This window comes from Stomoxys calcitrans, chromosome 1 (genome assembly GCF_963082655.1).
Source record: "Stomoxys calcitrans chromosome 1, idStoCalc2.1, whole genome shotgun sequence".
Lineage (NCBI taxonomy): Eukaryota > Metazoa > Arthropoda > Insecta > Diptera > Muscidae > Stomoxys > Stomoxys calcitrans.
The window spans coordinates 242758587-242830675 of NC_081552.1; the positions used below are offsets into that span (position 1 = coordinate 242758587).

The window sequence follows — 72089 nt, forward strand, 5'->3', positions numbered from 1 at the left end:
GCATAGTTATACGCATAAAAATACAACGGTTGCGTTGGCTAGGTCATGTTGTCAGAATGGATGAAGAAGCTCCAGAAAAGAAGTTTTTTGAAGGCGACCATAAAAGGGAGGGGGAAAGAGCAAAACTCCGATGGAGTGACCAAGTGGAGAGCGACATCTTGAAACTGGGTGTCTAAGATTGGAGAAGATAAGTAGAAAATCGAAGAGCTTGGACAACTATTATACGTTCGGCTGGGGGAATAAATATTCTGTAGTGGCCATTAAAAAAAGTAGAGTTGGATTAAATACCTTGACATCCTAGTCAATTCCGCTGCAGATCGGACCGTATTGAGACATAGCTGCTACATAGACCGATCTTCCGTTTTAGGGTCTAAATTTCAAAAAGTGGAATTATTAGCTGGAGATTGAAACTGTGACTTGTATATTTTATCTCTTTGGCGAGTTAGGATTTAAATTTAAGTGTCTGTTCTCTGACACTATTGTAGGAAATACATGACATTAGCCTTAATCTTTTTCATCCAGATAACATATGTTGTCAAATCATTAAATCTTTAATTCTAAGCATTTTCAAATATGTCCGCCTAATATTGGAGAATCCCCCAATGACATGACATTTACAGACACACAAACAATAAGCATTGAATAAATGGGAAAATAAATTTTTCGTATCTTGAACTCTATAAAAAAGGCCACCCTAAGTTCAGACCACTGCGATGGGCGGAAAACCAGCCAAAAGCAGAAGAATCAATATTTAATTTATAATTAACTTTGTCAATGTGAACGAAGGCGCACCACCTACATCTACAACACTCTAAGGGAAAATTTATTTAAAAGTGAATTTAAAAGTGAAGTGCCACACGCTCTTTGTGGATTGTGGCATTTTGTGTGTTGGAGTGTTTGCCAAAGACGAAGTCTGTATTTACCTTGGGGTTGTTTTCCAATTCGTAGTACGTGCACCATTTTCCCATTCAATGAATACTTGGGCCATCGCACTCCACTAGATGCGGAGTGTCGTCGTTTTAACCAATTTATTGGATGGGTCGGGGTTTTGCCATCAGGCAAATTTACACACAACGATACCGAGGGCACAGAGACGTTGAGAATTGCTACTTTCGGGACTGATGGCGTCTGACTAAATTGGTGGATGTTTTACTTTACATTTAGCCTCAACTCAGGGCTAACATTAACCGCATCCAACCAACGCACATCATGCCGCTGTTGACGGGAGGATTTACAAGAGCTTTAAAAGTTCACCACTATGGGCAATTAACGTGAGCATAGAATAACATTTGCTTTGATCCTTTGGGTAAACACCACCCAACAAACCACTCCTCCCAATACAGCCTCCCTGAATATTTCAATGCCGTGTGTGCGTTTTGATGATGGTGGTGTTTCATCTTTATGTGGCCTTGTATTTGCTTGACAAAGTCAAGGGAGGGCATTATTGCTGTTTTTCCTAAAAAGTGGTAAAAACTTTCTTTTATTTGAGTTTCAAGTGGCATTTTCCATTTGCCATTGTTTGAATTACTTTGAAATGTTGTTGGAATAATTAATTAGCACTGAAAGTAAAACGGGAGGATGCTCTGCCATTTTTGTAATGAGAGATTTTCATCACATATATATAATTTTTGACCAAAGGATTTATTTTTTAAATGATTAAAAATTGATTAATTTTTTTTTAACTATCCACGAAAAATATTATATGCCAAAAAATTATAAGAAAATTTTTTAAATATTTTGAGGACATTTGAAATTTGAAGAAGCATACTTGGATTTGGATACGTACTTGAACAAATTAAATAAAACGTATATTTCTATACCCACCACCATAGAATGGGGGTATACTAATCTAGTCATTCCGTTTGTAACATTCGTCTAAGATCCCATAAAGTATATATATATACTTGATCGGCTCGAAGTTCTGTGTCGATCTAGCCATGTCCGTCCGTCTGTCGAAATCACGATAGCGGTCGCACGCGTAAAGCTAGCCGCTTGAAATTTTGCACAGGTACTTAATATTGACGCAAGTCGTTAGGGATTGCAATGGGCCATATCGGTTCGGATTTAGATATAGCTCCCACATAATCCGATCTCCCGATTTGACTTTTTTAGCTTTGGCTGAAATTTTTCACGCTGTGTTCTTTTGCGACTTCCAGCAACTGTGCCAAGCAGGGTCCAAATCGGTCTATAACCTAATATAGCTCCCATATAAACCGATCTCCCGATTTAACTTCTTGAGCCCCTGTAAGCTACAATTGTTGTTTGTTTTGACTGAAATTTTGCAATTTGTATTCTACTATAATATCCAACAACTGTCAAGTACGGTCCAAATCGGTCTATAACCTGGTATAGCTCCCATATAAACCGATCTCCCGATTTGTCTTCTTGAGCCCCTGGATGCCGCAATTTTTGTCCAATTTTGATGAAATTTCGCAAGTAGTGTTCTGTGAAGACTTTCAACAACTGTGCCAAGCAGGGTCCAAATCGGTCTATAACCTGGTATAGCTCCCATATAAACCGATATCCCGATTTGACTTCTTGAGCCCAAGGTTGCCGCAATTTCTGTCTGATTTGCCTGAAATTCCATAAGTAGTGTTCTGTCATGACTTCCAATAACTGTGCCAAGCAGGGTCCAAATCGGTCTATAACCTGAAATAGCTCCCATATAAACCGATATCCCGATTTGACTTTTATAAGCCGCAATTTTTTTCGATTTGGCTGAAATTTTGCAAGTAGTGTCAAATACGGTCAAAGGGCGGTCTGTAACCTGATATAGCTCCCATATAAACCGATCTCCCGATTTGACTTCTTGCGTCCCTGGAAGCCACAAATTTCGTCCGATTTGGCAAAAATTTTGCACATAGTGTTCTCTTATGACTTACAACAACTGTGTGAAGTATGGTTCAAATTGGTCGATAACCTGATATAGCTCCCATATAAACCGGTTTCCCGGTTTTACATCTTCGTTCTGAGTCGATCTAGCCATGTCCGTCCGTCCGTCTGTCGATATCACGATAGCGGTCGAACCCGTAAAGCTAGCCGCTTGAAATTTTGCACAGATTCTCCTTATTGATGTTGGTTGTTGGGGAATGCAAATGGGCCATATCGGTTCAGAAGTGAATATAGCTCCCGTATTTTTTTCTATGGATGATCAGACGTTCACTGACCCGGTTGATAACCCGATATCACGATAGCGGTCGAAACCGTAAAAGCTAGCCGCTGGAAATTTTGCACAGATTCTCTTTATTGATGTTGGTTGTTGGGGATTGCAAATGGGCCATATCGGTTCAGATGTAAATATTGCTCCCATTTTATTTTCTAAGAATGATCAAACGTTCACTGACCCGGTTGATAAGGCTAACTTGTTGGCTGATATATTTGCAGGGAACTCTTCCCTGCCGGATAGCAATCAACCATTGCCCTCAATCGAAAATGTATCTGGCGTCACACCCCAAATATTTTTACGAACTCGTGGAGTTAAAAGGGTTCTTGAGAATCTAGACGTAAATAAATCCCCGGGCCCGGATAGCATATCAACACTTGCCTTACGCAAGTGTTTTTCGACTCTCGCTCGTCCATTACGCAACCTTTCAACCTTGCCTACCCACCCAAGAAGGGTGAGGCACACAACCCTGCGCTCTCTCCAAGATCATGGAGGGCATGGTTAATCACCATCTTGTGAGGTATTTAGAGTTTAATGGCCTTCTTAGCGACCAGTATGGGTTCCGCAGAAATCGTTCTACGGGCGACCTCATGGCACTTCTGTCGGAACATTGGAGTAGCTCAATCCACCAGTTTGGTGAATGTAACGTTGTGACTCTGGATATCTCAAAGGGATTTGATAGAGTCTGGCACGGTGCACTACTATCAAATCTTGTCGCATTTGGTGTCGGCCTCATGGTACTTCTGTCGGAACGTTGGAGTCGCTCAATCAACCAGTTTGGGGAGAGTAAGGTGGTGGGTCTGGATATCTCCAAGGCATTTGATAGAGTCTGGTACGGCGCACTACTATCAAATATTGTCGCATTTGGTGTCGGTAATGGCTTCGTTCGATTTATTTCGAGCTTTCTCCGAGATCGCACTATTGGAGTCGTTATAGATGGGTTCTCATCCAAAGAGCATAAATTGACCGCAGGTATACCCCTGGGCTCTGTTCTTTCTCCTTCTCTCTTTCTTATTTTCATCAACGTTTAACGGTCAGACATCGAATCTGATCTACTCATTTGCGGATGACAGTAATCTCTGTCATTCGTACTCATTCGACAATAGGCCGAGTCTTCGAGAGATTGAGGACAAGAGGCGGGTTATGGACGATACACTCTGCCAGGATTTGCTGTCCATTTCTGATTGGGGTCGAATGGATCGAGTAGATTTTAATGCACGGAAGACTCAGTGTCACACAAACGATTCGCTGACCCATTACGATCATCTTTGTCTATCAATGGTGTAGGTGTTGAGCAATCGGAAGGTCTTGATGTTCTGGGCATGAAAATACAAAGTGATGTCCGTTGGGCTAAACATGTATTTAAAGTGTCGAAAGAAGCATTCAAGTGTTTAGGCTTCCTTAAACGGTGTAAGAATTACTTCACTCCATCTGATCTTCTTAACATCTACACCACTTTCATAAGACCGAAAATGGAGTACAACTCACATGTATGGGCTGGAGCTTCAAAATCATCCCAGGAGTTACTGGACCGTGTACAGAGGAGAGCGATGGCGTTGATTGAGTACAGTGGGGTATCAAACTCGATTGCCTCCCTTCATTATCGTCGCAATGTGGGTTGCTTGGCGCTGTTCTATCGGTGTGTGTTCGTCTGATATTCGTCTTCCTATTCTTGATGTAAGGATGTATGTCAGGGATACTAGACATTCCAGGAACTCACACCCGTTTGTAATTGATTAGCCAGCGGATCGCACAATGCATTATAGAGAGAATTCTTATTTCGCCCAAGTCGTTCGTATGTGGCATCGACTTCCGGCTAATGTTTTTCCCACCCACTTTGATATCCAAAGATTTAAGACAAATATCAATAAGCACTACATCCTTTCCCCCCCTCCAATTCCTAATTTCCTCTCGCCAACGCAATGCACTGCATTCATAGCTCACATCCCCTGCGTGTTGGCTGACAGAAAAAAAAATATATAAACCGATCTCCCGATTTGATTTCTTGAGCCCCTGGAAGACGCAGTATTTGTCCGATTTGGACGAAATTTTGCATGTAATGTTCCGTTAGGACTTGTGCCAAGTACGGTCCAAATCGGTTTATAACCTGATGTAGCTCCCATATAAACCGATATCCCGATTTGACTTCTTGAGCCACTGGAAGCCACTAATTTCGTCCGATTTGGCTGAAATTTTGCATGTAGTGTTCTCTTATGACTTCCAACAACTGTGTCAAATACGGTTTAAATCGGTCTATAGCCTGAAATAGCTACCCTATCAATCGATCTCCCGATTTGACTTTTTGGTCCCCTGGAAGTCACAAATTTCGTCCGATTTGGCTAAAATTTTGCACATAGTGTTCTCTTATGACTTACAACGACTTTGTGAAGTACGGTTCAATTGGTCGATAACCTGATATAGCTCCCATATAAGCCGATCTCCCGATTTGACTTCTTTAGCCCCTGAAAGCCACAAATTTCGTCCGATTTGGCTAAAATTTTGCACATAGTGTTTCTTAGGACTTACAATAACTGTGTGAAGTACGGTTCAAATTGGTCGATAACCTGATATAGCTCCCATATAAACCGATTTCCCGGTTTTACATCTTGAGCTCTTACTAGCCGCAGTATTTTCCGATTTGGCTGAAATTTAGCATGTGGTGTTCTGAGACGACATCCAACAACTGAGCCAAGTATGGCCAAAATCAGTCCATAGCTTCCATGTAAACCGGTCTCTCGATCATCGTTGTTGGGTTCCAAGAAGTTTTAATGTTTTCTAGTTTGACAGAAGTTTTGTATCTAGAATAAAATTATACCCTTCAACTAAATTATGTTTGTATAAATTTTTAGCATACTTCATGTTGGTGGGTTCCCAAGATTCGGCGCGGCCGAGCATAGCACGCTTTTACTTGTTTTTATTGGTTTTTCCAGTTTTTCTTTATAAAATCGTCAACATGTTAAAGAAAATCTTATGAAACACCTTGGATATGTTTCGAAAAAACCAAAACTCCGATGGTGTAACCAAGTGGGGAGAGACATGTCAATCTGCACTGGAAAAATTTTTGTCCTTATGCTAAAGATGTTTCTAAGGAAACATTCCCTTTGGTTAAAAATATTTTCCTTCATTATTTTAAATGATAGGTGATTAAATTTTCGACTTTGTGAAGTTGCGTCTTGTTTTCATTGCAAAAACCCTACCAATAACGAAAAAAATCTTAAATTTTCGGTTAACCTTCTTTTAGTGTGGGTATCAGAGATTGGAAAAGAAGCGCAGAAAATCGAGGCGCATGGAAATCTATTCACCGTTCGGTTAGAGGAATAAATTTGCTATAATGGCCAATTGAAGTAAAGAAAAGGTTCATATTTACTTCACCAATTATAAGCTCTTCAAACTTCAAATGAAACTGAAGCCTTAAAGACAACAGTTAATAATGGCGCCAAAGATGTTCTTCTAATGCCATGCACTCCTTCCACTTCATCAAGACTAGGCGCCTCCTCCTTGGTTGTCAAGCAAGCAATAGATTGCTCACATTTCCACTGGTTCGACACTTCTTTATAAAACGAAACTTCCCCCTTTTAACACAACATCAGCCAACAAAGGGATGAAACATCAACACTAAAGACTAATGAAGATTTTTATGCGTTTCAGTCGAATCCGATTACAATTCTTGGGAAGCAAGTCTATTTGCCTATTTGATAGTTGCTCAAATGCATCTCAGAAACGGGGAAACATTCAAAAACTACAAGAAAAAGTAAATATTTTGTTTATACGATGGATTTTTAAGCAGCAGACGGACACAGCAGCTACAAATGCTGCGCCCACTGCCTTGCGCCAACTGTATAGTGAATGATTTCAACCCAAATGCCAGCAACAGAGCAAGGTTAGTTATACAAAAAGAAAAAAAGGATTAAATTACTTATTTTCCCCCTAACTTTAAATGCAACAAAAAAGGGGGACTCCATAAGTCAATAAATTTGGTATTCATTGGGTTAATTTGGAGTGGGGAAAAATATTTTGACTTTTTGTGATTAGTTGGTAATTTAGTTTAAATTTCCTCAAATAAACAGAGGCATTGATTTAGCTATATGTAAAAACGTTCCGGATAATGTTGTGTACACGTGGGCTGGGAATAAAAACATAATGGGAAATTTATACTCTCCTCCATAGGATGAGGGTATACTAATTTCGTCATTCCGTTGGTAATACATCGAAATATTGATCTGAGACTCAACAAGTACATATATTCTTGATTTTCTTGAAATTTCAAGTCGATGTGGCCATGCCCGCCCGTCGGTCCATCTGTCTGTCTGTTAAAAGAAGCTAAAGGAAAAATGCTACACCCAGAGAAACGTTGATACCAAACGTGCTCAGTTCATTACCATACGGTATTGACAGTAAAGCACCATCGTATGGTAATAAAGTAATACCGCAGGGTATGGATGAAATGTAAAAGAATTAGTACCGATTGGTACTAGCCTTATTACCGAACTGGTGTTAGTTTTAATACCAATCTGTTACTGGTTTAAGTACCAAACCGTTATTAAATATTCCACCCCATAATGGACTAAAATAAAATAATCTTTGAAAATATTTTTAATCTAATTTTATTTCGATTATTTATGTTAATAGTTAAAACTAAATAATAACAAACAAGTAAAAAGGCGTTAAGTTCGGCCTGGCCGAACTTTGGATACCCACCACCTCGGGTATATATCTAAACCACCTTTCGTCAAAATCCGGTAAAAAATGCATACATTATGCCCCTATAGCAGCTTTATCGAAATATGTTTCAATTATGTATAACAAAATGTTGGTCTTTTTAGTAGCTTTATCTAAAAATAAACCGATCTGAAGCATACACGACACGGATGTCGAAAAGCCTGACATAAGTGCGTCTTTTATGAGGCCAAAACTTTAAATCGAGATATCGGTCTATATGGCAGCTATATCCAAATCTGGACCGATTTGAGCCATGTTGCAGAAAAATGTCGAAGAGCCTAACACAACTCACTGTCCCAAATTTCGGCGAAATCGGACAATAAATGCGCCATTTATGGGCCCAAGACCTTAAATCGAGAGTTCGGCCTATATGGCAGCTGGATTTAAATTTGAACCGATCTGGGCCAAATTACAGAAAGATGTGAAAAAGCCTAACACAACTCACTGTCCCAAATTTCGGCGAAATCGGGCAATAAATGCGCCATTTATGGGCCCAAGACCTTAAATCGAGAGATCGGTCTATATAGCAGCTATATCCAAATTTGGACCGATCTATGCCATATTGCAGAAGTACGTCGAGGGGCTTAACTTAACTCACTCTCCCAAATTTCAGCAAAATCGGAAAATAAATGCGCCTTTTATGGGTCCAAAACCTTAAATCGAGAGGTCGGGCTATATGACAGCTCTATCCACATCTGGACCGATTTGGGCCAAGTTGCAGAAAAATGTCGAAGAGCCTAAAACAACTCACTGTCACAAATTTTGGCAGAATCGGACAATAAATGCGCCTTTTATTGGCCAGAAACCTTATATCGAGAGATCGGTCAATATGGCAGCTATATCTTATTCTGGGCCGATCTGGGCTAAATTGATGACAGATGTCGAAGGTCCTAACACAACTCACTGTCCCAAATTTCAGCAAAATCGGCTAATAAATCTGGCTTTTATGGGCCTAAGATCCTAAATCGGCGGATCGGTTTATATGGGGGCTATATCAAGATATAGTCCGATATAGCCCACCTTTGAACTGCTTATGTACCAAAAAAGAATCTGTGCGAAGTTTCAGCAAATTAAGTAACTCCATGACCAACCTCAATTCTTTGTATTCAGCAATTGATTCCATATCCATTTATTCCCAGAAGTGGTTGTCATATTTATAAACCAGAGGTGCACAGAATACTCATACTATGAGACTTAAAGTGAGCATCAGCGTAAAGAAAGTTTTAATTTTGTGCACTCCTGGTATACACCAACACAGCATCGTTTTCCACTCAGGACACTTTACCATGTTTTTGATATAGTTAACGTCCTTAGAGTTTCTAAATAGTATTTGCATTCACCGCTGTCGAGTATTTGAAAACGTTTTTACACCAATTCTTGAAAGTCTTCTTCCTCTGGTATTAAATTGATACCAAATGGTATTAAAAATATTTACCAATAGAGCTTAAATTGGCAAAGTGCAAAATTTTCTTAGGTGCTTGAAATTTTGCACAAATCCATCCTGATCGGTCTATATTAGGAAATAATTACCAAAAATAATAACCAATATTTTGGTTCTACAAAATTGAACAGTGACTTGTACTTATTGAACCACTCAATGTTCGTGCCGAAATTGGTCCAAATGCTATGTTGGTGTAAATTATGAATTTTTCACCGGATTATGATGAAAGGTGTTTTATGTTCGGCCCGGCCGAACTTAACGCCTTTTTACTTGTTTCGTAAATAGTTAATATTTAATTTTTGATTTTTGCTGCTACATTTGCATACCGTTTGAAGTCCAATGAATTTGTAAATATTCAATTTCTGGGAATCATACCAAATAACCACCTCTAATATGGTTCTGGTTGCTGGCGGCCACAGCATTTCATGAATCATAAATTTTTAACGGCTGCGCCATAAGTGTGCCAGTCTGTCTACTCAAGGAAATGCTTTACAGCAGTCAGTCGTTGAGATAACTATAGTTTTGGTCTTTCGTGTTCCTAAGGTGAGTGAAAATGCCCATGATCATGGACAATCAACGCATACTTGTTGCTGGCTCGCAATCGATCACTTGACTTGTTTAGATATTCGAGCATGGATGGATGGCTGGATGGATGACTTTTATTGATTTCCACTTATTCGGTCGTTTCGTCGTTCATTGAACGTGGATTTACAAGAATTATTGTTTGTATGGAAAAATGTCTGGTGGGAAATGAAGATAATTGGCTGGTTGTACTCTAGCAGCCAACTATTTAGAAGGTAAACATCTGCATTTGCTTTGCCGATTTCACACATCTCAATATTTAAAGATTGTCTGAGTTTTTCTTTTGAATTCGAATACGAATTTTTATGAATGATTTGAAAATGCCCATGGCTTAGGAATACTTTGAGTTGCTTGTAAAGGGTGATTTTTTTGAGGTTAGGATTTTCATGCATTAGTATTTGACAGATCACGTGGGATTTCAGACATGGTGTCAAAGAGAAAGATGCTCAGTATGCTTTGACATTTCATCATGAATAGACTTACTAACGAGCAACGCTTGCAAATCATTGAATTTTATTACCAAAATCAGTGTTCGGTTCGAAATGTGTTCAAATTTTGACAAATTTTGTTCAGCGATGAGGCTCATTTCTGGTTGAATGGCTACGTAAATAAGCAAAATTGCCGCATTTGGAGTGAAGAGCAACCAGAAGCCGTTCAAGAACTGCCCATGCATCCCGAAAAATGCACTGTTTGGTGTGGTTTGTACGCTGGTGGAATCATTGGACCGTATTTTTTCGAAGATGCTGTTGGACGCAACGTTACGGTGAATGAACACATTTCGAACCGAACACTGATTTTGGTAATAAAATTCAATGATTTGCAAGCGTTGCTCGTTAGTAAGTCTATTCATGATGAAATGTCAAAGCATACTGAGCATCTTTCTCTTTGACACCATGTCTGAAATCCCACGTGATCTGTCAAATACTAATGCATGAAAATCCTAACCTCAAAAAAAACACCCTTTAGAATTAAATCACCACATCATCATCCGTTGTCAGTCAGACATTATGTCGACAATATATTCCAAGAACTATTAAAAGGTGGAAGGTGTTTGGAGTCTCTAATCAGTTCCTTGGATGCGTTTTTTATGAGTATCAAGAGAATGAAATGTAAATTATTTCCCTTCAAAACAAGAAGAAATTACTAATATCGTTTGTATTTTCTTCTTCGATTCGTTCGAAATTCATATGTAAACTGTGGGTCTATAATTTGTTAAAAATTTACGTTTTTGGTTTCCTATAAATTGGTTAATTACACTGCAAAATTATGTAAACATTTTTCACTTTTTTTTTGTTGATTTGAAGGCAAAATACAAAAGAATACAAAACAATGACGGAGGGATTAACCGCTAAATGGTTGGGAGGACGGACGGACGTTTTCATTGATTCCAATAGTTTTATGATATTTTTGGTTTATGGTGTTTTATTTCTTTTCTCTTGTATTTGGTTGGCCTCGTTATTTCTGGAAAACTCACACATAAACTCTTCCTCTTTAGACAAGTTTGAATGTTTGGGTGCCAATACATTTTTTATCGTCATTGAGATTTGTTTATTATAAAAAATAACATTGAAATCATGCCAATGAATCAAAGGAATGTTATCCAATCATTGATATATGATTCAATATCATAGATTGATTAAAGTTCAAAACATATGAAATAATTTTCATTGATAAGCTTCATATAAAATAATGGCTCAATTTTTTTGCAAATATTAGAATTTTCTAAACATTTTTATACCCACCACTGTAGGATAGGGGGTATATTCATTTAGTCATTCCATTTAAAACACATCGAAATATCAATTTTCGATCCTACAAAGTATATATATTTCAGGTGATCGTAAAATTCTAAAACGATTTATCGATGTCCATGTGTCTGTCCGTCTATCTGTCTGTCCGTCCGTCTTTTGTAGTCACTTTACAGCCTTCAAAAATTTAAATATTGAGCAGAAATTTGGCACAGTTACGTCTTTTTGATGCACGCTGGTTAAGTTCTTGAACGGGCCAAATCGGACCATATTTGGATATAGCTGCTATATAGACCGATTTTCCGATAAAGGGTCTAATGCCCCTACTTGCTTTATTTTTCATCCGATTTTGCTGAAATTTGACATTGTGAGTAGTTTTGAGCTTCCCGGCATCTGACCCAAATATGGTCCATATCGGACTATATTTATATATAACTGCCATATATGCCGATCTGCCGATAAGGGGTCTGAAGCCCATAAAAGCTTTATTTATTACCCGATTTCGCTGACATTTTAAACAGAGGGTTATCTTAAGCATGGTACAGATGGTACAGATCGGATTATATTTAGATATAGCTGCCATATAGACCGATCTTCCGATAAAAAGTCAGAAGACCATAAAAGCTTTATTTTTTTTTTAAATTGAAATTCGATTTTGCTGAAATTTGGAACAGTGCGCATTTTTAAGCCTCCCGACATCTGACCTAAATATGGATTAGATCGGTCTATATTTGCCATATAGACCGATCTTCCAATAAAGGGTCTGAAGCCCATAAAAGCTTTATATATTACCCGATTTCGCTGAAATTTAAAACAGTGAGTAGTTTTAGGCCACCCGCCATCTGACTCAAATAGGGTAGAGATCGGACATTATCTGAAACCGATAAAGGGTCTGAAGCTCATAAAAGCTTTATGTATTACCTGATTTCATTAATATTTTAAATAGTGAGTTGTTTTAAGCCTCCCAACAACCAACCCAAATATGAGTCAGATCAGACTACATAGATATAGCTGCCATATGGACCGATCTTCCAATTTAGGGCATTGACTATCCGATTTCGTTGAAATTTGATGCAGTGACTTATGTTAGGCTTTTCGACATCCGTGTCCTATGTGGTTTAGATCAGTTTGTATTTGAATATAGCTGTCAAAAAGACCAATATTTTGTGTTACAAAATTGAACAGTGACTTGTATTTATAAGACCTTTGAATGTCCGTGCCGAATTTGTTTGTTTTGTTTGTTTGTTTGTTTATTGATACCAGACATCACAAGATAAAAATCTTATAAGTGACGATGCCGGTTTAAGGAATGGATTACATCGAATATGTGTTAAGAAAAATATAAATAAAAAAGTAATTATATTATAAAATTTATCATTAGAGAATTTTTTTAGGAATTATACTTTAAATATAGTGTTTGAAGATTGTTTTCTTGAAAAGAGTAGCATTACTTATGGTTTGGATGTTGGATGGCAAATTGTTCCAAAGACGAATACTGTTGATTAAAAATTGTTTTTCAGAGTTTGAGGTTCGGAAGCGTGGTAGAATGATTTTTAGTCCTCTGCCAGATCGAGCAAAATGGAGATGATCATAAAGATATTTTGGCTGCTTAAGATAGATTATTTTTTGCAGTAAAATAACGCATTTCGCTTTGAGGAGGTTTTCGAAACTAATGTCGAATATTTTGTGGGCGAATTGAGAAATTCGGTCTCTCCTTTTCTTATTAAATATGTAGCGAGCAATGTTATTATAGCTTACTTTTAGTTTGTTGAAGTCTCTCGAATCACAATTTGCGAAAATTTCACATCCATAAAGTAGAGTAGGTATAAGGTAAGATTTCGCTAAAAGCATACGTACTTGAAAAGGTGTAGAAGTCCGCACAGACCACAAACTTCGCAGCATTCCTTGAACTTTACCAACAGCTTTGTTTATATGATTAGTCCAAGTCAGTTTGGAATTGAATATTACACCAAGGTTGCAGGATGTATCAACAGTTTCTATTACCGAGTTGTTCAAAGTAGCTCTTACAGGAGGAATCTGGGTGGTTGATCGTTTTAAAATTTTCATCAGTTTAGTTTTTGACGGATTTAGACAGAGACTATTTTTACTCGCCCAGTTCTGGATTTCATTCAGATCGCAATTAATATTATTTATACATGATTGTACGCAATTTGGTTTAGCGCTGGAGAAAAGCTGAACATCGTCAGCGTACATTTGCACATTACAATGCATTGGAATATCAGGTAGATCATTTATGTATACAGAAAAAAGTAAGGGACCAAGGATAGAGCCCTGCGGAACACCTCTAGGTACATCAAGTGCCGCAGATGTTGTATCACCGACATTGACGGATTGACGGCGTCCGGTAATGTATGATGAAATCAGTTTACAGGCCGGTTTGGAGAAAAAGAAAAGTCTGTCAAGCTTCGAGATAAGAATATCATGGTTCACTGTGTCAAAGGCTTTACTGTGGTCCAGTAAAACCAGAAATGATACCATATTATTATCCATATTTTGTCTCAATTCTTCCACAACGTCAATTAATACAGTAGAGCAGTTTCTTTTTGTTCGAAAACCAGATTGTCTATCATTCAAAAGACCTCTGAAACTCAGGAAGGCATCTATTTGAGTATTTATAATACGTTCCAAAGCTTTAGAGAAAAACGGCAGGATAGCAATCGGACGGAACTCTGAATTCTGTTTGGGTATCGGTATAGTTTTTGCCAATTTCCAGTCTGTTGGGAACGTTGACTTTGTAAGAATGTTGTTATAAATGTGTGTGACAAATGGAAGTATTTTCGGCAGTACCAATTTGGCAAATCTAGGATGTATGCCATCAGATCCCATTGCGTCAGACTTTATGGTTGCAAAACTTTGTAAGACTTCTTCGGGACTAACACATCTAAACGAGAATGTGTCTTCAATCTGTGCTGTAGAAATATTAGAATAAGTGTTTGTGCCAGGGTCCACAGTATTTATTTTCAAAAAGTTTTCATTTATCTCATCTAGGTCAGAGATAGAAAGACAATCAGTGTTGGTATTGGATTTCGATCCAATTCCGATGTTCCTTATTTCTTTCCATTTTCGCTTACTATCAATTGCATTTTCGAATTTCCTTTTATAGTACTGCTTTTTGGACTCGTTAGTCTTTTTGAGCACATCTCTTCTAGCGGATTTAAACGTGTCATACAATGTAGGCAGTCTATAACGTTTCCATCTTTTATATGCCAAATTTCGAACGCTGATCAAGTGCTTGATTTCAGGAGTAAACCATGGCTGTTGTTTTCTGTTAGTATAAATGACTTTGACAGGAACGCATGTGTCGTAAATTGAGCAAAGGTTATGATTTAGGAAGGAAACTTGTTCGTCAACACCTTCCATATAGAAAATCTCTTCCCAAGGTACTTCATCTAAACTTTGATGCAGAAGTGGCCAGTCAATGTTTTTGAAGTCGCGATATGTCGATGTACAAACAGTGGGATTAATTTCGAAGTGGTATGTGACGAAAAGCAAATCATGCTTGGAGAAAGCGGGGGCATCTAGCTGATTGTAGAGAGATATTTTGGACAAATGGCTGACAAAGAACATATCTAGCAGACTCGCGTTACTTCTTGTGAAGTGAGTTGGTGCGGAATCATTCACAGGAAGTAGCCCTAGGGTTTGCATTGAGTCGGCAAGACAGCGCTCAACAAGCAAGTTGCTATTAAAATCACCAGCTACGATTATATTGTCGTACTCGATGGAAATTATATCAATAGTTTCTATTAATTCTTCAAAATCTATTGATGAATTTGGTCTGTAGACGCAACCCAGCAGTAATCTTTTCTTGTCATCAGATAAAAGTTCCAGAAATAAGTATTCAATGCGGGAAGAGCGGTTTGACATACATTTGAGAGAGCAGCTTAAACCATGTTTGATATATATAGCTACCCCGCCGCCATGAGTATGACGATCCGCTCTAAACAGTTTGTATCCCGTAACATGAAAAATGCTGCTATCGATTTCAGGATGAAACCACGTTTCAGATATACAAATGGCGTCGATGTCGGAGTTAATAAATGTATCGCGAAACTCATCCATTTTGTTATTAAGATTTGAGTGCATAAGTGCATAAGTGCATAAGTTATCCAGTTGTCATCAAATTTTGACGAAAGGGGCCTTACATATATACCCGAGGTGGTGGGTATCCCAATTTCCACCCGGCCGAACTTATTTATACCCTCCACCGCAAGATGGGGGTATACTAATTTCGTCATTCTGTTTGTAACTACTCGAAATATTCGTCTGAGACCCTATAAAGTACATAAATTCTGGATCGTCGTGACATTTTATGTCGATCTGGCTATGTCTGTCCGTCTGTCCGTCCGTCCGTCCGACTGTCTATCCGTCCGTCCGTCTGTCTGTTGAAAGCACGCTAACTTTCGAAAGAGTAAAGCTAACCGCTTGAAATTTTGCCCAAATACTTCTTATTAGTGTAGGTCGGTTGGGATTGTAAATGGGCCATATCGGTCCATGTTTTGATATAGCTGCCATATAAACCGATCTTGGGTCTTGACTTCTTCAGCCCCTAGAGGGCGCAATTCTTATCTGATTTGAATAAATTTTTGCACGAAGTATTTTGTTATGATATCCAACAACTGTGCCAAGTATGGTTCAAATCGGTTCATAACTTGATATAGCTGTCTTATAAACCGATCTGGGGACTTGACTTCTTGTGCTTCTAGAGGGCGCAATTCCTATCCGATTTGGTTGAAATTTAGCATGACGTATTTTATTCTTACTTTCAACAACTATCCCGAATAAGGTTCAGATCGGCCCATAACCTGATATATCTGCCATAAAACCGATCTGGGATCTTGAGTACATGAGTCTCTAGAGGTCGCAATTATTATCCGATTTGCCTGAAATTTTGTACGACGGATTCTCTCATGACCATCAACATATGTGTTTATTATGGTCTGAATCGGTCTATAGCCTGATACAGCTCCCATATAAATCGCGCCTCCAAAGGGCGCAATTCTTATTCGAATTGGCTGACATTGTACACAGGTCTCCAACATATAATTTAATTGTGGTCCAAACCGGACCATATCTTGTTATTGCTCTAATAGCAGAGCAAATCTTTTCTTATATCCTGTTTTGCCTAAAAAGAGATGCCGGGAAAAAACTCGACAAAAGCGATCCATGGTGGAGGGTGTATAAGATTCGGCCCGGCCGAACTTAGCACGCTTTTACTTGTTACTTGTTGGGTTGTTTCTCTTTCGAGATGAGCTCAATAATCGAAGATTCGGATGGTTAGAATTCGAACCTGTGCACACAGAGCAGCAGCAAGAGCCTTTGCCGTTGTCTGGCGTGCGAAGCCATTAATACAATTCCAAAAGATGTTCGCAAAAACAAACACACTTTTAAGGCTTTGAAAGATTAGGATCGACATATGACTAGTGCGTTGGTAATCTATGCAAAATTCAGCGCTAGCTTTATAACTAAATGTCACCGCCGATGGGTCAGTTCCTGCAACCAATAGCGACCACAATTTAAAAAAAAATTTAAGGTATCTTTACCAATTCCTTAGTAAATTGCAAATTTTGTCCATGAACATTCCTCTAAGGAACAGGGACAAACTTCTAACATATCAATGAGTGCATTCCGATTCAAGTTTAAGCTCAATGATAAAGGGCCTCCTTTTTGTAACCGAGTCCAAACGGCGTGCCGCAGTGCGACACCTGTTTGGAGAGAAGTTTTACATGGCTTAGTACCTCACAAAAGTTGCCAGCATTAGGAGGGGAAAACCATCGCTGAAATTTTTTTCTGATGGTCTCGCCAGGATTCGAACCCAGACGTTCAGCGTCATAGGCGGACATACTAACCTCTGCGCTACGATGGCCTCCAATTTTACAGTTACAGAAGAATTTTGGTAATTTTCGATTTTGAAAAAAATGTGGGGTGCCCCCCTCGCCGAAATGAAATTCTGGCCACGTCGCTGGCTGTCATATATATATATAGCCCGATTTTCACACCAAGGGTCACTGCAAGCCCATTTATTGACCAATATTACCAAAAATTTTGCACAATAAGAATTTTGCTGGAAATCGGTTCAGATTTAGCTATAGCTCCCATATTTGTGTTCGTCACATATTGGGTAATTTGCAATAATATCGTCATTTGTCAACCGTACTTATTACAGTTAGAACATATTTCCTCGAAATTTGATACGGATTGTTTAATAACCCATCTGAAAACTTCCGCCGATGTCCATCAAAATTGGTTCCGAATTGAATATAGCTTCCACAGTGTGCTTATAGGGTAGCTGTAGGGTATTATACAGACTTTTGCCTTTCCTTACTGGTTACAATGTTGGTCATAGATGCATAAGAGACACTTGGAGTGTTCGAGGAAAAGCTTCTTTAAAAATTAATTGACCATTCTGCGTTTATGCAAGGTTTTACTGCATAGTATTGATGTCACACGATAACAATTTAATATAACCCATAAAGCGTCTGTGGGGGCCAATTTACTAAGTGATAGTATAGGAGGCCACCGTAGCGCAGAGTTTAAAATCCTGGCAAGAACATCAGAAACAAGTAAAAGAGTGCTAAGTTCGGCCGGGCCGGATCTATATACCCTCCACCATGGATCGCATTTGTCGAGTTCTTTTCCCGGTATCTCTTTTTAGGCAAACATATGACAAAAGGAAAGAATTGCTATGCTATTGGAGCTATATCAAATTATGGTCGGATTCGAACCATAATGGAATGAATGTTGGAGACCATAGTAAATAGAAATCAATGTGTACAATTTCAGCCAATTCGAATAAGAATTGCGCCTTTAGGGGCTCAAGAAGTAAAATAGGGAGATCGGTTTATATGGGAGCTGTATCAGGCCATTGACCGATTCAGACCATAAATGACGCGTATATTAAAGCTCATGAGAGAAGTCGTTGTACAAAATTCCAGCCGAATCGGATAATTATTGCGACCTCTAGATGCTCAAGAAGTCAAGATCGCAGATCGGTTTATATGGCAGCTATATAAAGTTATGGACCAATTAAAACCATATTTGACACAGTTGTTGGAGGTCATAACAAAACACTTCTTGCAAAATTTCAGCCAATTCCGAAAAGAATTACGCCCTCTAGTAACTCAAGAAGTCAAGAAGTCAAGATCCAAGATCGGCTTATAGGGCATCTATATCAAAACATGGACCGATATGGCTCATTTACAATCCCAACCGACCTACACTAATAAGAAGTATTCAAACAAAATTTCAAGCGGCTAGCTTTACTTCTTCGAAAGTTAGCGTGCTTTCGACAGACAGACGGACGGACGAGCAGACGGACGGACATGGCTAGATCGACATAAAATGACATGATGATCAAGAATACTTTATGGGGTCCAGACTCATATTTCGGAGTGTTAACAGAATGACGAAATTAGTATACCCCCATCCTATGGTGGAGGGTATAAAAACTCTCTGCCTTACGTACAATAATACAGTGTTTTTCATGTTCATATTCCGATATGCAAATGCAAATTTGCCCATGAACATTCCATTAGGGAACCGCGGCAAACTTCTCACATATCAATGAGAGGTGTTACAAAGGCGTGTTACAAAGGAATTGATTAGATTAGTGTACCCCCATCCTATGATGGTGAGTACAAATATCGGTTTAAATTTGGGTATTGTTCTGATGTTTATACAGTCGAATCCCCATAACTGAAAACAGCAAAGTACAAGAATTTTGTATCATTTATCCGAAGTTTTCAATTATGCGAAGTTCGTATAATTCATAGTCAGTATAATAATAATTCATACTTAAAGTTTTTGGTAACAACTGATAAGGATCATGACAAGCCACCCTAAGGTGTGCCTATGTGCAGATATAATTGTGTATCTTGTGTCTATATGAATCTCATGGATTCACTACTTATGGTTGTATGAGAATACAAAAAAGAAAAATACTCAATTTCTTTGGCCAGAAGGCGGAGCCAAAATATATTTAATCGCAAAACAACAACCAAAAAGAAACGGACAAATATACAGACGTACACAAAGAAAAAAGCAACGCGTTTCACAGCATCAATGAGAGGAGAAACCAGTAGCTAGCTATTCAATCTGGTGGTTTTTGCTACAGTTCTCTTTCGGTAGGGGCTTCCAATCTGGCGAGTAAAGATTGTGGTGGTGGGTGGCTATCTGTCTGCCTGACTGGACATCGGCAATGTTGTTGAAGCGCTGCTGTTGGTTCATCGGTTTGTTTTAATGTCTTATTTATGATGATATCAAAATATTTGCTTATTTTATTATTGAAGAAAATAAAATAATCTGAGCAAAGGTGTGAAATTTCCTTTAAACACAAATAGTTTTATTGTTGTCTTATAGTTGGAGATATATATATATATATGTTTTTTGCTTTGCTTGTGAAAGTGACGAAGCATTGTCTGCTTATTACATACTATTTGTGGGTAAGTCAGTAAACTGTTACATAAAGTGATGAGTTACTAAAAATACCAGAAAAGCTTAAAGAAGGCTTACCTAATGTGGGTTAAGTAAAGCATGTTGGTTTATGAAATCATTCCCTTGATGATATTGTTAACCAAATGGAAACATGCTCAAAATGATTCGAAATTATTATGGGTGAAATATCCTTAAACTTATTATACCCTCCACCATAGGATGGGGGTATACTAATTTCGTCATTCTGTTTGTAACACCTCGAAATATGCGTTTAAGACCCCATAAAGTATATATATTCTTGATTGTCATATCATTTTAAGTCGATCTAGCAATGTCCGTCCGTCTGTCTGTCGAAAGCACGCTAACTTTCGAAGGAGTAAAGCTAGCCGCTTGAAATCTTGCACAAATACTTTTTATTAGTGTAGGTCGGTTGGTATTGTAAATAGGCCAAATCGGTCCATGTTTTGATATAGCTGCCATATAAACCGGCGCAATTCTTATCTGATTTTATTGATATTTTGCACATAGTGTTTTGATAGTACTTCCAACAACTTCGTTAATAATGGTTTAAATCGGTCCATGTTTTGATAGAGCTGCCATATAAACCGATCTTGGGTCTTGACTTCTTGAGCCTCTAGAGGGCGCAATTCTCGTCCGATTTTATTGCAATTTTGCACGTAGTGTTTTGGTATCAATTTCAACAACTGCGTTAAGAATGGTTTAAATCGGTCCATGTTTTGATATAGCTGCCATATAAACCGCTCTTGGGTCTTGATTTCTTGAGCCTCTAGAGGGCGCAATTCTCATCCGATTTAACTGAAATTTTTCACGTAGTGTTTCGGTGACTGCTCCAACAACTGTGCTAAGTATGATTCAAATCGAATCAAAATCTGGTATAGCTGTCATATAAACCAATCTTGGATTTTGACTTTTTGAGCCAATAGAGCGCGCAATTCTCATCCGATTTAACTAAAATTTTACACGTAGTGTTTCGGTGTCTGTTCCAACAACTGTGCTAAGTATGATTCAAATCGGATAAAAATCTGGTATAGCTGTGCTAAGTATGATTCAAATCGGATCAAAATCTGGTATAGCTGTCATATAAACCAATCTTGGATTTTGACTTTTTGAGCCAATAGAGCGCGCAATTCTCATCCGATTTAACTAAAATTTTACATGTAGTGTTTCGGTGTCTGTTCCAACAACTGTGCTAAGTATGATTCAAATCGGATAAAAATCTGGTATAGATGTCATATAAACCAATCTTGGATCTTGACTTTTTGAGCCAATAGAGCGCGCAATTCCCATCCGATTTGGCTGAAATTTTGCATGAGGTGTTTTGTTATGTTCGACCGGGCCGAATCTTATATACCCTCCACCATTGATCGAATTTGTCGAGTTCTATGCACGGTATCTCCTTTCCTTTTTTAGACAAACATTGAATATTGAATAAGAACTGTTATGCTATTGGAGCTATATCAAGTTATAGTCCGATTCGGACCATAAATGAATGCTGACCATTGTAGAAGTCATTGTGTAATATTTCAGTTCATTCGGATAAGATTGTGCCTTGTAAGAAGCAAAATCGGGAGATAGGTTTATATGGGAGCTTTATCAAGCTATTGATCGATTCAGACCATATTTGACACGTATGTTGAGGGTCATGAGAGAAGCCGTTGTACAAAATTTCAGCTAAATCAGATAATAAATGCGCTCTATAGAGGCTCAAGAAGTCAAGACCCCTGATCGGTTTATATGGCAGCTATATCAGGTTATAGACCAATTTGAACCATACTGGGCACAGTTGTTGGAAGTCATAACAAAACACTTTTTTTATCCGATTTGGCTGAAATTTTGATATTTCAGCCAAATCGGATAAAAATTGCTCCTTTAGTGGCTCAAGAAGTCAAGATCACAGATCGGTTAAAATGGCAGCTATTGGGTTGCCCAAAAAGTAAATGTCGGTAATATAGTAGTAATATAGTCGGCGTTGACAAATTTTTTCAACGGCTTGTGACTCTGTAATTGCATTCTTTCTTCTGTCAGTTATCAGCTGTTACTTTTAGCTTGCTTTAGAAAAAAGGGCGCGAAATTTTGTTTACATTTGTTTGTTTGGCGTCAATTTTAATATGGGTACCACATATATTAAAAGAAATTCATTTAACAAACCGAATCAACGCTTGTGATATGCACCTTAAACGCAATGAATTCGATCCGTTTTTAAAACGAATCATAAATGGAGATGAAAAATGGATTGTTTACAACAACGTTAGTCGAAACGATCATGGTCCAAGCATGGTGAACCAGCTCAAACCACTTCAAAGGCTGATATCCACCAAAAGAAGGATATGCTGTCTGTTTGGTGGGATTGGAAGGGTGTGGTATATTTTGAGCTGCTTCCTAGGAACCAAACGATTAATTCGGATGTTTACTGTCAACAATTGGACAAATTGAATACAGCCATCAAGGAGAAGCGACCAGAATTGGTCAATCGTAAAGGTGTCATATTCCACCAGGACAACGCTAGACCGCACACATCTTTGTTCACTCGCCAAAAATTGAGTGAGCTTGGCTGGGAACTTTTGATGCATCCACCATATAGCCCTGACCTTGCACCATCAGACTACCATTTATTTCGATCTTTGCAGAACTCCTTAAATGGTAAAACTTTCGGCTATGATGAGGCTATAAAATCGAACTTGGTTCAGTTTTTTGCAGATAAAGGCCAGAAGTTCTATGAGCGTGGAATACTAAATTTGCCAGGAAGATGGCAAAAGGTTATCGAAAAAAAATGGCAATTATATATTTGATTAAAGTTCATTCTAAGTTTTATTAAAAATGCAGTTACTTTCTTTTAAAAAATCCGCAATTACTTTCTAGGCAACCCAATATATCAGGTTATGGACCGATTTGAACCATACTTAGCACAGTTATTGCAAATCATTGCATGACGAAACACGTCGTGCAAAGTTTCAGCGAAATCGGAAATAATGTGCGTTGTCTAGATGCTCAAGAATTCAAGACCTCAAATCGGTTTATATGAAAGCTATATCAGGTTATGTACCGATTTCAGCCATACTTAATACAATTGAGGGAAATCATAACAAAACACCTATTTCAAAATTTCAGCCAAATCGGATAAAAATTTCAGCTCTGTAGTGGCTCAAGAAGTCAAGATCCAAGATCGGTTTATACGGCAGCTATATCAAAACATGGACCGATACGGCCCATTTACGATCCCAACTGACCTACACCTATGAGAAGTATTTCTGCAAAACTTCCAGCGGCTGGCTTTACTCCTTCGAAAGTAAGCGTGCTTTCGATAGACAGACTGACGGACATAGGTAGATCGACATACAATGTCATGACGATCATGAAAATATTTACCCTATGGGGTAATATATAGCCCCCATATAGCCCCCATCTTCGAACTTCACCAGCCTATGGACAAAAAAGAATCTTGGCATAGGTTAAGCTCAATATACTAATTTTTAAAGGCTGTAGCATTATTTCAACAGACAAACGCACGGACATGTTTAGATTGTCTTAGACTTTAACGACGATCATATATACTTTATAGGATCAGAAATGGATATTTCGATGTGTTGCAAACGGAATGACAAAAAGAATATACCCCCCTCATTCGGTGGTGGGTTTAAACATAGCCCCAAGTGTAATTCCGAAATTAAGTTAACACAAAATCTCCTATTCTGTTGTTGTTGTATGATTGTTTTAGTAGTATTTTGTGTTATTTTAATCATAATCAGTGTTTTGTACCGACTGGTGTTGATAAATAAATTGCCTCGATTTGTGAGCATTTAATGTTATTTTATGTCCCCGATTTCCTATTATTTTGTTCAGCTCGCCAAAAGATTTCGGATTTGAGATTTCATTTATTTATTGTTTATGATAATAAATATCCATCGACATATGCAGAAATTTCATTCATTCCAATGATTGGGCGGCATTGATATTGCCTGGCAATTGTTTTTGTTTTGACATAGAAAGATATAAAAACAGCAGAAAAAAATCCTTTGATTTGCTTTATGATTATTTAACATTAGATTTTTAATTGCCTTGTTTTTAATCACAGTGTTTTTTTTTTCGTTATATTTTTGTATGCATTACCAAAATAGCCGACGGCAGTTTCTAATAATGAGAAATACATTTTTTGGTATATAGTGCAAAGAGCAAAAAATGGGAGGAGTTACGCATTAGTTTCAATTAAATAGCATTTAATGATAAAATAAATTAAATTATTTTAAACAAACATTGGTATGGAGTTACGTAACATTTTTATACCCACCACCATAGGATGGGGGTATACTAATCTAGTCATTCCGATTGTAACACCTCGAAATATTGATCTAGAACCCCATAAAGTATATATATTCTGGATCGCCTCGACATCACGATAGCGGTCGAACGCGTAGAGCTAGCCTCTTGAAATTTTGCACATATTCTTAATATTGATGCTGGTTGTTGGGGATTGCAAATGGGTTATATCGGTTGAGATTTGGATATATCTCCCATATAAACCGATCCTCCGATTTGACTTCGTGAGCCCCTGGAAGATGTCCGATTTGGCTGAAATTTTGTACATAGTATACTATACCCCTGGAAGCCTCAATTTTCATCCGATTTGGCTGAAATATTACCCATAGTTTTCCTTTATGACTCCCAACAACTGTACGAAGTATGGTCTAAATCGGTCCATAACCTGATATAGCTCCCATATTTAAGCAGTATCTATGATGGTGGGTTCCCAAGATTCGGCCCGGTCGAACTTAGCGCGCTTTTACTTGTTTCCGACCCTATAAAGTACATGTATTCTTGATCAGCGTAAACATCTGAGACTTTCTAGCCATGTCCGACCGTCTGTCCGTCTGTCTGTTGAAATCACGCTAAAGTCTTTAAAAATGGAGATATTTAGCTGAAACTTTGCACAGTTTCTTTTTTGTCTATAAGCAGGTTAAGCTCGAAGATGAGCTATATCGGACTATATATTGATAAAGCCCCCATATAGACCGATCAGACGATTTAGGGTCTTAGGCCCATAAAAGCCAAATTTATTATCTGAATTTGCTGAAATTTGAGACAGTGCGTTGCGTTAGGCCCTTCAGCATCCTTCTCCAATTTGGCCCAGATCGGTACAGATTTAGATAGATAGATTAGATAGATAGATTAGATGGTCTTAGGCCCATAAAAGCCAAATTTACTAACCGATTTTGCTGAAATTTGGGACAGTCGGTTGTGTTAGACCCTTCGACAAATTTCTGCAATTTGGCCCAGATCGGTCCAGATTTGGATATAGCTGCCATATAGACCGATCTCTCGATTTAAGGTCTTGCGTCCATAAAAGACGCATTTATAGTCCGATGTCGCCGAAATTTGAGATAGTGAGTTAAATTAAGCCCCTCGACATCCTTCTACAATATGGCACAGATCGGTCCAGATTTGTATATAGCTGCCATTAGACCGATCTCTCGATTTAAGGTCTTGGGCCATAAAATCCGCATTTATTGTCCGATTTCGCCGAAATTTGGGACAGTGAGTTATGTTAGGCTCTTCGACATCTTTCTGCAATATGATTCAGATCGCCTTATAGACCGATCTCTCGATTTAAGGCTTTGGGCCTTTTGGCCCAAAAAAGGTGTATTTTTGTCCGATATCGCCGAAATTTGGGACAGTGATATAAATGAGACCCTTCGACATTTTTCTTCAATTTGGCTGAGATCGGTTGATATTTGGATATAGCTGCCATATAGACCAATCTCTCGATTTGAGGTTTTTGGGGCCCTAAAATTCGGGACAGTGAGTTTTGTTGGGCTCTTCGATATTTTTCTGCAACTTGGCCCAAATCGACTCAGATTTGGATATAGCTGCCATATAGGCCGATATCTCGATTTAAAGCCTTGGGCTCTTATAAGGCACATTTATAATCCGATTTCACTGAAATTTGACACAGTGACTTATGTTATGCTTTTCGACATCCGTGTCGTATATGGTTCAGATCGGTTTATTTTTTGATATAACTAAAAAGACCAATATTTTGCTATACACAATTGAACATTGACTTGCACTTATTAGTATTTGCTCCAAATCGGAACATATTTCGATATAGCTGCTATGAGGCATATGGTTTACCGGATTTTGACGAAAGGTGGTTTACGTATATACCCGAGGTGGAGGGTGTTCAAAGTTCGGTCCCACCAAACTCTTCGAAATACGTTTTCAAATATATATGAGCTATATACAAGTCATAGATAAATATCACTTCCAAAATTTAAGGCAAATTGATTAAAAATTTTGCCCCCAAGAGGCTCAGAAGGTCAAATTAGGAGATCGGTTTATATGAAGGCTATATCAGGTTATGAACCGATTTAGTTCATACATGGCACATGGCGGAACATGTGAAAAATTTCAGCCAAATCGGAGAAGAATTGCGCACTCCAAAAGCCCAAGAACTCTAATCGGGAGATCGGTTTAAATGATAGCTATATCAGGTTATGGACTGATTTGGACCATACCTAACACAGCTATATGAAGTCATGCCAAAATGATATGAGCAAGATTTCAATCAAATTGGATAACAATTGCGACCTCTAGATGCTCAAGAAGTCTAATCGGGAGATCGGTTTATATGGCAGCTAGATCAGGGTATGGACTGATTTAGACCATTTTTAGCACAGTTGTTGGAAGTCATAACAAATTACCTCATGCCAAATTGGATAATAATTGGTTCCTCTAGAAGCTCAAGAAGTCAAAACCCAAGATCGGTTTATATGACAGCTATATCAAAACATGAATTGATTTGGCCCATTTACAATCACAGCCGACCTGCACTAATAAGAAGTATTTGTGCAAAGTTTCAAGCGCTTTTGAAAGTTTGCGTGCTTTCGACAGACGGACGATTGGACAGACGGATATGCCTAGATCGGCTTAAAATGTCAAGACAATCAAGAATATATATACTTTATGGGGTCTTAGACGAATATTTCGAGGTGTTACAAACGCAATGTCGAAATTAGTATACCCTCATTCATGGTGGGGGGTCTAAAAATTATATTCAGTAATTTAGGACAAAAATTCAACAAAGATATGTCCTTCAAAAGTTTTGAATGCATTATGGCTTAAGAATGAATATGTAACCAATCTAAAAACTGACCACTAGTACAAAAGTTACAAACGTAGTCCACAATGGTTGGATCAATGCCTTCACCACTTATATTGTCTTTCACCAACCATTTTGCAATGTTGGTATATCAAATGACATTGATGATGTCCATTGTTGATGGTATATTCGAAAAGAAGCAGCTAAGGAGAAACAGCGACAATAAGTAATTTCCTGCATTCTGCACTTTTTTTTTTGGAATTGAGTCCTAAACAAACAATTCTCCATTTGCCACTGCCACCATCCAGTGGATATGACATTCAGTTGTTCGTTCATTCATTCGTTGGTTTGTCCGTCCATCCGTCTAGCGTGTGCTTCCTCCAGCCGACTATAACATTAAGGATGAACGGTCGTTAGAAACGCCACTACACACCATCTCTAACCATACTGTCTGACAATATTCCACTTTTACATTCACCATTCTCTTTTATGGCCATTTTAAGGAGTAATGCTACGGCGACAGCCGTTGTTGTTCTATGGCCTTTTTCTCATTATTTTTAGGTTGTCTTTGTCGCCATCGTCATCAAAATGCATCCATCCCATACCATCCGATTTAATTCAATCTATTCATTCAGCCATCCATCCATCCGTCCAACGATCCAATGTCGTCTCGGGAGGAAAGCAACAAAACCGCATCTTAACGCATTTATGCTAAGTAAACATTTACTGTCATGGCTTATTGAATTGTCATCCAGACAGTGGGTTATATACACACTCACATACATATGTGCATACGAGAGTATATAAGCATCTGTTTGTATGTAAGTGGGTATATTAATGAAGTTATTTATGTTATACTGTTCAAACCACAAAATTAATAAGGGGTAGTTTACTTCAGTAGTCTTCATGTTATCACAAAAGCAAGGACTTCCTTCCTAACAACAACTGATAAAGCGAGTAAAGTGGAGTTAAATTTTTTATAATGAAAGTAAACGTGCAGAGTAATTTTTATGTAGGGTACTTATTTAGGAACAGTATAGTTTTTTTAGGTACAGGGTACTGTTTTAAGTACAGGGTACTGTTTTAAGTACAGGGCTCTTTTTATACCCACCACCGACGGAATTTTGTCAGATCGAAATATACAATATACCTTTCACGTATATATTCTTAACTGACGTAAAAATCTAAGACGATCTAGCCATGTCCGTCCGTTTGTCTGTTGAAATCACACTACAGGCTATAAAGAGATAATTAGCCGAAGCTTTGCACAGACCCTCTTTTATACCCATATGCGGGTTAAGTTCGAAGATGGACCATATCGAACAATATCTTTATATAGCCCCCATATAGAACGATCTGCCGATTTAAGGTCTTAGGCCCATTGAAGTCACGCTGCCATTCGATTTTGCTGAAATTTGGCACAATGTGTAGCGTTAAGTGCCTCGACATTCGTACCGAGTATGATCAGGATCGGGCTGTATTTGGATATAGCCGTAAAAGGCGAATCTATTATCCGACTTTGCTGAAATTTGAACTGTGACCAGTGTTATGCTTTTCGATATCCGTGCCTTATATGGATTAGATTGTTCTATATTTGGATATAGCTGCCGTATGTATCGATCTCCCAAATTTGGCACAGTGATCTATGTAAGGCTTTTCGACATCTGTGCTCTATATGATTGAGATCGGTATTTACCTTGATATAGCTGATATAGATAAAGCATAAAAGGAGAATTTTTAACCCTATTTGGCAGAAATTTTGCACAGTGTGTTGTGTTAGGCCGTTCAACATCCGCGTTCAATATTGCCACTATCGGTCTATATTTGGACATAAACCGATAAGAAACAGGGGCAAACTTCTAACAAATCAATGAGTTAGGCTCAATGGTAAAGGACCTCCTTTTTATTGCTGAGCCCGAACGGCATGCCGCAGTGCGACATCTCGTTGGGGAGCATTTTGTACATGACAAAGTACCTCACAAATGTCGCTTGCATTAGCAGGGGTTAATCACATTCTTCCAAATCGGATGAGAATTGTGCCCTCTAGAGGCTCAAAGAGTCAATATTCCAGATCGGTTTATATGGAAGCTATATCAGGTTATGTACCGAATTGCGCCATACTTAGCACAGTTATTGGAAGTCATAAAAAAACACTTCATGCGAAATTTCAACCGAATCGGATGAGAATTGCGAGCTCTATTGGCTCAAGAAGTCAAAATCCAAGATCCGTTTATATAACAGCTATACCAAATTATAAACGGATTTGAATTTGACTAAACACAGTTGTTGGAAGTGATACCAAAACATTACTTGCAAAAATTTCAGTCAAATCGGACGAGAATTGCGCCCTCTAGAGGCTCAAGAAGTCAAGACCCAAGATCGGTTTATATTGCAGCTATATCAAAACATTTACCGATTTGAATTATACTAAACACAGTTATTGGAAGTGATACCAAAACACTACGTTCAAAATTTCAGTCAGATCGGATAAGAATTGTACCCTCTAGAGGCTCAAAAAATTAACACCCAAGATCGGTTTATATGGCAGCTATATCAAAACATGAACCGATTTGGCCCATTTACAATTCCAACCCACTTACACTAATAAAAAGTATTTGTGCAAAATTTCAAACGGCTAGCTTTACTCCTTCGAAAGTTAGCGTGCTTTCGACAGATGGACGGACGGACAGACTGATGGATGGACACGGCTAGATCGACTTAAAATGACATGACGATCAAGAATATATATATTGGGTTGTCTAAAAAGTAATTGGGGATTTTTTAAAAGAAAGTAAATGCATTTTTAATAAAACTTAGAATGAACTTTAATCAAATATATAATTGCCATTTTGTTCGATAACCTTTTGCCATCTTCCTGGCAAATTTAGTATTCCACGCTCATACAACTTCTGGCCTTTATTTGCAAAAAACTGAACCAAGTGCGATTTTATAGCCTCATCATTGCCGAAAGTTTTACCATTTAAGGAGTTCTGCAAAGATCGAAATAAATGGTAGTCTGATGGTGCAAGGTCAGGGCTAAATGGTGGATGCATCAAAAGTTCCCAGCCAACATCACTCAGTTTTTGGCGAGTGACCAAAGATGTGTGCGGTCTAGCGTTGTCCTGGTGGAATATGGCACCTTTACGATTGACCAATTCTGGTCGCTTCTCCTTGATGGCTGTATTCAATTTGTCCAATTGTTGACAGTAAACATCCGAATTAATCGTTTGGTTCTTTGGAAGCAGCTCAGAATATACCATACCCTTCCAATCCCACCAAACAGACAGCATAACCTTCTTCTGGTGGATATCAGCCTTTGAAGTGGTTTGAGCTGGTTCACCATGCTTGGACCATGATCGTTTTCGACTAACGTTGTTGTAAACAATCCATTTTTCATCTCCAGTTATGATTCGTTTTAAAAACGGATCGAATTCATTGCGTTTAAGGTGCATATCACAAGCGTTGATTCGGTTTGTTAAATGAATTTCTTTCAATACATGTGGTACCCATATTAAAATTGACGCCAAACAAACAAATGTAAACAAAATTTCGCGCACTTTTTTTTCTAAAGCAAGCTAAAAGTAACAGCTGATAACTGACAGAAGAAAGAATGCAATTACAGAGTCACAAGCCGTTGAAAAAATTTGTCAACGCCGACTATATTACTACTATATTACCGACAATTACTTTTTGGGCAACCCAATGCTTTATGGGGTCTCAGACGCATATTTCGAGGTGTTACAAACAGAATGACGAAATTAGTATTACCCCCATCCTATGGTGGAGGGTATTTAATGGTGGTTTTCTCTTCTAATGCTGGCAACATTTGTGAGGTACTATGCCATGTAAAACGTCTCTCCAAATAGGTGTCGCACTTCGGCACGCCGTTTGGACTCGGCTATAAAAAGGAGGCCCCTTGTCATTGAGCTTAAACTCTGAATGGGACTGCACTCATTGATATGTGAGAAGTTTGCCCCTGTTCCTTAGAGGAATGTTCATGGGCGAAACTTGAAATTTTGGTTAATGACTTGCTCAACAAGAAGGAAGATTGGGAAAGGCATGCATTTAAGATCGCATTGCTATTTAGCTTTTCAATTTTGCAAATAGCGGTATTTTGCCGATTGTATCGATAGAAAATATTTCATTCGATATTCAGCCAAAATATAAAACATCGATAGTTCCATCGATAACTCCAGCAGCTAATGCCTGCTATTAGAATCAATGTTGTGTTGAAGGCAACGCTTGTACTTTAATGATTTTGAAGTTAAAATTTAGTTATAACACAAACCGCTTTTGAAAGACGATATTTAAACCACTGTGCAACTCCCAACTCAAATTAAATAAACCATTTAATTTCATGTGACCATTTCACACAGATACTGTATGCATTATACTTGGCGTCTTTACAAGCAAGTACTTCAGCATTGGTGCGTGGTTGGTGTTAATTCATCTGTGAGTCTCAAGTGGTCTCAATATCATTCTGCATGGTTGGCATATTTAAAACATGAACGTGTGAACCTCAACCATCCATCATGAATATATAGTCTTCTTTTGTATAGCTTTTAAGATTTCATCCGTCTATTGAAAAATTAAAAAAAAAACATGGTTTCAAAGATTTGTTTGATATGGTAAATTTTTGGGAAAATTTACAGTAATAATAATTTTTTATTTATAAGAATAATATGGTATGTAAATAAATTTGGCAGCTTGGATAAAGAAATTTAGGCGAGACATCGAAATTTGTTAATTAACGGTGCTAAGGTAAAGAAAAGGTGACACGTTTTTCTAAAACATACACATATGACTTCTATATTGATATGTTATGCGCCTAAATCTTTCTCCCACAATGCAACAAGATTATTAAAAATTCAATTTTCTTGTTGGCATTGTAAACATTTAACTTTGATTGATATCAACCACAAAGATCACAAAAGGCTACAATGTTTTCGTACACGAACTTAGGAAAACAAACTTTGTGAAATGAAATATTCAGAAAAAGAATCTTCAATGAAACTAAAAACGATGCCGAATCTTAGGATTCGGATGAGGACAAGTCATAATAAACACTGACGTAGAAACGACAATCAAATGATTATTTCATTTGATTGTTTGTTGAATGATGATGGCATACGACAGTGGCGCAGTTACGTTGGCTCTAGGGAGGTTTATAGAAAACTTGCTGAACCGGGCCCGCTCCACCGCACCTTCTCTTATTCTATATGGAGAAAAATTATCCTTGAAATAATTATTTTCGACAAAATTAAAAGCTTTCCATGAAATACCATGCTATGAAAATAGTATATGTATATCGTTTGACTAACAGTATAACAATGTCTGTGAATTCGCTCTACGGTTTTAGTGCCATCCAAGTTTGGATGTTATATGTACTCCAATCTTAAAGACTTTGTTTGAGCCCGATATTCTCATGGGTATTTTGGCAGTGGGAACCCCAAATCGACATGATCGACAAATACAATACGCTTGTCCGACTTAGGGATGTTTTCAGCCATGGGCCCTGAAAAATATCAGTATCGTCCTCTACTCTCAAATACCATTTATTTGAACCCCATATTGCTATTGGTTTAAAGGGAGGAAATGGGATAAGGCGTCTCCCAAACACTTGGTAACAAAATTGGTTATCAAATTCGTTTTCTAATCTCAAATACCTTTCATTTGAGCCACATACTGGCATGGTCGGTAAATTTGTACTCTTTGGGGGTGTTATAGGGAAGGGGCGGTGCCCCAAATACATGGTCCCACATTTGAATATCATATTCGTATTCTACTCCCAAATACCTTTATTTTAGCCGCATATTTCGATTGTCAGTAAATAATGGCTGTTTGTGGGGTGTTTTGGTGAAGGGGTAGACCCCCAGCAAATTGGTCGCGAAAATGGGTATGAGTTTCGTGCTCTCTACTCTCCAATACCTTTAATTTAGCATGGTTGTAAATATGTACGATTTAGGGGTGTTTTGGGGAGTGGGGTGCCCTACTCTACTCCCAAATACCTTTCATTTGAGTCCATATTTCCACATTCGGCAAACATGTCCGGTTTGGGGGGTGTTTTGAAGGAAAGGGGGCCACTCAGTGACTTGGCCCTGAAAACATATATCAAATTCGTTTTCAACTTTAAATACCTCTATCTGAGCTCCATATTGCAATGGTCAGACAAAACTTTCCATTTAGGTGGAGTTATGAGGGTCTGACATCAATATTCGTACTTTACTTACAAAAACCTTTCATTTGAGCCCCATATTGCTATGTTAGGAAATTTGTCCTCTTTGGGGGTGTTTTTGGAGAGGTGCGGCCACCCGAACACTTGGTCCCACATTTAGATATCGCCTTCGTATTCTACACTCAAATACCTTTTATTAGAGCCCCATATTGCCATGGTCGGTAAATTTGTCCTCTTTGGGGGTGTTTTTGGAGAGGTGCGGCTCCCCAAACACTTGGTCCCACATTTGGATACCGCCTTCGTATTCTACACTCGAATACCTTTTATTAGAGCCCAATATTGCCATGGTCGGTAAATAAGTCCTGTTTGGGGGTGTTTTGGGGAAGGTGTGGACCCCCAGAAATTTGGTCCACATTTGGATGTCAGATTAGTATTCTACTCGCAAATACCTTTCATTTGAGACCCATATTGCCATGGTCGATAAATATGTTCTGAGGTTTGGGGTGGTCCCCCAAATACTTCGTCTGAAAATTGGATATCAGATATGTTTTCTAATCTTAAAAATCTTTCATTTGAGTCCCATATTGTCGTAATTGGTTTATTTATGTATTTGGTAAGTTTTTGGGGGTGGGGCGGACCTCCTAGGTCCCCCATCCGAAATTTGGATACCTAATTTTTGTTTTTAGGTTACTATAAGAGATCACACAAAAGATCGCTAAAATCCGAGATCTGGTGTTTCTGAAAATTAGGGTAAAGGGGAGAGTCCACCCCCCACACATCGAGGAGGCTTTTAACAATGTGCAGAACGACACATTGATCCAATCCTTAGACCAGTACCGGGTGGAATTGGTCCTTAGAGACTAGATAAACCACATGCTAAGGAACAGGTGGATAAATTGTGTGTTCCATTGCATAAATATAAGGAAGAGAGTGGCAGAAGGCACGCCAAAGGGGGGATTTTATCGCCACTCCTATGGGTGACCACCATAAGTGACGGATGCTGACTGAGAAGGCCGAATGGGTCTTGCATATGGCATATGACTGGGCTAGACCCAGAGGTCTCAATGTTAACACAGAGAAGACTGAAATATGCCTGTCCACGAGGAAGACGAAAGTGGGCCAATTTAACGCATCACGTTTCCTCAATAAGACGATTTCCATGTCTGACAAGGTCAAAAACTAAGGTGTGATCTTGGACAGGAAACTGAATTGAAAGTGTCACATTCAGGAGCGTACTGAGAAGGCTCACAGATGTTGGGTGCTATGTAGACTGGCCGTAAACTCGAAATGGGACCCTGAATCTGGGGATAGTCCACTGGCTCTACGGGAGTGTGATTAGACCAGGACTTACTTCCGCCTCAGTAGTTTGGTGGACTGATATGGAAAAAAAGTGCAACATGAGGACCATACAACAGGTTCAGAGAACGCTTGGCATAGGCGGAGCGATGAGGACCACGCCCACTAGGGCACTGGAGACTACTCTACAGGGTGGCTGATGAATATTGCTACAATGATGAATATTGCTACATTTTTTTTTCGGTGTATGGAATACATTTTTCTTTTATTCATGTTAAATTAAATTATTAAATTAATTATTAAATTATTATTAATTAAATTAATTAATTAATTAATTAAATTAATTATTAAATTATTATTATTAAATAGAAAAAAAGTTATTACATTTTTTTTTGGTAGCGGCTTTCATCAGCCACCCTGTAGATATCCGACCCATTGACATACAGATTAAGTGTGAGGCAGCCACTGCGGCTATGAGACTTAAGGCGATGGGAGAATGAATTGAGAATGGGAGCAGCTCATACCATCGCGGTATAATCGAGGCGACGATAGGAAACCTGGAAGGAAGGGACGAGGTTTCCGATCAGATACGGGAGATGAACCTTGAAGTACAGAGTGAGGCACTGCTGCCATCGGCACAGTCTTGGATGGACGGAACCCTAGTATTGCCATCTGGAAGATTATGTTAAACAGATGGATCAAAGCTAGAGGACCATAATACGGTCCTGCCGGCGGAGATCAGAATGTGTGAAGTGGTGTGGTGCTAACGCGAGGACGTCGAGTATGAACATCTTTACCCACAGTAAAATTGCCATAAGGGCAATTACAACCAAGACGGTAAGGTCACAAACAGCCATGCAGTGTAAGAAGGAGATTAACGCCTTTTCTGAGGATGGCAAAATCCGCATGGTTTGGGTGCCGGGCCATAACGGAGTAAGGGGAAATAAAAGGGCAGATGATTTGGCGGTGAAGGCCAGAGGACTGCCGTCAATAAACTTGGTTAACTCGAAGCCTTTCGGGTCGATGCAGTCTGAGTTAAGGGAGTGGGCGACGAATACGCATGCAACATACATCATTAAATTTTATAATTTTTGTTTGTTTCTCTAACTAGACGAGCTCAATGATCGGCCGGGATTCGAACCAGGGCACACGGAGCAGCCGCGAGAGCGTTCGCCACCAATACAACTTCCAACAGATGCATAGAATTATGTGCCCACCATGGGAGTAGTGTAATTTATTGTAGACAAAACATCTGTCATTGCAGGCAACACATGCATTGGGAAAAGTACAGGTAATAGACAGGGTTGTCGAGCGTGGTTAATGTGGTATATGTATCATAGAGGCGTTTTCGAAATCAATACGATACAAATGCAACATACCAAAGTACAGCCTACCAAGCCGGAAAATTCAATTATAGTCCCCATAACCAAAAACTTAACGTAAACACCGGTAATCAATAGAACGGAAAACACAATTCGGTAATCGTAAGTTAAAGTAATCGCCTTCTATAGGCTTTAGAACTGAAATCAAGAGATTGGTTTATATGGGAGCTATTTCAGGTTATATACTGATTTGAACCATACTTGGCGGAGTTTTTAAGAGTCATGGCAGAAGTTATTATTCATAATTTCAGCCAAATCGAATTATTATTTGCTCCGTCTGGAATCTCAAAATGTTAAATCGAAAGATCGGTTTATATTGGAGTTATATCAGCTTATAGACTAATTTGGAGTATACTTTTGGTAGTTGTTGAACTCGTAACAGATGTCATCGTGAAAAATGTCAGACAAAGCGGAGGCTCAAGATGTTAAATCAGGAGGTCGGTTTATATGGGAGCTATATCAGGTTAGTGACCGATTTGGACCACACTCAACTGTTTTCTATATTACAAAAATACCTCTGTGCAAAATGTTAGAGCTCTATGTTAACTCTAACTATTTTTTCCGTGTCGCGAACCATCGGCCTGGGATGATGACATAACGGGACACACGAGCTCACTAATGCGAAATCGCTGCCGCAAGTGATAGCATGTTTAGGGCATGTGGGGAAGATGATGAGAAGTAGGAGAATTTCCTATGTCATATACCGGCTTTCGCGGCTAACAGACACCGGTACATAGGTTAGGTTAGGTTAGGTTGAAAAGAGGGTGCAGATATTAATCCGCCCCATGCCACTATGGACATACCCCTAAGCTAGTAATCGGCTTGTTGTGCGCTCTAAAAACTATAAAGTGACCTTTAAAAAGAAAATTTTAAGTTAGGAATTCTGTGCTACTTACAAAATCCTTAATTGTTTTCAATGCCACTCCCCCGGCACATAGGTGGGGACACGATATCAGACATGAACCAACTTAGGGGAGTGGTATGGAAAACAATTACGGATTTTGTAACTAACACGGAATTCCTAACTTAAAACATTCTTTTTCGAGTTTTAAGTTAGAAATTCCTAAGCCGATCACTGGCTTAGGTGTATGTCTATAGTGGCATGGGGCGGATTAATATCTGTACCCTCTTTTAAACCTAACCTAACCTAAATCCACATCTCAATTAGAAGCCTCGAGTACCTAAAGGAGACAGTTCTTATCCAAATATTGGGTTGCCCAAAAAGTAATTGCGGATTTTTCATATAGTCGGTGTTAACAATTTTTTTCACAGCTTGTGACTCTGTAATTGCATTCTTTCTTTGGTCAGATTTCATCTGATACTTTTAGCTTGCTTTAGAAAAAAAGTGTAAAAAAAAGTATATTTGATTAAAGTTCATTCTAAGTTTTATTAAAAATGCATTTACTTTCTTTTAAAAAATCTGCAATTACTTTTTGGGCAACCCCATATATAAAACACTCCATGGGATTTATAGCTTGACGTCTCATGTTCATTTTTATACCCACCACCATAGAATGGGGGGTATACTAACCTCGTCATTTCGTTTGTAATACCTCGATACATTGATCTGCAACCCCATAAATTTTATATATTTAGAATCGTTTTGACATTTTAAGTCGATCTAATTATGTCTGTTCGTCCGCATACAGTCAAAAATAAGGCCTTTCTTCTTTTCTCTAATTCAAATTTTATTCTTTATATTTTATTGATTTGTTATTCAGCTTTCCCCCCTTTGCATTTTTAATCTTACGCCATTGCCATTGCAACATTGAGAGATTTATATTTGGCGAGATCACATGGCAAAAAGAAGCCGCCAACGCATAACGTCTATAAAAAAAGGAAGAAATTGCAGACTCAGCATATTTGCGGTATGACAACGCCATCTGGTGGCGTTTGATGTTGAAAGATCTAAATAAATAAACTTTTATGACACACTGAAGACTGACTGACACCTTTATTTATAGATTACAAGTATTCCAATATCGCAATCAGCTTAATTTCGTTATTTTTCGATGCACCCACTCCAGCTACCATCATCTTAGTTTTTCTAAACATCGAGCCAGACCAACATGCTGCCATTCATTGATCCATTCGATTTTTATGACTGCATTAAACTTTGTGGCAAAAAGTCGACGAAAGATCAAAGCTTCTCAGTAAAGGGATGTGATCGATGTTTTGTAGCCTTTCAGTATATCAGACACAACACCCGGGGGTAAATGATGATCATTAGACAGTTGATCAATCATATAAGAGATGCTTCCATGATGGGAAATGCACCCTAGGCGGTGGGTGGTTGCATTGTATAGCTGCCGCCTCACTTATGGCCATAAAATCATAATCTTGCTGCACGTTTTCCTTTGACTTTGCCATTTTTTATGAGTTTTTAGTGGGGCGTCTTGCATTATTGGTCATAAAATGATGATAACAACAAATCGAATTTCGTGCGAGTTTATTAAACACTCTTCTGTGTGTTTCTTTGCAAACAAAAATTTCAGTGGATAGGAGGAGGGAAAATGTTTATTAGAGATTGGCTTGAGGGAGAGTCCCACAAAGTATGTGAAAACAAAGAAATCATTTAACTTAAAAAAAATATGTATGCTTTAAACAAGTAAAAAGGCATTAAGTTCAACCGGTCCGAACTTTGAATACCCACCACCTCGGGTATATATGTAAATCCCCTTTCGTTACAATGTCGGGAGAGCTAAAATTACCCACTATTTCATATTTCAGCGAAGTCGGGTAATAAATAGAGCTTTTAAGGGCTTCAGACTCTTTATCGGCAGATCGGTCTATATGACAGCTATATCGAAATGTAGTAGAAGGCAATGTGTAAAATTTCAGCCAATTCGAGTAAGAATTGTGGCCTTTAGAGTCTCCAGAAGTTATTTAGAGAGATCGATTTATATGGGAGCTATATCAGGCTATGGACCGATTCGGACCATATTTGACACGAATGTTGAAGGTCATGGGAGAAGCTGTTGTACTAAATTTCGGCCAAATGGAGGCTCAAGAAATCAAGATCCCAGATTGGTGTATATGGCAGCTATATCAGGTTATGGACCGATTTGCGTCATACTTAGCACGGTTATTGGAAGTCATAACAAAACACCTCATACAAAATTTCAGCCAAATCAGATAAGAATTTTGCTCTAGTGGCTCAAGAAATCAAGGCCTGAGTTTGGTTTATATGGCAGCTATATATTAAAAAAAATATCAGTCAACTCGGAGGAGAATTTCGTCCTCTAGAGGTTCAAGAAATCAAGACCCAAGATCGGTTTAAATGGCAGCTATATCAAAACATGGACCGATATGGCCCATTTACAATCCCAACCGACCCATACTAATAAGAAGTATTTGTGCAAAATTTCAAGTGGCTAGATCGACTTAAAATATCGCGACGATCAAGAATATATGTACTTTATAGGGTCTCAGATGAATATTTCGAGTAGTTACAAACAGAATGACGAAATTAGTATACCCCCCATCCTATGGTGGAGGTTATAACAAGTAAAAAAGCGTTACGTTCGGGCAGGCCGAACGATCGAGATATCAGTCTACATGGCAGCTATATCCAAATTTGCACCGATTTGGGCCATATTGCAGATACAATATATGTCAAGGGGCTAAACTTAACTCACTTTCCCAAATTTCGACGACATCGGATAATAAATGCGACTTTTACGAGCCCAGAACCTCAAATCGAGAGATCGGTCTACATGGCATCTATATCCAAATCTAAACTGATCAGGGTCAAATTGAAGAAGGATGTCGAAGAGCCTAAGACAACTCACTGTCCCACATTTCAGCAAAATCGGAGAATCAGTCTATATGACAGCTATATCCAAATTTGGACCGATCTGAACCAAATTGACGAAATATGTCGAAGGGCCTAAGACCACTCACTGTCCCACATTTCATCAAAATCGGATAATAAATTTGGCTTTTATGGGGCTAAGACCCTAAATCGGAGGATCGGTCTATGTGGCCACTATATCCAAATCTGGACCGATCACATCCAAATTGGTGGAGGATGTCGAAGGGCCTAACATAACTCACTGCCATAAATTTTAACTAAATCGGATAATAAATGTGGCTTTTATGGATAATAAATGTGGCTTTAAGACCCTAAATCGGAGGATTGGTATATATGGCAGCTATATCCAAATCTGGAGCGATTTGAGCCAAATTGGCGGAGGATGTCGAAGGGCCTATCACATCTCACTGTCATAGATTTAAACTAAATTGGATAATAAATGTGGCTTTTATGGGCCTGAGACCCTAAATCGGCCGATCGGTCTATATGGGGGCTATATCAAGATATAGTCCGATATGGCCCATCTTCGAACTTAACCTGCTTATGGACAACAAAAGAATCTGTGCAAAATTTCAGCTCAATATCTCTATTTTTAAAGACTGTAGAGTGATTTCAATAGACAGACGGACAGACGGACGGACATGTCTAGATCGTCTTAGATTTTTACGCTGATCAACAATATATTTACTTTATTACTTTAACCATGACATATTTTACAGATTCTTTTAACACTCATTTGCGTAAGAGCGGCCAACAATTATTTCCTTTTATTCTTGTTCACCAAATGTTTCGTCTGATCCTTGAAACACACTACTCGCTATACACCCTATTCCACCACCATCACCACCTCCTCCTTTTATATGTTGCTTGGCCGAAAGATAACTATGACATGTGCGGACGATTATTTTTTTTTTTTTTTTTGTTTGATTGCAACTGAAAATTATATATCCACTTATAAATCTTTCTTCCTTCTTTTCAATTTTATAAGCGTTTGTTTACTTTGGCTCGCTGTGGTTGCTGCTGCAGCAGCATTTTTCATTTCTCTCTTTTTGGGATGCAGCGCTTAAATAAACACAGAAGAGCTGGTAAAAAAACTATTTTCAAAATTGGAAATGTGAAAAAATGGCTCTGCAACAAAAGATTCAAAAAATTGACGAGGCTGGAGGAAGAAAAAAAATTATCGCTGATGCGTTGCTAAATGTGGTGGGAAAGAACTAATTTTCGATACTTTGTTTTGTTTAAGGATTAAATGCAGGCACAACGCATATCAATACACATGCACACAGTCTTACAATCAGGGAAGACCATTGGCTCCTATGGACGATGATGATGAAGGCTTCTGAAAATGGTTTTTAGCTGCTGCTGCTGCTGATGGTTGACACTTTAGTTGATAAACTGTCTGCCTACATGTACAATATTGACCAGAGTTACCTAACAGAAACAAAAAATCGAAGCAACAATTTTTATTTAAATAAACAAGCTAAACAAATAAAATGTTCATAAAATTTTGTTTAACATTTTTTTTATGAAATTTTTCCTAACGGGAAAAAAAATTGTAGAAATTTTTCTTAAAAAAAAGGAAAAATCTCATAGAAATTTTTTTCTTTATAAAAATCTAGTTGGACATGTCCCGCTTCGCTGCGCCTTCTTTCTCTCACTTATTTTATCTGAGCTCTTTACTGGCACGGTCAGGAAAAAAGACCTGTTTGGGGGTGCTAGTATGGACTTTCAGATATTTCGCCTAAATTTATCCCCACAAATTTCTTTCATTTGAGGCTTATATTGCTTTGGTCTGTAAATATGTCCGGTATGGGAGTGTTTTTGGTGGTAAGTTGGACCTCCATGCATCAGATTCCTGCTCTAGGCTCAAATACCTTTCATTTGAGCTTAATATTGTCATTATTGTTATTGGGGGAGTTTATGAGGTGAGGCGTCCCTGAAATACTTAGCCATAAAACAGATATCAGCTTTGAGCCCCTTTTTGCCATAAATCACAAATATGCCCAGTTTGGGGGGTGGGCGGCCACCCACGCACTTAGCCCTGAAACAAATATGAGCATCGTGCTCTACTCTCAAATTTCTTTTATTTGAGCCCCAATTGCCATTGGTTTAGGGGAGTTTATGGGATGAGTCGACCCCCAAACACTTGGCCTCCAAATTGGATAACAAACTCGTTATCTACTATCAAATACCCCTTAATTATATTGGGTTCTCAAAAAAGTAATTGCGGATTTTTTAAAAGAAAGTAAATGCATTTTTAATAAAACTTAGAATGAACTTTAATCAAATATACTTTTTTTACACTTTTTTTCTAAAGCAAGCTAAAAGTAACAGCTGATAACTGACAGAAGAAAGAATGCAATTACAGAGTCACAAGCTGTGAAAAAATTTGTCAACGCCGACTATATGAAAAATCCGCAATTACTTTTTGGGCAACCTAGCAATAGCATTGCCTACTATGGCTATAAATAATGTGCCGATTTGAAGGGAGTTTAGGAGTCGGACCTTAAAATAATATCAGCATCTTGCTAGGACACGGTTTTGTTTGAGCCCCATTATGTCAAGCATTTCAGGACCACGTTTCTGGTATGAATTTCGTGCCCTACGCCCAAATGCCTTGCATTCCCATATTCTCATGATCGGTAAATATGTATATCTGATTTAACGTGTTTTTCGGAGGTGAGGTGGTCCTCCAAACATTTAGCCCTGCTCTAATACACCATACCATTTATTAAAGCCCTATATAGCCATTGATTTAAGGGGAGGGAGGAGAGTGGACTCTTTGTGGGGTATTTTGGGGAAGGGGCGGCGAATACGTTTATTTAAGGGGAGTTTATGGGATAAGGCGCGCCCCCAACACTTGGCTCCAACGTAGGTTATCAAATTAGTTTTCTAATCTCAAGTACCTTTCGTTTGAGCCACATTTTGCCATGGTCGGTAAATATTGACCCTTTCTGGGGAATTTTGGGGAAAGGGCGGCAAAAACGTTTATTTAAGCTTCATATTGCGATGGTCAATAAATAATTGCTGTTTGTTTTGGGGAAGGGGTTGACCCCCAGAAAATTGGTCCCAAAAGTGGGTATCAATTTCATGCTCTACTCCACAATACCTTTCATTTGAGCCCCACACTGACCTGGTCGGTGAATATATCCGATTTAGGTGTGTTTTGGGAAGTGGGGTGGTCCCCCAAAAACTTAGCCCTGAAAATAAATCAGCATTATCATTTATTTTAACCCCATATTGCTATTGGCCTCAAAATTGAATATTAATTCGTTTTATAATCTCATATACCTTTCATTTTAACCCTTTATTGCAAAAGTCAGCAAATATGTCAAATTTAAGGTATGGGCCCTAAAAACTATAAATATCGAGCTCCACTCTCTTTAAGACCCATGGCGAGCAAATACGTCCTATTTTGGGGGTTTTCATAGGGGTGAGACGTCCCCTAGACAGTTGTTCCCGAATGTTGATATCAGATTCGTGATCCATTCCGAAATACCTTTCATTTGAGCCCCATATTTCCATAGTCGGCAGACATTTTCGGTTTGTAGATGTTTTGGGGGATGGGACGGCACTCAGCGACTTGACTCTGAAAATATCTATCAGATTCGTGTTCAATTCTAAAATACCTCTTAATTGAGCCCCATATTCCAAATGTTAGCAAATACGTCCCGTTTAGATTGTATTATGGTTGTGTTATGTGGAACACTTGGTCCCACATTTGGATATCAGATTCGTATTCTTCACTCAAACAACTTTTATTTGAGATCAATATTGCCGTGGTCAGTGAGTAAGTCCTATTTGGGCGGTGTTTTTGGGAAGTGAAGGACCCCCAGAAACTTGAACCCACATTTGGATATCAGATTCGTATTCTACTCGCAAATACCTCTCATTTGAGTCCCATATTGCCATGGTCGGTAAATATGTCCGATTTAGGGGTGTTCTGGGGGTTGGGGTGGTCCCCCAAATACATGGTCCGAAAATTGGATATCAGATATGTTTTCTAATATTAAAAACCTTTCATTTGGGTTCTATACTGTCGCAATTGTTCTATATATGTATTTGGTAGGTTTTTGAGGGGGGCCGGACCCCCTAGGTCTCCATTCGAAATTTGGATACCCAATTTTTGTTTTTGGGTTACTATAAGAGATCACACAAAAGTTCGCTTTAATCGCACCACCCATCTCCGAGATCTGGCGTTTCTGAAAATAAAGGTAACGGGGAGGGTCCGCCCCCCCCCCCCACCCCACTTTAAAAATCAAAAAATAAAGTACCCTTTTATCCACCAAGGGATCATTATACACCAACTGTGAAAATTTCAAGAAAATCGGATCAGATGTTTTTGAGTATATACGGAACAGACAAATAAACAAACACAAATTGATTTTTATACCCTCCACCATAAGATGGGGGGTATACTAATTTCGTCATTCTGTTTGTAACTACTCGAAATATTCGTCTGAGACCCCATAAAGTATATATATTCTTGATCGTCGTGACATTTTATGTCGATCTAGCCATGTCCGTCCGTCTGTCCGTCCGTCCGTCCGTCCGTCCGTCCGTCCGTCCGTCCGTCCGTCCGTCCGTCTGTCTGTCGAAAGCACGCTAACTTTCGAAGGAGTAAAGCTAGCCGCTTGAAATTTTGCACAAATGCTTCTTATTAGTGTAGGTCGGTTGGTATTGTAAATGGGCCATATCGGTCCATGTTTTGATATAGCTGCCATATAAACCGATCTTGGGTCTTGACTTCTTGAGCCTGTAGAGTGCGCAATTCTTATCCGATTGGAATGAAATTTTGCATGACGTGTTTTGCTATGATATCCAACAACTGTGCCAAGTATGGTTCAAATCGGTCCATAACCTGATATAGCTGCCATATAAACCGATCTTGGGTCTTGACTTCTTGAGCCTGTAGAGTGCGCAATTCTTATCCGATTGGAATGAAATTTTGCATGACGTGTTTTGCTATGATATCCAACAACTGTGCCAAGTATGGTTCAAATCGGTCCATAACCTGATATAGCTGCCATATAAACCGATCTTGGGTCTTGACTTCTTGAGCCTCTAGCGTGCGCAATTCTTATCCGATCAGAATGAAATTTTGCACAACGTGGTTTGTTATGATATCCAACAACTGTGCCAAGTATGGTTCAAATCGGTCCATAACCTGATATAGCTGCCATATAAACCGATCTTGGGTCTTGACTTCTTGAGCCTCTAGAGTGCGCAATTCTTATCCGATTGGAATGAAATTTCGCACGACATGTTTTGTTATGACTTCCAACAACAGTGCCAAGTATGGTTCAAATCGGTCCATAACCTGATATAGCTACCATATAAATCTTGGGTCTTGACTTCTTGAGCCTCTAGAGGGCGCAATTCTTATCCGATTGGAATGGAATTTCGCACGACGTGTTTTGTTATGATACCCAACAACTGTGCCAAGTATGGTTCAAATCGGTCCATAACCTGATATAGCTACCATATAAACCGATGTTGGGTCTTGACTTCTTGACCCTCTAGAGGGCACAATTCTTATCCGATTTGAATGAATTTTTGCACGAAGTATTTCGTTATGATATCCAACAACTGTGCCAAGTATGGTTCATAACCTGATATAGCTGTCATATAAACAGATCTGTGGATTTGATTTCTTGAGCTTCTGGAGGGCGCAATTCCTATCCGATTTGGCTGAAATTTTGCATGACGTATTTTATTTTTACTTTCAACAACTGTGTCAAATAAGGTTCAAATCGGTTCATAACCTGATATAGCTGTCATATAAACCGATCTCGGATCTTGACTTCTTGACCCCTAGAGGTCGCAATTATTATCCGATATGCCTGAAATTTTGTACGATGGATCCTCTCATGACCATCAACAAACGTGTTTATTATGGACTGAATCGGTCTATAGCCCGATATAGATCCCATATAAATCGTTCTCTCTATTTTACTTCGTGAGCCCCAATGGGCGCAATTCTTATACGAATTGGCTGAAATTTTACACAGGTATCCAACATATAATTTAATTTTGGTCCGAACCGGACCATATCTTGATATCGTTTTAATAGCAGAGCAACTCTTTTCTTATATCCTTTTTTGCCTAAGAAGAGATGCCGGGAAAAGAACTCGACAAATGCGATCCATGGTGGAGGGTATATAAGATTCGGCCCGGCCGAACTTAGCACGCTTTTACTTGTTATATATAAGAAGATTTCATGGAATTTTTGTCTTTAGGGGAAATTTCATAGAAATTTTGTCTTTAGGGATGAAATTTGAAAAAAAATGAAATTTTGTCTTTAGGGAAAATTTCATAGAAATTTTGTCTTTAGGGAAAATTTCATAGAAATTTTGTCTTTAGGGAAAATTTCATAGAAATTTTGTCTTTAGGGAAAATTTCATAGAAATTTTGTCTTTAGGGAAAAATTCATAGAAATTTTGTCTTTAGGGAAAATTTCATAGAAATTTTGTCTTTAGGGAAAATTTTTGTCTTTAGAGAAAATTTCATTGAAATTTTGTCTTTAGGGAAAATTTCATAGAAATTTTGTCTTTAGGGAAAATTTCATAGAAATTTTGTCTTTAGGGAAAATTTCATAGAAATTTTGTCTTTAGGGAAAATTTGATAGAAATTTTGTCTTAGGGAAAATTTCATAGAAATTTTGTCTTTAGGGAAAATTTCATAGAAATTTTGTCTTTAGGGAAAATTTCATAGAAATTTTGTCTTTAGGGAAAATTTCATAGAAATTTTGTCTTTAGGGAAAATTTCATAGAAATTTTGTCTTTAGGGAAAATTTCATAGAAATTTTGTCTTTAGGGAAAATTTCATAGAAATTTTGTCTTTAGGGAAAATTTCATAGAAATTTTGTCTTTAGGGAAAATTTCATAGAAATTTTGTCTTTAGGGAAAATTTCATAGAAATTTTGTCTTTAGGGAAAATTTCATAGAAATTTTGTCTTTAGGGAAAATTTCATAGAAATTTTGTCTTTAGGGAAATGTTGAAATTTTGTCTTAGGGAAAATTTCATGAAATTTTGTCTTTAGGGAAAATTTCATAGAAATTTTGTCTTTAGAGAAAATTTCATAGAAATTTTGTCTTCAGAGAAAATTTGTTTTTAAGGAAAATTTCATAGAAATTTTGTTTTTTGGGAAAATTTTTTAGAAATTTTGTCTTTAAGAAAAATTTTATAGGAATTTTGTCTTTAAGAACTATTACATAGAAATTTTGTGTTTAAGAAAAATTTCATGGAAATTTCTAGAGAAAATTTCATAGAAATTTTGTCGTAAAAATTTTTTCTTTGGGGAAAATTTCATGTAAATTATGTTCTTAAAATTTTTTAAAACTTCATTTTAATTTTGAAAAAAAAAAACTTATAGTTTAGTTGCCTTTGTCTAATTTGTCAAAAAATGGCAACACTGAAAATGATTGACAACAACAGTCACATCACTACCACCACACTAGGAGTAGTTGCTCTTTTGGTCGTACTAGCTGAAGGCATCAGACGATCAGAAAAGAAAGCCTTCATCAGCCATCACATCAGTTCCGGGCGTTCTCATGGATGCCATGGAAAAAAATCAAATTAAAAACCAATGAAACTGGGCAACTGCTTCGTCCCTTTTTTTGAGTTGCGGCATTTGAACAGTCCATCGCCCGTCTTCTGTTTAATGACATTAATTTGTGTTTTCTTAATATTTATCTCATCAAACTGAATCTTTTATGATTCTCGAAGTAAGGGCCCAATGGCAATGGTAGTCATCGGTGATTGCTGAATTCACTGCTGTTGCTGCCGGTAAAATGCGTTTGTTATTGTTTATTTTGTGATAATTATAAGTTTATTAAATGCATTCCATGGCGAAGGCGGAGCAGAAGGCAATGTCTCGTAGAACTGTGACCATTTGTGGGGGTGTTGCTGACAGATATCGAAATTTATTATCTTCAAGGAGATTTATCTAAATCATTCGATCTATAGCAGGTTTATAAGAAGTTTGAAGTTGATTCAGCTGTCGTTATAAGGATCCAGCATCTTTAGTTTAAAAGCCAATTGATCTCGAAAATCATAGAACTTTCAGTAAAAATTAAGGGGCGAAAAAAGAATGGTAAATTTATTTATATTATTATTTAATGCGTGTCAATGAAATATAATGTTCTTCTAAACAAAAGGCAAAAAATTTTATATCAACGATTTTTTCATAAACATAATTTTAATCCGAAATTTTATGACTACGATAAAAAGGTGTAGTGTATGTAAAACCTTTTTTTTTTGGAAGTAGGCAATTTTCAAATCCCTCAATCGTTTCATTCAGGCATGGCAACGGAAGCCATCTCCACGGGGTATTGCTGGTTGCGTATGAATATTTTCGTTGATTTGTAGCCTGAGTCAAGCATTCTTCTTTTACACCATCAACGTCAACAGGTGTATAATTTAATGCCATTGAGTTCTGTTAATAGATATAGTTAATTGCCTCAATTTACAAGGTCTAATTGAATTAAGATCAACAGGCTATGGTCTTGGAGTTGTATTGGCTACCAACTATAGCAAGCAGTAGCTAGCGCCATATCCCACTGCGTCAAAAGAAGTTTCAGTCTGGAACAAATAAAAGTGTTTAAATGACAGATATCTGATGGTGGTGGATTCCACTTCAAAAAGTAAATAAATAAAACTCTTCCAGTTTGGGGGGAGATATGCATGAGAGTGGGTGGTAAACTAGAAAATTACAATTATTTTCTTTATTAAATTAAAAAAACATAAAAATCATATAGAAAAACATAAAAACATATACATCATGGGATTGGGGGTATATAAACTTTGTCACAAAATATTGGTAGCGTATAACCAATATTTTGATTGGTTCGAAGTAGAAGTCTATTTTTGAATAAGACTCACTGGGACTAATTTACCCTATTGTGATACCACAGTAGCGACAGACGTGGCCTAGTCTGGTGGGAATCGAACCCATGACCCCCGCTTTGGCAACCCGAGCATGCTACCAACTCGGCTAACGCGGCACCTAACTCCAATATAAACTTTTATCTAATTGTTACAGCATTTTACATGCGATGGTAAATTAGACGTTTGAATATGAATTTACTGGATGAGAGACTAGCCGCAAATCGCTTGAAAGCTAAATTATTGTACATTTCATCAATCTTATGTGTGAAAATGCTGATATACAGGGTGCGACAAAGAAACTTATTTATTTGAAAGGTCAATAAAAACAAAAGTACTTCAGTTATTATACCCTACACCACTACTGTGGTAAAGGGGTTTTATAATTTAGTGAATTAGTTTGGAAGAGAGATAGACCCATTGATAAGTATACCGATCGACTCAGAATCACTTTCTGATTCGATTTAGCTATGTCCGTCTGTCTGTTTTTACCTGTCCGTCTGTCCATGCTAATTTATGTAAAAACTACAGGTCGCAATATTCATCCGATCGTCTTCAAATTTGGTATGGGCATGTGTTTCGACCTAGAGACGAAGCCTATTGATATTGGAAAAAATCGATTCAGATTTGGATATAGCTTCCATATATATGTTCGTCCGATTTACAGTAATACAGCAATAAAATAGTCATTTATTAACCGATTCTCTTGAAATATGTTGGAAAGGATTTTCTTCTGACTCTCAATGTTACTGGTGAATTTGATAAAAATCGGTTCAGATTTGGATATAGCTCCAATATATATTTTCGTCTGATTTGCAGTAATACAGCAATAAAATGGTAATTTGTCAACCGATTCTCTCGAAATTTGGCAAGGAGGATTTTCTTATGACTGTCAATATTACTGGTGAATTTCATAGAAATCGGTTCAGATTCGATATAGGTCTCATATATATATATATCGCCCGATTTTCACTCCTAGACCCACTGCAAGCGCATTTATTGACCAATCTTGCCAATTGCCATTTTGTACAACGGTTTCCTCGACGATTTCCACAATATCCATAAGGTTTGGTCGAAATCGGTTCAGATTTAGATATAGCTCCAATGTATATGTTCCTCAGATATTGGGCAATTTGTTGTCATTTGTCAACCGTAGTTATTACATTTTGAACATATTTGGTCTGCTCGAAATTTGATACAGGAAGTGGAATAATCTATCTGGATACATCTGCCGAGGTCCATCTAAATTGGTTCAGAATTAGATGTAGCCCCCTTATGTTTTTAGAAGGTAGGTGTAGGGTATTATAAAGTCGGCAACGCCCGACTTTTGCCTTTCTTTTCTGGTTTTTTCAATTCTTTTTATACCCACCACCGAAGGATGGGGGTGTAATCATTTTGTCATTGCGTTTGCAACACATCGAAATATCCATTTCCGACCCTACAAAGTATATATATATTCTTGATCAGCGTAAAAATCTAAGACGACCTAGGCATGTCCGACCATCTGTCCATATGTCTGTTGAAATCACGCAACAGTCTTTAAAAATAGAGATATTGAGCTGAAACTTTGCACAGATTCTTTTTTAGTCCATAAGCAGGTTAAGTTCGACGATGGGCTATATCGGACTATATCTTGATTTAGCCCCCATATAGACCGATCCGCCGATTTGGGGTCTTAGGCCCAAAAAGCCACATTTATTATCTGATTTTGCTGAATTTTAGGACAGTAAATTGTGGTTCGATAGCCTTCTCAATTTGGCCCAGATGGGTCCAGATTTGGATATAGCTGTCATATAGACCGATCCGCTGATTTATGGTCCTAGGCACATAAAGCCACATTTATTATCCGATTTTGCTGAAATTTGGAACAGTAAGTTGTGTTAGGTCACTCGACATCCTTCTCCAATTTGGCCCAGATCGGTTCATATGTGGATATAGTTGCCATATAGACCGATCCGCCGATTTAAGGCCTTGGGCTCATAAAATGCGCATTTATTGTCCGATGTCGCCGAAGTTTGGGACAGTGAGTTAAGTTAAGCCCCTCGACATATTTTTGCAATTAGGCCTAGATCGGTCCAGATTTGCATATAGACCGATCTCTCGATATAAGATTTTAGACCCATAAAAGGCACATTTTTTGTCAGATTTCGCCGAAATTTTGCCGACTGTGCGTTGTGTTAGGCCCTTTAACGGTCGTCTTCAATTTGAGGCAGATCGGTCCAGATTTGGATATAGCTGCCATATCGACCGATCTCTCGATTTAAGATTTTGGCCCCATAAAAGGCACATTTATAATTCGATTTAGGTGAAATTTGACACATCCGTGTCGTATATGATTCAGATCGGTCTATATTTGGATATGGACCACTCAATTTTTTGAGAGTAAAAACATAATAACAGGGAACTTTTTTTTGGAATTTTGGGGATATGTCTGACAAATATCTAACAACCGTGTCCTAGATTCAAACTACAAAGGTATTCCTGCGTCCGAAGGAGATGTGCAGCAGGTTTTCCAATATTACCGAAGATTGGTGAATAAATGTGCTTGCAGTAGAAACGAAAATCTTGCGAAATAAATATATTTGAGTTATATCTATACCTAAACCGATCTCTATGAAATTCGCCAGTAACGACGAGAGCCATAAAAAATCCTTCCTGTCAATTTTAGGTGATTTGCGTCACAGTCTAATTTTTTAAGCTTCAGTAAAATGTTGTTTTCATTGAAAATGTTGCAAGATTTGTTGGCATTTTACATGGAATATTTAGTCCAATTTACATTTTCATGGAATTCCAATGTTCTCTACACATAAATAATAAAATGTTAGCCTTTCTTTATTGGGCCGGAAGATAAACATAAGTATTTAATATAAATTACCAACTTTGCTTTCCACGATTTCCTATTAAAATGCTAGTTTACAATTAGTTTTACAAAACGAAAACTACTTCCCAGAATCATCAACGCAATTACACTTCGGAGTACAGGAGATCTGGTTAGAAATGTTCAAAATAATTTCTATTATTGTAAGCTTTAATTTCGTGGAATTTGTCGACACTACGTCTGCCATGGATGAGCGGCAAATGCTGTCAGCCACCACCACCACCATCACTCCATTCCATTCCATCTCTTCACCTTTTTTGAAATTCTTTGCACTTTCAGCATTCATTCATAATTTGGTGGGGTTTTTGGAAATTCATTCATTTCTTCATTTGTTATTATTCAAAACATTTGTAGGAATTTCAAATAAACAATCCATTTCAATTCTTCTTGTTTCTGTACTTTATTTGATTCGTTTGGGCTTTTTTGCTTTGGTTTTTGCCTTTTTTTTTGGGAACTTCTGTAAATTTGGCCAACGCAACGGAAATCGTGAGAATCGATATCGTTTGGTGAGTGAACAAATTGAAACATTCTACAGAACATTTAATTTCTTTGGGGTCTTTTGAAATTTAATCTTTAATCTTCAGTGTTTATTTGCTCATGGCCGCCGGAAGGGTGAAAGGAAGAGGGGCTGCTCGGAGGGGGCAGCCAAAGTATCGATATGGCTTTGTTTAATTATTTCATTTTTATTAACGCACAATTACGCTGTACCAGCAAAAAAATCTGTGACTTTATGCAGTATAACCCATTTCGATTCTTCTTTGGCTTTTCAATAATCACTTCAATAATCCATTATAGTGAAACATTGTAGTGGCAAATGATGATGTCGATGATGCGTGTGTGTGGTCAATTGCCTTTTAAAGGGATTCTGTTTATGCAATCGGCATCCACGCTTTGGTTCGAGAATGGTGCGAGACCACCGGTCACCACTTTTGTTGATTTTTTATCATTACCAGGGAAGAAATATTTCCTCTCGCATGTTTTAAGACTACCAAAAATTTGAGATCGAAAAATTTGGAAGTAAATATAACCTGGCCTTGTATTTCACAAAGCCAGGTAAAATGCAGATAAATAAAGTTTGAAAGATGACACTCTTCATCTCTTCATAACTGTATAGCCTAACATAGAGACCCCTGTTGCAGACCATGTGGGTCGTGGGCCTTACCTTAGGCTTCCATACCTTAGGCTTTGATCTAACCTGTTAGCAAGTCAAGATATATTGTGATCCTCTTCTTGTGCTGACTTTGTCAAATGGATAAAGTATCCAAGATGTTAAATTCGGCTATTGAAGCGGAACAAGTGAAAAAGCGTTATGTTCGGCCGGGCCGAACTTTGGATACCCACCACCTCGGGTATATACGTAAACCGCCTTTCGTCATAATCCGGTGAAAAATGCATACCTTATGCCCCATAGCATAAGGCATGCATTTTGAACTTTTAGTAGCTTTATCTAAAAAAACCGATTTGAACCATATACGATACGGATGTCGGAAAGCCTAACATAAGTCACCGTGTCAAATTTGAGCGAAATCGGCTGATAAATGGGCCTTTATGGGGCCAACCTTTAAGTTGAGGAATCGGTTTATATGGCAGCTATATCAAAATCTGAACCGATCTGGGCTAAATTGAAAAAGAATGCCGAAAGCCCCAACATAACTCACTGCCCTTAATCCTTAAATCGAGAGATCATCTATATGGCAGCTATATGCAAATCTGGACCGATCTAGGCCAAATTGCAGAAATAGGTCGAGGGGCTTAACTTAGCTCACTGTCCCAAAATTTCATGACAGCGGACAATAAATGCGCCTTTTATAGGCCCAAAACCTTAAATCGAGAGATCGGTCTATATAACAGCTATATTCAAATCTGGAACGACCTTGGCCAAATAATGTTGAAAGTCCTAACACAACTCACTGTCCCGAATTTCCGATCTTCCGATTTGACTTCTTGAGACCCTGAAGCCGCAATTTTTGTCCCACTTGGCTGAAAATTTGCAGTTAGTGTTCTGTTATGACTTCCAACAATTGTGCCAAGTTTTTGAAAGCTTTGAATCGGTCTATAACCTGATATAGCTCCCATATAAACCAATCTCCCGATTTGACTTCTTGAGCCCTTACAAGCCGCAATTTTTATCCGATTTGGCTAAAATTTTGAATGTGGTGTTCCGTTATTACTTCCAACAACTGTGCCAAGTACGGTCTAAATCGGCATATAACTGCTTGATACTGCTTCCGTGTTAACCGGTTTTCCGGTTCCTAAAAGCTTAAATTTTTGCTGGTTTGACAGAAGTTTGGTATGTAGAATAAAATGATGCCCTTCAACTGAATTTGTTTTGGATAAACTTTTAGAATCCACGGTGGTGGGTTCCCAAGATTAGGCCAGCCGAAGTTAGCACGCTTTTACTTGTAATACCTACCAAAGAGGGGTGGTGGCATAATCATTTAGTCATTCTATTTGCAACACATCGAAATATTCTTGATCGTCGTAATAATCTTAGACGATACAGCCACGTCCGTACGACTGTCCTTCCGTCCGGCTGTCCACATATAAGTCTACAGCTTTTTAAAATAGAGATATTGAGCTGAAACTTTGCACAGACTTTTTTTGCCCATAGGCAGGTTAGGTTTGAAAATGGGCTATACCGAACTATATCTTGATAAAGCCCCCATATAGACCGATCTGCCAATTTAAGGTTTTAGGCCTAAAAAACCTATATTTGTTATCCTATTTTGCTGAAATTTGTTACATTGAGTTGTGTTAGGCCACTCGACATTCTTCTTCAATTTTGCCCAGGTCGGTTTTAATTTGGATAAGGTCTCGGGCCCATCAAATGCGCATTTATTGTCCGATTTCTATGAAATTTCTCACAGTGAGTTGTGTTAGACCAATCGACAAGTTTTTGCAATTGCCCAAATCGCTGAAGATTTGGATAAAGCTGTCATATAGACCGATCTCTCGATTTATCTGATTATCCGATTTCGTCGAAATTTGGGACATTGAGTTGTGTTAGGTCTTTCGACATCCTTCTTCAATTTGGCCTAGATTGGTCCAGATTTGGATGTAGCTGCCATATAAACCTCTCTCTATTTTAAGTCTTGGGCCATGAATGGTGCATTTATTGTCCGATTTCGCGGAAATTTGGGACAGTGAGTTATGTTAGGCCATTCGATATCCTTTTTCAATTTGGCAAGATCGCTCTAGATTTAAATATATCTGCCATATAGACCGATCTCTCGATTTAAAGTCTTGGCCCCTTAAAAGGCGCATTCATAATCCGATTTAGCTTAAATTAGACACAGCGACTTATGTTAAGCTTTTCGACTTCCGTGTTCCTGCGACACCTCTTTGGAGAGAAGTTTTAAATGCCATAGTACCTCATAGTACCTCATTAGGAGGGGAAAAGCACCGCTGAACATTTTTTTCTGATGGTCTCGCCAGGACTCGAACCTAGGCGTTCGGCGTCATAGGTGGACATGCTAACCTCTGCGCTACGGTGGCTTCCATTAATGGTAACTACCCAGATGAAATTCTAGTGGGCTTAGAATGAAACCCTAATAAAACCGAACAGAGTCATTGTTTGATATCCATAATTACCACATATCACCGCTTATCCCTTACCATCACATTATCATTATCGACAATTTTCTATTAATGCCTTGTTTAACGCCACTCTAGGAGGAAATTCATTTTCTTTGGCGCCGTTAAACTTTAAAAATCATTCCGCATGAGACATATCCCATGGAGTCTATTGAGGATTAGACATTTCTTCACAAGGAAAGTTTTTTTCACAACATGGTTTTCACATGGCTGGCCGTATGGTTTAATAGCCAAACCACTGTATTTGTAAACAGATTAACACAAAGAGCCAAACGCGACAAGGAGTCATTGGGGGCCAAATGAACAAGGCAGCCTCCAGCACATAATCATTCATTGAAGGAGGCATAATGACGAAGATGCACTACTCCACTACTTGGCCAGAATGGGCACACTAAGAGTAACAAGAGATTTATAGCCGAACACCAAGGGTGGCATGAACTCAAGTTTGTCGGAATATTTTCCAGATGAGCGCCAGCCAGTCCTGCTGTGGCGATTCAAGTGGTCGGTGGAACATAGACTGGTTAAATGAGCGTACGCTCTAGGTGATGCTAAATTTTTTGAAACACAAAGCAAACCAACAAATCTCTAGGCGTTATGTTGTGGGAGGAATCGCCGAGGACACGTCTTTGTATGTAAGTAACCGCCTTATACTATTTGGCCATTGGAATCTATAGCCGCCTTATATTCCAGATTAGGGGGTATGTGTCAAAATCTACTATCCCATAAACCTGGAGTTAGACTTGGGTGTAAGCCAAAACATATGCGTCGTATCGAAGAAAAAAATCTTCCTCCACCCAATTTCACTACTGATAGAAAGGCAACCACATGAAGGTGGGATAATTTTTATCATTACCCAGCTACCTCTAAGGCTGATGTATGTTTAACACATGTAGCATTTTCGCTGCCGAAGTGTGCGTTCTTGCCACGCGCATGTTTATTTAGACCACAGATTAGCCAGCCTCACAGCATGGCATGCAGCAAAAAGAAGGTGCAACCTGGTGGTGATATTCTATTTGAACTCTGTCCGTCCAGCCGTTAGCTCCTGTTCGCCTTCCTTCAACAAAGCCTATATGCCATTGCATTGTTGGACACAGTTGGTGGTGACCAATGCAGTGATTACTGAAAATCTGTTGATTATGCCATTTTTGTGGCACAGTAAGCGGAAGAATAAATTTTTAGATGCGATCTGCTCGCAAAGCACGAAACTTCGAAACTTTGTTAATCGATTTGTGTATATTTTTTGTCTAAATAAAAAAAAAACGAAAAACATCTATTCGACATATGAGAATAACATCAACATTGTTGAAAACAAATATGGAAAATTTTACAATATTTTAAAACCAATAATAAAGGGATTTGAGAACCTTTGAAACTTACCGCATGAATTCTTATACCCTCCACCATAGGATGGGGGTATACTAGTTTCGTCATTCTGTTTGTAACACCTCGAAATATGCGTCTGAGACCCCATAGAGTATATATATTCTTGATCGTCATGTCATTTTAAGTCGATCTAGCCATGTCCGTCCGTGTCGATCTAGCCATGTCTAGGGAAAGCACGCTAACTTCGAAAGAGTAAAGCTAGCCGCTTGAAATTTTGCACAAATACTTTTTATTAGTGTGGGTCTGTTAGGATTGTAAATGGGCTAAATCGGTCCCTGTTTTGATATAGCTGCCATATAAACCGATCTTGGGTCTTGACTTCTTGAGCGTCTAGAGGGCGCAATTCTCTTCCGATTTGACTGAAATTTTGCACGTGGTCTTTTAATATCACTTCCAACTGTGCTAAGTATGGTTGAAATCGGTTCATAACCTGATATGGCTGCCATATAAACCGATCTTGGGTCTTGACTTCTTCAGCTTTTAGAGTGCGCAATTCTTATCCAATTTGGCTGTAATTTTGCACGTGATGTTTTGGTATCACTTCCAACACACTTCCAATATGTTTCAAATCGGTTCGTTAACTGCTATAGCTGTCCGATCTGGGATCTTGACTTCTTGAGCCGCTGGAGGGCGCAATTCTTATCCGATTTGGATACAATTTTGCTTGAGGTGTTTTGTTATGACTTCCAATAACTGTGCTAAGTATGGTTCAAATCGGTACATAACCTGATATATTGTAGCTGCCATATAAACCGATCTGGGATCTTGACATCTTGAGCCTCTAGAGGGCGCAATTCTCATCCGATTTGGCAGAAATTTTGTACAACGGCTTCTCTCATGACCTTCAACATACGTGTCTCATATGGTCTGAATCGATCATTAGCTTGATACAGCTCCCATATATACCGATCTACTGATTTTGCTTCTTGAGCCCTACCAGGCGCAATTCTTATTCGAATGAACTAAAATATTACACAATTACTTCTACAATGTTCAGCATTCATTTATTCTTCACTATTCTTCAATATTCTAAGAGATACAGCGCATAGAACTCGACAAATGCGATCCATGGTGGAGGGTATATAAGATTCGGCCCGGCCGAACTTAGCACACTCTTACTTGTATATATTACAGATCAATAAGGATAAATCGGTAGAGGAACATTTGAGAACTTATTTATGAACGATGAGCATAAATATCTTCTCAGATAGGCAGGCTGTCATTATATCTGCAGATGACGTATTTCCGAATAACCCAATCTTTAACGAAATCGCTAAATAGTTTTATATTCAGCTTGTCTGACTGTGTGGTCATATAGATACCCCAGAAACCAATCTAGGTTGGTGAAATAGAAACATTACGACACATTCGAGGTCAACTGGAACCCTAGCAAGGTGTAAGCTAATTTATCCAGATAAGTCCCAACAGGCGAAGGATGATAAAAGTATAAATTCTGAACGAGTCCACATATTTAATAAGGTTAATTTCTTTCTTTAATTATTGCCCTAATTTAATTTTTAATTTACCCACCACCGAAGGATGGGGTTATATTCATTTTGTCATTCCGTTTACAACACATCGAAATATCCATTTCCGACCCTATAAAGTATATATATATTTTTGATCAGCGTAAAAACCTAAGACGATCTAAACATGTCCGTCCGTCTGTCTGTTGAAATCACGCTACAGTCTTTAAAAATAGAGATATTGAGCTGAAACTTTGCACAAGTTCTTTTTTTGTCCATAAGCAAGTTAAGTTCGAAGATGGGCCATATCGGACTACATCTTGATATAGCTCCCATATAGACCGATCGGCCGATTTAAGGTCTCAGGTCCACAAAAGCCACATTTATTATCCGATTTAGTTGAAATTTATGACAGTGTGTTAGGCCCTACGAAATCCTTCGTCAATTTGGCCCAGATCGGTTCAGATTTGGATATAGCTGTCATATAGACTGATCCTCCGATTTAGGGTCTTAGGCCCATAAAAGCTTCATTTATTATCCAATTTTTTGATATTTGGAACAGTGAGTTGCCTTAGGCCCTTCGACATCTTTCTTCAATTTGGCCCTGATCGGTTCCGAATTAGATATAGCTGCCATATGGACCGATCTCTCGATTTATAGTTTGGAGCCAATAAAAGGCGCATTTATTGTCCGATGTCGCAGAAATTTGGGACAGTGTGTTATATTAAGCCCCTTGACTTGATCTGCAATATGTCACAGATCGGTCCAGATTTGAATATAGCTGTCATAGAGACCGATTTCTCGATTTAATGTTTTGGACCATAAAAGACGCATTTATTGTCCGATGTTGGCGAAATTAGGGACAGAAAGTTGAGTTAAGCCCCTCCACATATTTCTGCAATTTGGTCTGGATCGGTATTTCGATTTAAAGTCTTGGCCCCATAAAAGGTGCATTTATAATCCGATCTAACTGAAATTGGACACAGTGACTTATGTTAGGCTTTTCGACATCAATGTTGTATATGGTTCAAATCGGTTTATTTTTAGATGTAGCTACTAAAAAGACCAATATTTTGGTATACACAATTGAAAAATGACTTGTACTTATTAGTATATGGTCCAAATCGGAACATATTTCGATAAAACCGCTACGGGACATGAGGTATACAATTTTCACCGTATTTTGATGAAAGGTGGTTTACATATATACCCGAGGTGGTGGGTATCCAAAGTTCGGCCCGGCCGAACTTATCGCCCTTTTACTTGGTTTGGTAACGCTTTCAGCACTTTCCCATCAATAACGTCATATCCTGGAGATTTTTTGATATTTAGTTTTTTCAATTCATTTTGAACTTAATTTACCGAAAAGCTTTGATTGGTCTAAACATCTGACAAGGAACATCTAAAAAATAGAGAACGGTGTAAATGTTTCTGCAAGTAGTTCTTTAAATGCTTTTACCTAACTTTATCCGTTTTGCACCACGAACCACATGTATCTTTGAGGGCCACATTTGTCTTTTGGGGCTTTTTAAGATATTTCGTTGATTTCCACAAAGTTGTAATCATTTTGTCCGATCTGTCTAGATGACGTAGAAAGTAGTTTACCGAATTATTTTTGTATTCTCTAAGTTTTATTTAAAGAAAACTTGTTGCTTTATTTAATCTCTTTTTGTCCGCTGGAGATCTCGTTACTTGCCAAATTATACGTTGTCGCCACTTTTGTTTAATTAAATTCTTGATTTCAAATGGAGTAGAAAACTTAGCAACATTTTTGGTCTCACTTTGTGGTGTAGACAAAATTGAGGACTCATGTATCAGCTTTGTAAAGATTTTCCACAACATTTTCTAGCTCAGCTTCTGATTTAATCGAAATGTTTAAATTTATAGTATTTTCCAACCAGGTTTGGAAAAAATTAATATCTGTCTTTTAACGAGTGCATTTAAACGAGCTCAAATCGTAACTCTCATTTATTTGTACAGAGGATGACGAGATTCCCTTGTAAATTATAAAGTTCAGTAAGTATGGAATTTTATTTCGGTCATTAGGCCAATAGGTAGGACTTCCTGTAGATAACATATTTATTTGGATTTACTAATCTAGATCCCCACCATGGATGATTAAAGTCGTCACCGACTAGAAATGACTTTCCAAAACCCCCCCTTTGGGAAAGGGGTGATGCCCTAAATACATGGTCCTACATTTAGATATCAAATTCGTATTCTACTCCCAAATACCTTTATTTGAGCCTCATATTGCGATGGTCACTAAAAAATTGCTGTTTGTGGGGTATTTTGGGAAAGGAGGAGACCCCCAGAAAATTGGTCCCGAAAATGGGTATCAATTCTTGCTCTACCCCCCAATACCTTTCATTTAAGCTCCACTTATATCTATGTATCATTTCTTTAAACCCCATATTGCCATTGCCCTCAAAATTGCAATAGTCAGCAAATATGTCCGGTTTGGGGTATTGGCCCCAAAAAACTATAAATATTTCGTTCCACTCTCTTTAAGACCCATATTGTCTTGGTGAGCAAATACGTCCTATTTGGGGGTTGTTATGGTGGTGGGACGTCCGCTAGACAGTTGGCCCCTCATTTTGATATCTACTCCCACATACCTTTAATTTGAGCCCCATATTTCCATAGTCGGCAAACATTACCGGCTTGGGTGTTCTGTAGGACGGGCGGCCACTCAGCGAGTTGACCTTCAAAATACATATCGGATTCGTGTTCCACTTTAAAAACCCTTTGGGGGATGTTCTTGGGAAGGGTGGCCCCCCAGAATCGTGGTCCCACATTTGAATATCAGATTCGTATTCTAAATTCAAATACCTTTTATTTAAGCCGCATATTCCCATGGTCAGTAAATAAGTCCTGTTTGGCGGGTGCTTTGTGAAAGGGGTGGACCCCCAGAAACGTGGTCCCACATTGGGATACCAGATTCGTATTCTACTCGCAAATACATTTCATTTGAGTCCCATATTGCCATGGTCGGTAAATATGTCCGATTTAGGGGTGTTTTGGGGCTTGGGGTGGTCCCTCTAGCACTTGGTCCGATAATTGGATATCAGATACGTTTTTTTATGCTAAATACCTTTCATTTGAGTCCCATATTGTCTAAATATATGTTTGGTGGGTTTTGGGATGGGGCAGCCCCCCTAGGTACCCCATCCGAAATTTGGATATAAAATTCTTATTTTTAGGGTCCTATATGAAAGCACACAAAATTTCGCTAAAATCGCTTCACCCATCTCCGAGATTTGGCGTTTCTGAAAATAAGGGTAAGGGGGAGGGTCCGCCCCCCTTCAGATATCAAAGAATGTAGTACCCTATTTTCACCACGGTATCATTATGCACCATCTGTGAAAATTTCAAGAAAATCGGTTCAGCCGTTTCTGAATCATAAGGAACATACAAACAAATAAACAAACACAAACTGTTTTTATATAAAAGACAAGAAGATTGTGTGGGCCAGCAATTTCATATTTGATACTTGATTTTATTATCACCGCTGATCCTCCATGGGCGAGATCATCAGAATGATTTTTTTGAATGATATCAAATCCACGTATTTTAGCATACGATTTTTTTATGAGGTGTGTTTCGGAAACAAGTAAGATATCAATGAAGTTGTTGTTAAGAAATCAATGAAGATGGTTGAGAATGCCATTGGCATTCCATTCTGCAATGATTAGACCTACTTGCATATTCTAGTCATAAGCATTGACATCATGTTAATTAAAGTATTAGTTAATACTATCTGCTTAGAGAGCATGGCCTCAATTTTCCCTAAAGCATTAGACATAGCAGAACATTGAATAACATTGAAATTTTGCAATTAATCCACAGTGAGTATAAACACACTAACCAAATGCCATTCGTTGATTTGTATTCCCACAGTTTCAATCATACATTCATTCCATCCATTCATCCATCCATCTACCCAATCATCCATATGCATCATATCACTGGAAATTAAGGGAATATCTATCAAATGCTTTTCTCTGAATGATTTCCAATGGTGGTAATATTACCAAGATGTTCATATATCAAATTCATGTTTGTTTATTTACAAAATACACAACAACTCACATACAACACCAGATACCAAATAACACCATCAAATAGCACCAACAAAAAAATGCTGGAAATAGAAAAAAAATATGGACAAGCCTGAAGAAACTACTACTGGTGGGAGCTGGTTCACAATTCCTTTCCTTTTTTTTTTGGAGGGGTTTTCTCCCCGTTCGATGTTTGTTTTTCAACAACAGCCATATCCACCAACACCACATCAAACTAACACCTAATCAAAAATCATCATAAAAATCAAACAAATTTCCCAATAAAAGTCATAAATTTACGTTAAAAATAATTACGATCCGTTTGAATGCGATACAAAGCGTTGTGATCCAATCGAATTTTCATTCAACCTCCCCCAGGAAAAAAAAAATTATCGCCATTAAACACCTTCTCGTGCTGTACCACTAAAATGTGGCCAAAGCAAAGTAGATTTAGTTGTGAACAAATTTCAATGTTTCAAAATAATCTCAACAGTATCCCAATAATTTATGTGAAGATGAATTCGAATCAGTTGTTTTTTGTTGAAGTTAATGGATTGAAATAAATGTCAGAAGGGCGTCATGTTTTACTAGAAAGTCTAACAAACTAATCGGACTCACACAATGGCTATTCTAAGCCGAAGTTCTGAAACGACTTTGATGACATTTTATTGACACATAGAACATATAACATCACATAGAACATATCATGCAACTTATTGTAATTATTGGAACAAAATTAGGGCTAATGTACCTGCAGAAACTTATATTGAAGAAAGATATATGCAAAACATTACCTAAGCCTGAACAGATTTTATCCTGAGTTTATAGAGTTCTTTATTGGGGCAAACAGGTAATATGTGCAAAAAATTTTAAATAATGGCTAGAAATAAAAAACAAGTAGAAATGCGTTAAGTTCGGCCGGGCCGAACCTCCTTTCGTCACAATCCAGTGAATATTGGATAACTTATGCACTCAAATTCGGCGCAGACATTGAGTGGTCTAATAAATTCTACAAAATTGGACAGTGATTTATGTCCAATTTTGTAGAACAAAATATTGGTCGCTTTGGCAGCTATATCCAAATATAAACCGATCTGAACCATAATGGATACGGATGTCGAAAAGCCTTACATAAGTCACGGCGTCAAATTTCAACTAAATCGGATAATAAATGCGCTTTTTATAGGGCCAAGACTTTAAATCGAGAGTTCTTTCTTTGCGGCACCTATAACCAAATCTGGACCGATGTGGACCAAATTAAACAAGAATATAATAATCATTCTATTTTATTATAACTACGAATATAGTAGTGGAGTTATAATAAAATAGTTCAGGTCCCGAGAACTCATACACAAGTAACATTTTCAGACAATAAATCGACTTTTTATGGGCTTAAGACCATAAATTGGAAGATCGGTCTACATGCCAGCTATATCTATATAGTCTGATCTGACTCATGTGTGGGTCGGATGTCAGGAGGCTTAAACCAACTCACTATTTAAAATTTGGACGAAATCGGCTAATAAGTAAAGCTTTTATGAGCTTTAGACCACTTATCGACAGATCGGTCTCTATGACAGCTATATCTTAATATAGTCCGATCTGAACCATATTAAGGTCGGATATCGCGAGGCTAAAAATAACTTACTGTTTCAAATTTCAGCGAAATAGGGTAATAAATGAAGCTTTTATGGGCTTCGGACTCTTTATCGGCAGATTGGTCTATAGGACAGCTATATCTAAATATAGTCCGATTTGAACCATATTGGGGTTGGATGTCGAAAGGCTTAAAAAAATTCACGAAATCGGGTAATAAATAAAGCTTTTATGGGCTTCAGACCCCTTATCGGCAGATCGGTCTTTACGACAGCTATATCTAAATATAGTCCGATTTAAACCATATCTGGGTCCGATGTTGAATAGCATAAAGCTGCTCATTGTTTCAAATTTCAGCCAAATCGGTTAAAAAATAAATCTTTTATGGACCTCGGACCCCTTATAGGGAGATCGGTCTATATGGCAGCTATATCTAAATATAAACCGATCTATGTAAGTCAGGTGCCGGGAGGTCTAACACTACCCACGCTTTTAAATTTCAACGGAATCGGATAAAACATAAAGCATTTATGGGCATTAGATCCTTTATCGGGAGATCGGTCCATATGGCAGCTATATCTAAATATAGTCCGATCTGATCTTAAAATAACCCACTATTTCAAATTTCAGCGAATTCGCATAAAAAATAGAGCTTTTATGGCCTTCAGACCCTTTATCGGGAGATCGGTCTATAGGACAGCTATATCCAAATATAGTCCGATCTAAACCATATTTAGTTCAGGTATCGAGTAGCCTAAATCTACTCACTGTTTCAAATTTCAGCGAAATCGGGAAACAAATAAAGCCTTTATGGGCATGAGACCCTTTATCGGCAGATCGGTATATATGGCAGTAATATCTAAATATCGTCCGATCAGAACTATATTTGGGTAAGATTTCGGAAAGCCTTGAATTACACACTGTTTTAGCAAAATCCAGCAAAATCGGTTGAAAAATTAAGCATTAGACTTGGCAGATCGGTCTATATAGCAACTATATCCAAAAATGATCCGATTTGGTCCGTTCAAGAAATTGACCAGCGTGCATCAAAAAGGCAAATTTGTGCCGAATTTCAGCTCAATATCTCAATTTTTGAAGGCTGTAGAGTGATTACAACAAACGGACGGACAGACGAATAGACGGCCAGACACAATGACATCGTTAAATCGTCTTAGAATTTTACGACGATCCGACATATATATACTTTGTAGGATCGGAAATTAATATTTCGATGTGTTGCAAACTGAATGACTAAATGAATAGACCCCCTATCCTACGGTGGTGGGTATAAAAACCTAGTAAAAAATCTGCCATTTGAGAACGGGTAGAGATATCTCTTTGACATTTTAAATGATTAGAGCTGAGGTGTCACCAATCTCATGTACAAAATTTAAGATCCTAGGTGATCCGGGCGGCACTTGCCAGTCTCCATAAGTTGGTCACCATGGCGTTTCGAAAACTTAATCCGGCTGCCAAATCTTTACTTGCGCTCCAATTTCCTAAATTGTTTAAATTTTTGTGAAAAGGAAAATGCAAATTGAACAAATAGAGATACCTCGAAAATTCATTAAAAAACATAAATAAATACTGCCCGAATTGTTTTCACAAAAATTTCCATTTCAGGCAATCATTGAAATTTTTTTAGTAAATTGATTGTGAAGACTTCAAATAGCCTTAAGTGCAAAAAATGTTTTGCATGTGTTTAGGGGACATGCGGAATAATTAAAACACGAACTCGGAGCCATTTTCCAACTTTTAGATACAATCAAGTAAAAGCGTGGTAAGTTTGGCCGGATCGACTCTTGGGAACCGGTTTATATGGGAGCTATATCAGGTTATAAACTGATTTGGACCGCAGTTGTTGGAAGTAACAGAACACTACATGCAACATTTCAGCCAAATCGAACAAAAACAAGTAAATAGGCGTTAAGTTTGGCCGGGCCGAACTTTGGATACCTCGGGTATATATGTAAACCACCTTTCGTCAAAATCTGGTGAAAAATGCATACCTTATGCCCCATAGCAGCTATATCGAAATATGGTCCGATTGGGACCAAATATTGTACTAATAAGTACAAGTCATTGTTCAATTGTGTATAACAAAATTTTGATCTTTTTAGTAGCTATATCCAAAAATAAACCGATCTGAACCATAAACGATATGGATATCGAAAACTTGATATAAGTCACTGTCTCAAATTTCAGTGATATCGGATGATAAATGCGGCTTTTATTGGACCAATACTATAAATCGAGATATCGGTCTATATGTCAGCTATATCCACATCTGGACCGATTTGGGCCAAGTTGCAGATAAATGTCGAAGAGGCTAACACAACTCACTGTCCCAAATTTCGGCAAAATCGGACAATAAATGTGCCTTTTATGGCCCCAAAACCTTAAATCGAGAGATCGATTTGCGCTTAGTTGCGACTTCCAACAACCGTGCCAAGTACGGTCTTAATCGGCTTATAAGCTGATATAGCTCTCATATAAACCAACCTCACTATTTGAGTACTAGAACCCATGGAAGCCGCTAATATTATCGGATCTGTCTGACATTTTTCACGTAGTGTTCTGTTGCGGCTTCCAATAACCGTGTCATGTACGCTCCAAATCGCCCTATAACCTGATATAGCTCCCATATAAACCGATCTCCCGATTTGACTTCTTCAGTCCGTACAATCCGATTTGGCTGATATTTTGCGTGCGGTGTTCTGTTAGGACATCCAAAAGCCAAATACGACTATAACCTGATATAGCTCTTATCTAAACTGGTATCCCGATTAGAGATCTTGAGCCCTTGGAAGCCGCGATTTTTATCGGCTTTGGCTGAACATTTGCGCATAGTATTCAAATATGTGTCCAACATACCATATTATAAATCCAAAGCGGTGTATAAGGTGATATGGCTCCTATAACAACCGATCTCCTGATTTGTCCTTTACCTTTTCAATATTCTTTAATATTTGGCTGATTTTTGGTAGAATCCATGGTGGGTTCCCAAGATTCGATCCAACCGAATTTAGCACGGTCTTACATGTTCTCGTATTAGCAGGTCCTCCAGGCCGTCCAGTTTACATGTTATAGATAGAATGGCTAATTAAAAGGGATCGCCTCGCCACATAGGACTCTCATCCGGTCTAACGAAGGCAATAATGGAACTTTATAATAAATTCGACCAATAGACATACATTTTAATACTAATTCTATCTATACTTTCAAATGATAAACATACATAAATATTATCAGTACTAGAATGTGTTTTTTATATCCTCCACCATAGGATAGGGGGTATAATTATTTAGTCATTCCGTTTGCAACACATCGAAATATAAATTTCCGACCCTACAAAGTATATATATTTCGGATCGTCGTAAAATTCTAAGACGATTAACGATGTCCGTGTGTCTGTCCGTCCGTCTGTTGTAATCACTCTAGAGCCTTCAAAAATTGAGATATTGAGCTGAAATTTGGCACGGATACGTCTTTTTGATGCACGCTGGTTAAGTTCGTGAATGGGCTAAATCGGACTATATTTGGATATAGCTGCTCTATATACCGACTATAGTCGATAAAGGGTCTAATGCCCATAAAAACTTTATTTTTCATCCAATTTCGCTGAAATTTGAAACAGTGAGTAGTTTAAGGCTTCCCAACAATTGACCCAAATATGGTTCAGATCGGACTATATTTAGATATAGCTACCATATAGACCGATTTCCCGATAAAGGGTCTGAAGACCATAAAAACTTTATTTATTACCCGATTTCGCTGAAATTTGAAACAGTGAATAGTTTTACTGCTCCCAATATTGGACGCAAATATAGTTTAGATCGGTCCATATTTAGATATAGCTGGCATATAGAGCGATCTTCCGATAAAGGGTCTGAAGCCCATAAAAGCTTTATTTATTAACCGATTTCGATGAAATGTAAAACAGTGGGTTATTTTAAGCCTCCCGACATCTGACCTAAATATGGTTCAGATCGGACTATATTTAGATATAGCTGCCATATAGACCGATCTCCCGATAGAGGGTCTGAAGGTCATAAAAGCTTTATTTTTTATCCGATTTAGCTGAAATTTGGAATAGTGCGCAGTTTTAAGTCTCCCAACATCTGACCTAAATGTGATAAAGATCGGGCTATATTTAGATATAGCTATCATATAGACCGATCTGCCTATAAAGGGTGTGAAGCCCATAAAAGCTTTATTTTTTATCCGATTTCGCTGAAATTTGAAACAGTGAGTTATTTTTAGCCTCACGATATCCGACCTTAATATGGTTCAGATCGGTTTATAATTGGATATATCTACTAAAGAGACCAATATTTTGTTCTACAAAATTGAATAGTGACATATATATTAGACAACTCAATGGCCGTGCCGAATTTGGGTGCTTAAGTTATCCAGTTTTCACCGGATTGTGACGAAATGGGATTTACGTATATACCCGAGGTGGTGGGTATCCAAAGTTCGGCCCGGCCGAACTTAATGCGTTTTTACTTGTTTTTATTATTATTTTGACTGCAACATGTTTGCACTTCGTAAAATTTAGTAAATGAAGCATGTGATAAAATGCAGGTACATATGGCCCAAACATTAAACCCACAAAATTAGGAATTAAATTAAAAACATGCTAAGTTCTGTGTATTGTTTTCTTTACAAGTAATTTACATTGTTATTTGATTATTCATAAATAAGCTCATTTGTAGAACTCGTTCAACTGTTCGTACGTTGGTTTGTTCGCCAGTGCGCCAGTTTGTTTGTGATTGATATATTGGGCACATTTCAAATGTTTGTTTATGTAGTTGCAGTAATTTTCAATTTTACAAAAATTATCATCTATCCATCCATCCATCCATTCATACATTCGTACGAGTACATGCCCAAATCGATGTTCAATAATCACCAAATAGTCAAAAAATCATTTGGGCAACAATCAGACTCGAACTCGAACAGAGGTGAAATAAATGTTTAACACTTGCTGCAACACTTCTGCTCTTCATGGCAGACATTTGGGGAACTCATGCTGCGCCTCTAAGTCTACAATTTCCCTTTTGCATAAATCTTCGATGGTAGACCGTCTTCTCTATAAATTAAACAAACTTATTCACTCTCATTTTCCTCATATTGCCCTCTCTTAAATAAACAATAATTAATGCTGTTGTTGCTTTTCATCGTTGATCGCATTTGTTCATCATTTAACACCGCGTTAACACCATTCTCGTATTGGGAATTGGAGAATTATCATCATCGACATACGTTGTGTATGTTATGGCTATGGAAAAAAATGCTTAATTTAAGTATAATTAATGTTTCCCCTCCCTGAAATGAAAATAGTCCACGGCACATCGCACTTCAGCCGTTGTTTCCTTATCAACATCGTGACTGTCAGACATTTAGTGGTAGGTGGTTGGCGCCACCAAGGAGCCATGAACACTCAATTTAAGTTACTTGAAATTAGTGAAAGTATTTTTATTGTGCAAGTGATATCTTAGCATAGATTACTAATTGATTTGATTAAAGGATTTTTTTATTCCCATGAAAATTATTTAATATGACCATTGGCAATAGGTTGTACTAAGATGTAGTGCTTATTTGTATTTAGATTGAGAATCGCATAAACTGATTTGAATCTTTTGAAGAATTGCGTCTATCAGCTGCTTAAAAACTAACTTTAAGGTCTAGTTAGTTGCCAAAGAATGTGGTCTTTGATTTTGACTCAAGATTTCTTAAAATTCCTTAAAAGTTAGGACAATAGTGGCATGGGGAGGATTAATATCCACACCTTCCTTTCAATCTTACCTAACCTAACCTGGACAACCGGGAAGACCAAAAGCCTGATAGAAAGATCAAGTGGTGGGAGACACCTCTAAACTTGGTGTCAGAGATTTTAGATTTCTAGGTAAACTTTTTCGAAAGTAACGTTGATTTTGAGAAAGTAAAGAGACGGCCGGATACCAAGGAAATGAGGTGTTGCCAGGAAATCTAGGCGAATGGCTTTGAAAACATCAAAACCTAGTAGAGAACGTCAGAACTCGCGATGGACATTAACGGCCTTCAAGTGATTATAGGCTCAAAACTTATGACTTATGTTACGCTTTTAACCTTGACCCATAACTACCAACCGGCTTTGCGCCGTAAAACTCTATCTCGGATGTGAAGGCTAAGTACAACAATACTTTCCAGATATATTTAGATCAGTACTGTTAAACGAATACTAAGCTTTAAATGGAGTAGTCATGTACAATGGAGGCCACCGTAGCGCAGAGGTTAGCATGTCCGCCTATGACGCTGAACGCCTGGGTTCGAATCCTGGCGAGACCATCAGAAAAAATTTTCAACGGTGGTTTTTCCCTCCTAATGCTGGCAACATAAAACTTCTCTGGAAAGAGGTGTCGCACTGCGGCACGCCGTTCGGACTCGGCTATAAAAAGGAGGCCCCTTATCATTGAGCTTAAAACTTGAATCGGACTGCACTCATTGATATGTGAGAAGTTTGCCCCTGTTCCTTAGTGGAATGTTCATGGGCAAAATTTGCAGTCATGTACCTTAAAGTTTACCAATTTAACTGCCAGCAGTCCAGAACGGTGGCGCTGGATTTAGGTCATGTCATGTGCAGCATTGGCTGCTCGGTCGTGCTGGTATAGGAACTGTATGTAGCGGATGGTAGTGCTGTAGGAGTGCCGGAGGGATGCCAGTCTTTACAGACGGCGGTCGTGACCCTGAGATATTTCTAGATGACAGCAACCATACGGTGGTTAGCTATAGCTAGTGGGGGTCTGCATTTGTGCAGAAGGGCGGTGTGGTGGAAAGATGTTCTTAGCTAGCAGCTATTGTAGGTTTGGTGCTGACTTGGAGCCCTATCTTAGGTATATGGATACGGTGATACTACTTGTGAAGAGCAATCCGCTCACCCTAAGTCAAGACGCCAACTCAACATCTCCGATGGGGTTCTCAGAAAATGACGCAGCATTCGTTTGATCATGAGAACGACCAACGAGGGCAGTTGCTCTGCGAGTGGTTGATTTTGAATGTCGTCGGTTTGTTGATGATGTCCCATCAGATGTATCCCTCTGATGGGACATCAGGCGTTAGTAATGTTGACGTAACGGCTGCAAATGGGGCGGCATTTACTGAGTAGGTTATTTCTCTCGTACGTAGACATGTACCCGAGATATAATCCTTCTGAAATCGCTAGATGGATTGAGTAGCAGTCCAAGTATCGGTGCATCAATCTCTCCCCGTGCTTGCAAAAATATTGGAGAGGATAATGGTGATAAGATTTAGGGAGGACTACGAGGAGAGTACTTCTTCGTACTATTCGACTTTCGGGAGGAAAAAACACTGTGGATGCCAAGTTTCACGTGGAGAACTGTGTGAGCATGTCATACGCCAAATATCTCCTTGGCATATTTGTCACATTTCAAAAGCGCGTTTTATTACCTTTCATGGAGTAGTGTACACGCTATTCCAAAGTTGCGCTGGAACCTCGGGGTCAGCAGGCCATGGGCGAGGAGAACAAAACCGTGAAAATATTGCTGAAGTACATATTGTCTGGAATTGATCTGGTGGAACTAGCATCAGGAACATAGCGCTCGTAAAATATCTGGGACTGAATGCATTCGAGTGGGTGGGTATCCTGCTTTATTTGGAACGGGTTTAGCGTATTTTGGGAAATGATTGGAGTCTTTGTCTTCGCGCTCTTCGATCCATGTATAGTGGTCTCTTTCTTACTTGCGCAACTTATGGAGGGACTGTGTAGCAAAGAGTAGCGTTTCTGGGAAGAACAAAAGATCTTGTCTTGTCAGTGGGTTGCTATGCTGGCTTGCTTGCCTGTGTGTAAAACTGTTTCGACAGATGCACTACAAGTTTTGCTTTGTGTGCCCCCGCTTGATATACTTGTAAGAGGTCGTTTTATGCAGAGTGAGCAAGTGAATTCCATTTGTACATGAAGATTGGCTCACTGCTTCTTCTGCTGGCAGATGGGTGTATTAGACAGCTAAAGGTGCCTCTTTTGGATGATAGGTGGAAAACCAAATGAGTTAAGAGAAGTGAGTTAAGAGAAGTGACGTTCGTACCAGACCGTCTTCGCCTTTAGTCTGAGTTTCATACTAACGGACTCAAAGCATGTTCTGACAGAATTCAGACTTTAGAGATTTTTGCGCAGTGGGGATAAGCGAGGCGGTGTGGGATTTTAGTAGGGCCCTTCAAGACGATTCGACTGTTGCAAGGTTGGGCACCTCTTCCTGATAAGTATTTAGTAGGAGGAGAACTCGACTTAGTGAATGCCTAAACACGCGCTAGGTATTCCCGACGAGGTGTTGCTGTACT

The 72089-nt window shown here is 38.3% G+C and overlaps 1 protein-coding gene across 1 annotated transcript; it reads right to left on the minus strand.

Annotated features, from left to right (window-relative positions):
* Positions 1 to 1149: 1149 nt before the first annotated feature.
* On the minus strand, positions 1150 to 15733 carry LOC131997707 (uncharacterized). The gene is made up of 3 exons (XM_059369050.1): positions 13546 to 15733; positions 1272 to 1456; positions 1150 to 1215 (listed from the first exon to the last, which is right to left on the minus strand). The coding sequence occupies exons 1-3, from the start codon at positions 15731 to 15733 to the stop codon at positions 1150 to 1152; spliced, it is 2439 nt and encodes an 812-aa protein (XP_059225033.1).
* Between the last annotated feature and the right edge of the window lie 56356 nt (positions 15734 to 72089).

Coding starts and splice junctions, on each gene's coding strand:
- LOC131997707 (XM_059369050.1), bottom strand. CDS start 15,733: ATGGATGAGTTTCGCGATACATTTATTAACTCCGACATCGACGCCATT. Junction 1,457..13,545: donor AGTTCAAGGAATGCTGCGAA/GTTTGTGGTCTG, acceptor ACCACTTTTTAG/GAAAAACAGCAATAATGCCC. Junction 1,216..1,271: donor AAATGTTATTCTATGCTCAC/GTTAATTGCCCA, acceptor TCCCGTCAACAG/CGGCATGATGTGCGTTGGTT.